At 35.5% G+C, this 72,089-nt stretch overlaps 1 protein-coding gene, 1 long non-coding RNA gene and 2 pseudogenes across 3 annotated transcripts; all 4 read left to right on the top strand.

The window, feature by feature from the left end:
- Positions 1-41,655: 41,655 nt before the first annotated feature.
- On the top strand, positions 41,656-49,139 carry LOC146905778 (uncharacterized; annotated as a pseudogene).
- Positions 49,140-64,461: 15,322 nt separating this feature from the next.
- LOC146905777 (F-box/FBD/LRR-repeat protein At1g16930-like) lies at positions 64,462-65,625 on the top strand. The gene has a single exon (XM_085728637.1). The coding sequence runs from the start codon at positions 64,861-64,863 to the stop codon at positions 65,623-65,625; it is 765 nt and encodes a 254-aa protein (XP_085584763.1). The 5' UTR covers positions 64,462-64,860.
- A 1,590-nt stretch (positions 65,626-67,215) lies between these two features.
- Positions 67,216-68,805, top strand: LOC146905776 (FBD-associated F-box protein At4g10400-like; annotated as a pseudogene). Its single transcript, XR_015017527.1, has 3 exons — positions 67,216-68,169; positions 68,288-68,440; positions 68,529-68,805. The product of XR_015017527.1 is annotated as an FBD-associated F-box protein At4g10400-like (transcript).
- A 793-nt stretch (positions 68,806-69,598) lies between these two features.
- LOC146905775 (uncharacterized) lies at positions 69,599-71,111 on the top strand. The gene is made up of 2 exons (XR_015017528.1): positions 69,599-69,694; positions 70,937-71,111. It is a non-coding gene; the product is annotated as an uncharacterized LOC146905775 (long non-coding RNA).
- Positions 71,112-72,089: the final 978 nt, after the last annotated feature.

Raw genomic sequence — 72,089 nt, 5'->3', positions numbered from 1 at the left:
CCTTTGTAATTCTTATCCTTAGTTTTTGATGGGTTAGCAACATGATAGGATAAGATATGACAAGCGCTTGTTTTCTATTCTTAAAGGAAGCACTTCGACTCCCACCTCAGCACTTTTTAAAACAATTCTATTCCAAATGCTATTATTTTTTAAACGTTTCTTTCTGGAACAATTTATTCCACATACAATTTTTTTTCTGCATTCTTGTGTTTCTTCAATTTTTCAAACGATCAGGCATAAGTTTCTTTGTTTTTTTTTAAACATTTATTTGATTTATTGTTTCTTTTTTTCTTTGTTTCTATACTATAATTTTTTTGCTTCGATTATGTTCCTGATCTAGATCTCTAATTTTCCTGCTTCAATTTTCCTAATTTTGCTTCCCTTGGTTTTTGTTTCTTTTGCTTCTTTTTCTTTTTCTTTTTTACAGCTTTTTCCTAATTTCTTTGATTGCTTCGATTTAAAAAAAAAATTATGTATTTGTTTACATGATGGTTTTGTCATTTACAATATAATATATATTTTATTACCTCAAAAAAAATATAATATATATTTTATCATGACACTATCAAAGGAACCACCAAACAAATGATAGGATAAAATAATGATATGATGATTCTTATCATGTGTGCACCAAACATATGATAGCATAAGTGACTATCATGCCACTATCCTATCATATCCTTATCCAACTTTTTATTATATCATATCTCTATCCTATCATGCGTACCAAACGGACCCTAAATGTCCATCCGTGTCACATCCCCAACGTGTATGGACACCGATGAGATATCGTCCGTTCTTCCTCATCCGCTTCTTTTACATATGGTTATGCGGTAAAGTCCCACATCCAACTTTTCTTTCTTTTTTTATTATAAATAGAGTACTAGTAATTTTGGTTCCTGAATGTGTAACAAATAATCGCAATAGTCTCTTAATGTATTAAAACTCTAAAATAGTTTATGATTTTACATTTTGTTAGTCAAAATAGTCCTTTAAATGACAATAAGTAAGTATATTGAAGGACTAATATGATAATATTAACGAAGTATTCTAATGTTAAGGATTATTTTGACTAACGAAATTTACATTCAGAGGTAATTTAAAATTTGAATACATCGAAAGACTATTTTAACCCCACAAATATCAAATGTCCAGATCCGCCCCAGGAACCACCTCCTCAAAATAACTCGATTAATCTATGAAAATATCCTCTATCCGCATCATTATCATAAAAATGTCTTAGTTCACATTGGGGATGAGGCACAAACATACATTTGTTCTCAGGTCAAGCAATTAACTTAGGTAGAAAGAATTTTTAAGATAAGCTGTAACACCCATACTAGACGTATCTAGAAAGTCTAGCACGTGCGTAATCTTTAGTACTGGATACATTAAATTTTACAACAATAAAACTTCAAATGAATGTTTATACAACAACATGCGTTCGTACAAGAGATTACATCTTAAACCTTCCTAATACATAATGAATACATCCATGAAGATCCACATCATCCGGCATCGGGTACGAACCAACACTTGTCGCAGCATCCATTCGGCTACTAGCTTGCAAACCATCCTGATATCTGAAACAAATAAGGATTGGGATGAGACATAATGTCTCAGTGAGTTCAACCTAACCCTAGGCTATAGGCAACCTCAGGGGAAAACCTATCGTCGCCACGTGTCTACAATACAACCTGATGGTTGATTATACGTGTGTGGAGTCTTGCTTCCCTAGACGGTAGTGCATGCTAGACCCGTCATAGGCTTATCTTACTTGTTATAGGCTTCTCATCTTACACGTGTCATGGCGGTTAAGGGGAAACTAAAACCGCAATGCCAAGATACGATTTACGCATCAATGCCTTCACTTGCTAAAGTCATGACACAACACTAAACCGGACGATTAGGGGAAACCTATGATCGTCGTCGGTATAACTCTCTGAACTTGCTTATTTGCTTACTTGAATATGTTGCATCTAACAACATATCATCTCTTGCCACAAAAGTGACTCTTCCTAGCTTGCTAGCTCTTGACTTTCTACTTACTTATTCTTTCTAGTTCTTGACAGTCTATGCCAAGGCTCTATGACACAACACACATAAATGTATGATAAATATGCATAGTCAGCTTCATTGATTATGTTAGCGTGTAACAAACAATTATCTTGAATTCATTTTATGAATTAGTCCCGAGTGGAGTAACCCCGGAAGATAATCCCTTACTACCGGTGAAATGCTTAGCAAGAGCGCACCGGACTCCCTTAGTGAACGTGCAGGTCCCTTACGGCTTACCCCGTTCCCCTTGGAGAACCTTTTGTACCCAACCTTGGATGGAATACAAAAGACACGGCACCTTAGCTTAGTGAAATGCGGATTCCTTGCGGCTTAACCATTCCCCTTGGGGAACCCCTTGAATCCAAATTGGATAACAAGAGACATGACACTCTTTCTTTCTTTCTTATAAGTCTTAGTCTTATGCATGAAAAATAAACTTAAACATGCCTTCTCTTTTACCTCGGATCCTTAAACGGTCCCACTAGAGGTAAGCTTAATGCTTGCTTAACTTACTTGTGAATAGATATCAATTGATTCACGTCTTGCCATACTCGTATGGCACTTAACTCTTATGCAGGGATAATACTTATATCACACCACACTTATCAAGCATACTTCTAATGTCTAGCTTCCTATTCTATTTCTTGACAACTATGTCAAGGCTCTACTTTGATTCCCTTCCTTAACGGTTGACTTGCTACCCGTTCTTAGCTTATCATTCTTTCTTTGCCATGCTTTGCTAACTAAGCCAATTACTTGCTTCTTCTCAAGAAAACTTTACTTAAAATTAGCCAATAGAATCTTGGATTGAGGGGTTTATTTCATAAAAGACTGCTCGGGTAACACCGGCTTAAAGGACGTCAACAAGACCTGAGGCGAGTAAACAATGCCGTAAGCACTGTCTTGCTCGCGAGGCGAGCATCATTACTCGCCGTGGTGAGTTGCATTACTCGCGAGGCGAGCTAGGGGCGAGCAGTACCCCTGGTTCGGTTGTCTTGCTCACCATGGCGAGCTCACTTGCTCGCGAGGCGAGCTATGACAATCCAGCCCTGCATAAGAGGTGTTCTTGACCCAAAAGCCTCAAAACCAAATATCTTTATGCATAGTATGATTCTAGAGGTCATAGGAAACTTGTAAAACATTTGAATGGCAAGCATTGGCAAGTATAGCAAGCATAACATAAAAAGGGGTGCTTACACACTATATGCAAACTCTACAATTCATTTCTTATCTTACAAGTCAATAACATAAACTCAAGGTGGGAAATCTATCTAAGGAACTCACCTAAATGATTACACTTGATTCCCAAAAGCTTACAAGCATCAACTTCCCTTCATGCCTCAAAACCCTAGCTTTGTGGTCCTTATTGCTTTCTTGATCAAACCATCTCACTCTTGTTGTTTTCTTGCAATCCATAACATCTTCATCCTTGCTAGCTCATCTCAAATCCAACCCAAAGCTTTATTCAACAAACCCTAGTTCTTGATTTGTTCACATCCATGGCCTTAGCTCACCAATCAATCTTCAATCATCTTCCTCTTTGTTTCTTAACCATGAATAAACCATAGCTTACACCAAAACATGCTTCAACTTCCAACTTGATCAAAACCCTAACTTTGAATCCATTCTTGAAAGATAGAAAAGAGGAATCAAACAAAACCCCAAGCTTAAGAGATTATGAGAAACATAATCTAGGAGCATGCCATAATAGGAAGTAGTTTTGATGAAGTTGTGAGGTGATGAGAAGGAGGGAGGTCGATGAAGAAGAGAGAAGAGAGAGCTCAAAGTCTTTCTCTAACCAAGAGAGAGAAAGGAAAGAAGGTAAAATGAGATATTTTTGGCCCTTCACCAAATAAATATCTTCCTCTCATGCAATTACCAAATTGCCCTTGCCTTAAGCGTGCTAAAACCGTCTCTGATACTTAATCTGTAATGAGCTGATATTACGTAATAAATACTATCCATTAAACTTTCTTTTCAAAATAAGTTCTCTGGGACGATCGACTGATACAGTTCTGATACTGACAGGCAGGATATTACATTCTACCCCCCTTAAAGAAATTTCGTCCTCAAAATTTAGAAACCACCTACTAATTCTCATAACAGATTCTGACCAAGCCCACTCTAAAGATCTCGAAGTATACTTTCTTCGTTAGAACACGTAACTTAACTTCTTTCTTTATCCGCATTAAAACGAATAAAATCTCTCAATCTTATTATCTTTCTTAAATCACCGAGCTATCTCAAAACATCGCGTTTGAACCACATCTTTACTGCATGCAACTTGGTCATCTTGTATCCACAACTTAGTTACTTGGCATATACCATTAATTTGAATAACCTTCATTAACTAAAACACTCGGGATCTACCTGATGTAGGTTTTCTACATGTCATATAACTATGTACACGTGAGTATATATAGGATCGTTTTCCACAGGGAGTTGCGGTATATCATAAGCGTTTTCACAATCTTTCACATTAAGGTATCATTTATAAAATGTTTGTTTGCAACACTATATCCAAAGATGACAATAAAGTAAACACGAGAAGAGATCGAGCTATTTCGCTTGCGGTATAAGATAACGAGCAAGCATAACAACAGCAATCTCTCGATCGATTAACAGACTCTAGCTTTATAACCAATATTATTACAATCATTTCTACAACATCCTTCGTGTCCAAAGCGACATCGTTATTTCTAAGTTAGCGTTTAAACATTCGTGTCCAAATCCCTTAAACGATAACAAAGTCGATCAGATAACTTAATCGACCGTGTCCAGCCTGATTAAGTATCCGAAAGCATTAAAATCTTGATTAAAAGTAATTATCAAAGGTTTACAAACTTGTCAAGAGTGATATAACATAAGATAGATTGTTATTCTAGTTCTAGATTCAAGAGTTCGTGTCCAAATCATCTTGAATCTCTTTGAAAGCATTAAAAGCAAGAATAACAACAATATTGAATCATTAAGCTAGAACCTTATATATTAAAAGATCAAAAGATTACATAATAGTTTGATTGTTACCTCAATACTACAAAGAAGGTGATAGTTACACATAGACATGTAAAATAATGCAAGGAATGAAGGAAAGATGAAGATTCCATGCCAAGATCCTTGATGTCTCAATGAATCTAGGGTTGAATCTACTCCTTAATCACTTGCTTTGTGTTTCTCTCTTGGAAATAGCTCTGACCTCTCTCTTAGAATGTATAAAAATATCAATGGAATAGTGAATGACCTAAAAGAGAGGTAAGAATGCTATTTAAATGGGCCTGTATTTTTGTACCTACGCTAATAGCGCCTGCCACGCTAATAGCGTGGTAAGTCGGCCTATAATCTGGCCAATGGGCTGCTGCCACGTTGGCCTTGCCCTGCTTCTACGCTCCAGCCACGCTAATGGCGTAGCTTTCTGGACTCATTACGCTAATAGCGTCTCTCACGCTAATGGCGTGGTTCTTCATGGCCTGCTACGCTACAGGTACGCTATTAGCGTACCTTTCTGGAGTGATTACGCTAATAGCGTAGCTTACGCTAATGGCGTGGTCTTCACAAGTGCTCCAGATTTCACGCTCCAGGTGCGCCATTGGCGTACCCTTCTGACCTTGGGCTTTTCTTCCTCACGCTAATAGCGTAGGTTACGCTAATGGCGTGGCTTCCTTGAATTTTGACTTTTCTTGCTCCTTGCTTGTATTTTCCTGCACAAAAAGGGTAGAATAAGGCTCAAAAGCATAAATGACATATTAACACAATATTTGGAGTTTTCCATAGAGAATCTTGCAAAACAAGTCACTAAAATGCCGAAACTCCTATATGAAATATATCACTTTTAAACACTTATCAAACTCTCCCCAACTTGGCTTTTTGTTTGTCCTCAAACAAATCAATTGAAAAGGAAACTAACAAGGCTTTGGACAAGGTTTTCAACATGGTGTCAAATAATTCAAAACAAAAATAAACAAATGGTGATTCAAATAAGATCGCGTGGACAAGCATGAAGTCCTCCGCTACTCTAGATTCAAACTAAGAATGCGAAAAATGTCCTAAGCACAAACTATACATCATAAACTTCAAAACATAAACATATCTATCTATGAACCACACCTAACACACTTCTTTAAAAGTAAATGCAATGATATGATAACAATAAGTGAGGTAATGAACACACATCCAACAATCATGCTAACATCCTATTTAAGTTAGGTGTCCATCCAAATATCGTCTCAAAAAGCATAAAAACATGGATCAAAAGGTCTTGCAAGGGTTATAACTTGGCCGGGCTACAAAAGAAATGTCATATGTGGGGCAATTGATCAGAAAGCCTATCAAAGAGGAACATTTTTTTGTATCACAACTTGAAATCCATATACTTCCCTACCAAGAATTACAACCTTTGGTGATTAACAATCAAACTTATAACCTTGACAACTTATTCTATTTTTGATTTTTCTCTATCTTTTTCTTTTCTTTTCTTTTTCAAATGTACAATTTTTTTCTTTGATTCAATGTTGTCAGGTTATGTTAACACTTTCACCATAAACTTGACATATAATGCCTCCTTTTCTCCCCAACTTGAATACAACAAAACTCTAATTGAATGTTCCCCTATCCTAAGGCAAGGGACAAAGTACAAAGAGGTTAAGGGTTCAACAAATTAAAAAATATCAAAGTCCTTTCAAAGACAAGCATGAACTGGATTTATGAAAAATTTCAGACAAATTCACTAAGCATTGTGCTTATGAATATTGACAGTTCATGTTTGAGGACTTGATTCATTAGGCTCAGATTGGGGTATCAAATACTCGCTCTTCTCACAGGTAGGCTTTATGTGGTCAAGTAGGTTACTCTCAATTCAAAAAGTGCCTTGATCCTTTCCATGCTTTCAAACAATTCAAAATAATTATCAGATTTAACATAACTAAAACAAGTTAGACGGTGATTATCGGTCTCCAGCATATATACAACAGATTGAAGCTACCTCACATTTATGTTAAGTACTAAGTGGTTCAAAAATATTTATGTTTATGAAAAGAATTAAATGATATATGTTTTGTGCAAAGTACAAGTTTCAAATTCTTATTAAAAACCTAGAATAACAGGAAACCAATACCTTGGCCTTACGCTTTCTCACAAGTAATATCATTATCACTCACCTGCTTTTGCTCAAACATGGCTCCATGCAGCACTTTCAAATTTTATTGTTCATGAGCAATTTTCTTTTGAGAGACACAAGCAAGATGTAAACAAAAAATTCATCCAAACATAAGTTAAAATCCACAAGCTAAGTTATTAAACCATAATAATATAAAGTACTAAAGTATCAGGTTGAGCACTAAAAACCACAGTGCTCGAAGAGTACAAAATATAACCAAAGTGCAAAATACAACCAAATTAAATAAGTTCCAACATGAAATAAGGAAAGCAAAAGTTCGAAAGCGAAAAGAAAAAACATCACTAAAAAGCCATGATCACAGCACTGATCATCATCAGCATCATCCATCTCTAGATCCTCCTCCACATCATCATCTTCACCTCCAGCATTTTCAGGCTCAGGCGTAGCCTCATCATCAACAGCATCTGCCACCCCCACATAAGGACCTGGCCTGCCCTCAGGCCAATGAACATAGCTCTGGTACTGGTCAGGTGTCATGACCGGGTAATCAGCATTTCCCGGATACATGTGAGCATTGTAGAGGTCCTGGTGTATGCCCATGTTGCTCCTCCAAATTGCCTCATTCTGATCCATTAAGAAGCTATTTTGGTCCCTCACGTACTGGTTATGTATCTGCTGCTCCAGCATGAAAGTCTGCAAACCTGAAAAATCAAAGGAACCAGGGCCCTTAGATGGGCCACCCTCATCATCATCAAAGTGGCTTTGGGAACATCGCTGCTCTCTCTTCTCCCAGGTGCGGATAGAAGTATCATTAATGGTCCCCTCAATATCTTCATCATAGGGTCCAGTAATGGGTACTCCATGGGCCTTAAGCAAGGCCATGATAAGTCCGGGATAGAATAGTGCAACCTTCTTAGCACCGGTGGCAACCTTCAACGCCACAGCCTTCAGCTCATTGGCTATTATGCGAGCAATATCAACCTTAACTTTGTTCATAATACACCAGATGAGTGGTAGGACAGCTTTTGGGGCATCGGATGTATGGGCTCGGGGTAAAGCATTGTGGACAAGAAATTGGAACACTAAGCAGGCCTTAGCATTCATCTCTTTTGTGAGAGCATGCCTGATCTCTCCCCTATCATTCTTCACAAAGTACCTTCCCTTGTTCATGATGTCCCGCTCAATTTGCTCATAGGTCCAGTTCCCTTGAGCATTTCTCTTAGCATAAGTACACAAAGGAGGGTCAGTTGGATCTTCTGAAGGTGGAAGGACTAAGGGATTGCCTAGGAATTCATTGATTGAATCCCTATCAAAAGGGATTTGCTTCCCTTTCACATATGAAGTCCAAGAAAAGGCATCAGCAAGGGTAGTGGGTGAGGCATCAGGTGTAGCATTGCAATAGAACTCCTTTACTAAATCAGTGTTAATCTCAGTTGTAGGAAAAAGGAGTTATGCCACTTACGATCAGTGAAAATGTAAAGGAGGTCACAATGTTCACCATCGGGGTGAATATCAAAGGTTTTCTCGTGCCAGGTTTTGTATTGAGCCATCTTCTTAAACTTGGCAGAGTGGACAGGGGTGGGGAAACGGTTTGGGGCCACAGGTGTAGCAGAGGTTGAGGCAGCTTTGCCTCTTGGACGTTTGGTCCCGGTAGTTTTCTCAACATTTTTAGGTGCCATCTGCAACAAAACCAGGAAAAACCAACATATTGCATAGAAAATATTAGCACAAACTAGAATTGGTCATTTAAAAACATCAAAAATTTTGAAAATCTGGGCAAGTATGAAGAACTACGCTATTAGCGCCTGCCACGCTAATAGCGAAATTTTCTGGAAAAATTTCGCTATTAGCGTAGATTTCGCTATTAGCGTATTTCTTCGTACCTGCAATTTTCAAATTTTCAAAATTCTTGTTCCTGCAATTTCTCAGCACAAACCAGCAATTTTCAGCCCTAGGTTTCATCCTATGTCTCTAAAACACAATATAATCTTGAAAAGGAATCAGAATCATAACATTGGCACACAAATCATTCAAAACCCTTATTTTTCAATTTTTACAAAATGGGTCAAAATCAAAAGATGAATGTTTGTTGCATGTGGGTTATGATTCTTGTTCCTTTTCAAACTATAATTAATGAATAACAATCTCTAATCACAAAGCAAAATTCTAACCCTAACCCTAACCATTGTTAATCATGTCATACCATGTATTTCTCAATTCAAAAACAAGGAAAGGAAGAAGAATCAAACCTGTTAGTGTAGTGATTGGATGCAAGCAAGAATGAATGATGCAAGGATGAATGCTTGGAACCAATTGAACCACAAGAAAAGGGTGTTGATTTTTTTAGGGTTAGTGTGTGAGTGAGAGAAGTTTTTGTGTGTGAGAGTGAAAAAAGAGAGAATGAAACCGTAAAAAGGGAAGAGGAGTGGGTTGTGGGAAGTTAAGGGGAGTTAATCCCCTGGGCCCACCAAATTTTTTTTTTCTCCTACGCCAAACCTACGCTATTAGCGTAGCTTTCTGTAGCTCCCACGCTAATAGCGAAATTTACGCTATTAGCGTGATGCTTCAGGATCAGTTTTTTTTTCTTTGTTATTTCAATTCAGCTTTCAATGCTTATGTACTACTACTATATGCAAAAACATAAAAAAAAAAATACTTACAAAACTGGGTGTGCCTCCCAGCAAGAGCTTGTTTTACGTCCTGAGCTTGACGCATTTTGAAGAAATCATGGCTCGATTAGTGAAATCGTCGTCAAACACCGATCAATTTCACCACCGAAATAGGGCTTAAGTCTCTGCCCATTCACAGTCCAGTTGGCTTTTGTGACTGGATCCTCAAGTTCAACAACTCCATATGTGACCTCTTTAACCATGAAAGGTCCGGACCACTTAGACTTCAATTTGCCCGGAAACAGTCTTAGTCTTGAATTGAAAAGTAACACCATTTGCCCCGACATGAATTGTCTCAGAATGATCTTCTTGTCATGATACTTCTTGGTCCTTTCTTTGTAGAGCTTTGAAGATTCATAAGCTTGATTTCTCAATTCTTCAAGCTCATGCATTTGAACTTTTCTTCTTTCACCGGCCTTCTCTTGATCAAAGTTTAGGAACTTCAATGCCCAAAATGCTTTATGTTCGAGCTCGACCGGTAAGTGACAAGATTTGCCATAGACCATTTGGAAAGGAGTGAGGCCTATAGGAGACTTGTATGCAGTCCTATATGCCCACATAGCTTCATCAAGTTTTGCCGACCAATCCTTCCGAGATGTAGAGACCGTCTTCTCAAGTATTCGTTTGACCTCCCGGTTGGAAACTTCGGCTTGTCCATTCGTTTGCGGATGATACGGTGATGCTACTTTGTGCTTGACTCCATAATGATCTAGGGCCTTGGCAAGTTGTGTGTTGCAAAAGTGTGACCCTCCATCACTAATAAGAACTCTTGGTGTACCAAACCGGGTGAAAATATTTTTCTTTAGGAATTTCACTACCGTCTTGCTATCGGCTTTAGGCGATGCTACGGCTTCCACCCACTTTGAAACATAATCAACAGCGACCAAGATGTACTCATTGGAATATGAAGAAGGAAAGGGGCCAACAAAATCTATACCCCAACAATCAAACACTTCCACTTCAAGGATGAGTTGTAGAGGCATCTCATTTCTCTTTGACATTGATCCGGTTCTTTGGCATTCATCACAATGCTTGCAATGTAAATTGGCATCTTTGAATAAAGTTGGCCAATAGAACCCGGATTGAAGTACCTTTGCGGCTGTTCTCTCCCCGTTGAAGTGACCTCCATAGGGCGAATTATGACATTGCCATAGGATCTTCTTTGCCTCTTCATCATCCACACACCTACGCAAGAGATTGTCCGCTCCAATTTTGAACAAATAAGGCTCATCCCACACATAGTGGTTAGCATCATGGAGGAACTTCTTGCGTTGTTGCCATTCAAAATCTTCCGGAATGAACCCTGTTGCTTTATAGTTCACCATGTCGGCAAACCACGGTCTCACATTGATTGCAAGCAACCTTTCGTCGGGAAATTCTTCACGAACTTCCAGTTCATTCTTGGTTACCTCATTGTTTGTCAACCTTGAAAGGTGATCAGCTACAAGATTCTCCGTGCCTTTCTTATCTTTGATCTCTAAGTCAAACTCTTGAAGCAACAACATCCAACGGATGAGCCTTAGCTTTGAGTCGGACTTAGTAAGGAGATACTTGATAGCTGCATGGTCAGTATAAACAACAATATTGGAACCTACAAGGTAAGAACGAAATTTCAGTTGTGGCATAATTGATTTGTGCCTCATTTAAAACCTTACTTGCATAGTGAATAGCATGAAAATTTTTATCCTTACGTTGACCCAAGACCGCACCAACAGCATAATCACTTGCATCACACATTAATTCAAAATTTAAATTCCAATTAGGAGCAATGATTATTGGTGCAGTGGTCAATCTTTCTTTCAAAGTTTCAAATGCTAAAAGACATTCATTATCAAAAATAAAAGACTTATCTTTGTTGAGCAAGTTGCTCATAGGCTTTGCTATCTTTGAGAAGTCTTTAATGAATCTCCGGTAAAATCCGGCATGACCAAGAAAACTCCGAACAGCTTTGACATTCACCGGTGGTGGAAGCTTTCCAATAACATCGACCTTTGCTTGGTCTACCTCAATACCCTTAGCAGAAATCTTATGACCAAGGACAATACCCTCGGTAACCATGAAGTGACATTTCTCCCAATTGAGCACCAAGCTAGTTTCAATACACCGCTTCAGCACGGCATCCAAGCTATTCAAACACATATCAAATGACGAACCAAAAACTGAGAAATCATCCATGAACACCTCCATGCATTTACCAATAAAGTTGGAGAAGATTGCTTGAACACACCGTTGAAAAGTTGCGGGTGCATTACACAAACCAAATGGCATTCTTCGATAAGCAAAAATACCAAAGGGGCAAGTGAAAGCCATCTTCACATGATCATCTGGGTTCATGGCGATTTGATTGTAACCGGAGTAACCATCTAGGAAGCAATAAAAGGATTGACCGGAGAGTCTTTCAAGCATTTGATCCATGAAGGGCAAGGGGAAGTGATCCTTCCTTGTTGCTTGATTGAGTCTTCTATAATCTATACACATCCTCCATCCGGTGACGGTCCTAGTTGGGATCAACTCATCTTTATCATTAGTGATCACCGTCATTCCTCCTTTCTTGGGAACTACTTGAACCGGGCTTACCCAAGCACTATCCGAGATAGGATAGATCATGCCGGCTTCAAGCAACTTCACTACTTCCTTTCGCACCACCTCTTTCATGTTTGGATTCAAGCGGCGTTGTGGTTGTGCTACCGGCTTGAAGTTTTCTTCCATCATAATCTTGTGCATACAATAAGATGGACTTATCCCTTTCAAGTCGGATAACTTCCACCCTATCGCTTCCTTGTTGGCCTTGAGGACCTTTACCAACTTTGTTTCTTCATCGATGGACAAGGAGCTACTAATGATCACCGGTTTTGTACCATCTTTCTCAAGAAAAACATATTTCAAATTAGATGGTAAAACATTTAATTCTACCATGGTGTCATCAACTTTTGCTTCTTCCTTGGATTCTTCTTTCAAATCTTCAAGTATGGCTTGATTAGGAAGAACCTCCTTCAAGGAATCTAGCTCCTTCAAACACTCTTCAATGACACTTGCTTCGTCTTCATCAATAGCATTGAGTGCGTCCACCAAAGCACTCTCAAGGGGTGTTCTATTGTGCAATTGTTTCCGAGTAGTCAAGATGACTTCTTCGGTTGCATCCATTTTGAAACATGCACCCTTGTCTTTTGAGTACTTCAAGGCTTCTTGGATGTTGAAAGTAACCTCTTCATCATTTACCTTGACCTTCATGATATTATCATCAAGATCAATCATCATCCGAGCCATTTGCATGAAATTCCTTCCCATTAAGATAGGCACATCCTCATCTTCTTCGACATCCATAACCACAAAGTCAGCCGGAAAAATAAATTTGTCCACTTTTACAAGAACATCTTCGGCCATATCTAGTGGTTTTGCAAAGGATTTGTCGGCCAATTGCAACATCATCCTAGTCCGCTTTATACAAAGGTCACCAACTCTTTTGGCAACGGACAAAGGCATGAGATTTATGCTTGATCCAAGATCAAGTAGTGCTTTACCTACATGTGTTGTGCCAATAGCTACCGGTAGAGTGACTCTTCCCGGATCTTGCTCTTTCTTAGGCAACGTTCTTTGAATAATAGCACTACAATTGGCATCAATTTGGATCGTCTCTTCATCGTTGACTCTTCTTTTCTTGGAAAGGATATCTTTCATGAACTTCGCATAGACCGGCATTTGCTCTAAGGCTTCTGAGAATGGTATATCAATTTGCAACTTCTTGAAGAGTTCAAGAAACCTTGCGTATTGCCGCTCTTTGTCTTTCTTCGATGGAGCATGTGGGTATGGTAAGCGTTGAGCCACCACTTGCTTCTCAACTTCTTGTTTCTTCCCTTTATCTTTCCCCACATCTTTATTCTTCCTCTCCATCTCCTCTTGTTCCACTAGATCTCTGTTTTGATTTTTTTCTTTTTCAACTAATTCTTCATTATTCTTTATATACACTTCCTTCTCTATCTCTACAGCATCCTCCTCAAACTTCTCCTTTACCTCCTCATTGACAACTTCATCATCCTTCTCTTCAACAACAATATCTACACCTACCCCTTTACCTACTACTCTACCACTCCTTGTAGCAATAGCTTTTGACTGCTATGCCTTGTGATGCTCCTTAGGATTTGGTTGAGTGTTAGCGGTGAAAGTTCCCACTTGCGGAGGACCTTGAGCCATTTGTTGTGCTAACTGACCAACTTGCGTCTCAAGGCCTTTGATGGACGCGTCGGTGTTTTTCTGGTTAGCCATGGACATTTGCATGAATTGCTTCAAGGTTTCTTCGGTGCTTTGGGAATTGTTAGGTTGTTGGGGGTTATTTGGTGGTGGAAATTGGTATTGATTATTGAATGGTTGTTGGAATTGAGGGAAAGGTTGTTGGTAGAAGTTTGATTGCGGATATTGATAGTTATTGTTGTAAGGTGTTCTCCAAGGTCTTTGTTGGTTTTGATTGGCCGGATATCTTCCTTGGAAGTTGGAAGTACCCGGATTTTGAGCTTGTTGTGAAGTTCCGGCTTGTTGTGGTTGGTTTGGTCTTTGTTGGTTTCCCACATAATTTACCTCTTCTTCGAAAGAACCGGGTGTGGGACAAAAGCCGGTGGGATGATCTCCCGTGCAAAGCTCACAAGCATTTACCTGAGATGTTCCTCCTTCTTGTTTGAGAGATTCAAGAATTTGTTTTGGCATAGCTCTCATCTCCTTTTGCATGGCTTCTATTTGTTGAGTGAGAAGCTTATTTTGAGCCAAAACTGCATCGTTTGCTTCTAGTTCAAGGATACCGACTTTCCTTTGATTAGGATTCCAGTTGTGAGCAGATTTTCTTGTGTTGAGAGCCATTTGGTTAATGATTTTGACAGCATCAGCTGGACTTTTCAAAGCAATAGATCCTCCAGCACTTGCTTCTAGCATCGTCTTGGACATGTCTTGAAGCCCTTGACGAAATAGGTAGATTTGCATCTGGCTATCATAACCATGCTTAGGACAGCTCCTAAGCAAAGACTTGTATCGCTCCCAAGCATCACAAAGAGACTCACTTTGACCTTGAGAAAAAGTTGTGAGTGAAGTTTTAGCCTCAAGATGCCTATCCTCCGGAAAGAACCTCTCTTGAAACATTTTCTCCAATGCAGGCCAATCTTTCATCAAAGAAGTAGGTTGATCTAAGTACCACTCCTTAGCCTTACCAATCAAAGAGTGGGGAAATAATTTGCAAAACATTGGTTCTTCCTCATCTTCCTTCATACCAAGAGTACCAGCGGTAACATAGAAATTTGTGAGATGCTTGTAAGGGTCTTCATGATCCATTCCAGTGAATTGATTCTGAGTTATCAAATTTATCAACCCCGATTTCAACTCGACTTGCTTGGAATTTTGATTACCAAGGTTAGCAAGCCTTCTTGGACTAACCCAACTTGGAAGAGCATTCTCATCTTCATTAGCCATAGTTACAATAGTTTCCCTTTCCGGTGATGATGGTGGAGTTGTGTGTAGAGAACCACCCGGAGTAAGTGTATGAACCGAACCCGAAGGAGAGTGAATAGAACTAGATGATTCCGGCTGAGCCAGCCTGGCTAATCTCTTAGCTTCCTTTGCTTGCTTCTTAAGTAACCTAGCCGTTTTTTCTATTTCTGGATCAAATTGAAGGTCTTCTTTAGAAACGGTACCTCGCATAAACAAAGTTTACCAAGACTATACCAGGTGGTTACCATCAAAAATAATGAATGATATAAGTGTATAAGTATATGCATGAAAGAATTTTGTGCAAAATTGACTTAACATGACAAAATTGTTTCAAAACTTATAATATAAAATACGCTACTCCCCGGCAACGGCGCCATTTTGATGTAGGTTTTCTACATGTCATATAACTACGTACACGTGAGTATATATAGGATCGTTTTCCACAGGGAGTTGCGGTATATCATAAGCGTTTTCACAATCTTTCACATTAAGGTATCATTTATAAAATGTTTGTTTGCAACACTATATCCAAAGATGACAATAAAGTAAACACGAGAAGAGATCGAGCTATTTCGCTTGCGGTATAAGATAACGAGCAAGCATAACAACAGCAATCTCTCGATCGATTAACAGACTCTAGCTTTATAACCAATATTATTACAATCATTTCTACAACATCCTTCGTGTCCAAAGCGACATCGTTATTTCTAAGTTAGCGTTTAAACATTCGTGTCCAAATCCCTTAAACGATAACAAAGTCTATCGGATAACTTAATCGACCGTGTCCAGCCTGATTAAGTATCCGAAAGCATTAAAATCTTGATTAAAAGTAATTATCAAAGGTTTACAAACTTGTCAAGAGTGATATAACATAAGATAGATTGTTATTCTAGTTCTAGATTCAAGAGTTCGTGTCCAAATCATCTTGAATCTCTTTGAAAGCATTAAAAGCAAGAATAACAACAATATTGAATCATTAAGCTAGAACCTTATATATTAAAAGATCAAAAGATTACATAATAGCTTGATTGTTACCTCAATACTACAAAGAAGGTGATAGTTACACATAGACATGTAAACTAATGCAAGGAATGAAGGAAAGATGAAGATTCCATGCCAAGATCCTTGATGTCTCAATGAATCTAGGGTTGAATCTACTCCTTAATCACTTGCTTTGTGTTTCTCTCTTGGAAATAGCTCTGACCTCTCTCTTAGAATGTATAAAAATATCAATGGAATAGTGAATGACCTAAAAGAGAGGTAAGAATGCTATTTAAATGGTCCTGTATTTTTGTACCTACGCTAATAGCGCCTGCCACGCTAATAGCGTGGTAAGTCGGCCTATAATCTGGCCAATGGACTGCTGCCACGTTGGCCTTGCCCTGCTTCTACGCTCCAGCCACGCTAATGGCGTAGCTTTCTGGACTCATTACGCTAATAGCGTCTCTCACGCTAATGGTGTGGTTCTTCATGGCCTGCTACGCTACAGGTACGCTATTAGCGTACCTTTCTGGAGTGATTACGCTAATAGCGTAGCTTACGCTAATGGCGTGGTCTTCACAAGTGCTCCAGATTTCACGCTCCAGGTGCGCCATTGGCGTACCCTTCTGACCTTGGGCTTTTCTTCCTCACGCTAATAGCGTAGGTTACGCTAATGGCGTGGCTTCCTTGAATTTTGACTTTTCTTGCTCCTTGCTTGTATTTTCCTGCACAAAAAGGGTAGAATAAGGCTCAAAAGCATAAATGACATATTAACACAATATTTGGAGTTTTCCATAGAGAATCTTGCAAAACAAGTCACTAAAATGCCGAAACTCCTATATGAAATATATCACTTTTAAACACTTATCACTACCCTGCAGTGCTCCTTTGCATAAAAACAACTTATCATGTACACATCCTATCATGCATACATAACCTTTCTCACTGTACTCCGAGTCTCAAGCCTCTTACTTACGTTACTTACCTTAAAGATGCTACAAATCTCTTGTCTTTTCTCAGAGTCTTAAAGAGAACTTACAATCTCATTGCACCCAAACTCATGGGTAACTCAATAACATTCAATAACTTGTCAAGTCCATTTGCACAGGTACTTGAACACTCTTGGCGAAAGTTACGTGCATCCCAAATACTAATGGCCTCACACGAACGTTGCCGTCTCTTCATAAAATCTCATCTCCATAGCATCTGCACGCCTTTTAATACCGCTCCTTGTTAATTAATAACGATACTTGTTCTAGTATTTTGCTTCTAGAATTCTAAACTTTGGTACATAGGTTCTTGGAACGGACAATTACTTGATTGAAAGAAAATCTCATTTTGAAACCGAGTCTGTATTAGTACCGCAGAACCATAGGACGAGTCTCTATATTTGGAAAAAGTTTTTCATCTCGCCCCATACTTGACTATAGCAAGTCGGTCCTAAAGTTTGTATGTCTTAAGTGAGCTTGTTCACTTACGAAGTATCTCCTCGGTCTCAACAATGCGAAATATTTTAATTTTTTTTTTTGAATAAACATCGTTCCCAAGTTCCTTAATACCCCTTTCAGCTTTTAAAGCTATGAAATCATGACTTAAAATTTTTCTAGCAAGTATTGTTATCACTTAACAAGTATGGTATAAGAGGGTACATTCTCTAAATACATAAATCACATAAGATCCTTGACCATAACTCATTTCTTTGCTCCGAGTACACGGAACCTGATTCCTTAGCGAAACATATTTCTCTTAACATAGTACATACTTTTCCTGAACACATTCAACTTCACCAAGTGGACAAACCGATTACTTCACTAGTGATATCTTTACTCTTCCTTATCATATTGAAAACTCCTTGCTCATTTCTAGATACTTCTCGCTGAATTTGCATTACTATCTCAAACATTCTTCACAAAGATTCTTCTTATCAAATTCTCATTTCATGACTACCAATTGATTTCCGTTGCGCTATTTTGATTTCCACCGGTTAGCTTAAACCAATATTCTATTCCGTTGTGACGAGTGAAACACCACAATCCTGTTTACCTCATGATTTCTATCTTCTTGAACTATTTCAAAATCTCCCATGATGTAACCTTTCTCTAATCTTTACCACTGGTTTTGGTAAGACCAACTCACGATAAACTTATCGTATACTCTTATACTTTTCTTGGGAATGGACCTTATGCTCTTACTGGTTGTTTTTACCTTCCGATATACTCATTATTCTGAAACTTATTTCCGAGCAACCTTGACTTAAAGAGCTTATCTTGATTCTTGGTGTACCTCCTTGCTACTACATAATTGCTATTCTCATGAGTCGTCTTCACGACTTCCCATGGTAGACTCCTCTTTCTCTCGACATATCTTCCTCGAACATTTAACCTTGTATCTTAGTATTCTCACATACTATATTCTGCTTAATCGTTCCTATGCTTGCTCATTGGTTTTTCTTTTAAAGAAAACTTCATAAACTAGCACACGGGTCATTGACGTTGACGATTTTCCACTAAATAATATTTATACTGAATCTTGGTCCCAGTCGTCACTCTAAAATCATAGAACGAGTCGATAACACATATGTGCCATCAAATCTTAGTTCTAGTGAGTTTAGCCCACTTTACGTGAGTCGTAACAATCTGGTACCTACAAAATTTTCTTTTGAATTTCGAAAATGTCAACTTCTATCACCCATATGCAAATATCTTTCTAAAATCATATAAACTTTACGCTTTAACATCGTAACGAGCCTTAGCAAGTCAATTAAACAAAACATAGATTTCGGGGGATACTCTTAGTTCCACAAAATGAGAACCTTGCGCGTTCATGTAACTCTCCTCCACTTAACTTCTTACTTCATGTCTTCACATCCGTGACGTCCAATCATATTACCAGAACCTCTATATTCTTGGTCTAAGCTCATTCTTGACTCCTGACGCATTAACTTCCAAGGTTACCTCAAGCCGAATTAATTTCATTAATGGTTGCCCATGCCTTTTTCCTTGGAAACCTTAGAGTGTGATATGCGTTTATTACTTGACGTCATAAAAGATTTCGTAGCACAAAAGGATAATGAAAACAACCCTCCAATAGTCAAAGAAACCCTGGAGATGAAATAACGGTTTTCGGAAAATATGAAATCTCATTCCAGGTTTGCTATTGGCGAGTTTCTTCAGTTCAATTATCCAAAAGGTATACTTTACATACAATTATCATTTCTCAAGTAATCCAATGCACATCAGTCACCCCTAACATCATAAAAAAATATTCTATCATCTATGCATGGCAAGCATCAACCTACTTCGATACAGTTTTCGGCACATTGGAAATCAATGCCTTAGTCCTGATGACATAAAACTCTAGCTTAAATTTTTAACTTATTCCACTACAAGTAGCTTCCCTCTCTGCATGTTGCTCAATACAATCTTCCAAGCACTAGAACCTTGTCCACTCTGAGCATACAAGTCCTTAATTTCCATCACATAACCACTTCTTGAGAGCTTACTAACTCCGTCAACATACGTCGGCTTCTCCTTATCTTAAAGCCTTGCGCTTACATCTCAGAATACAATTCCTTTCTACCAATGCCATCAGAACGTTCCTTCTCTTCACTATCTTACATTTCCAGAGGATCCATACTTCTACTACTTAGTTCACTAACCACCTTTTGGCACGATCAACTCTTACTAATGCTCATTCCGAGTTCTCACTTCTGAGTTCACACTTTTCAGTGCATCTTCATCACATACTTCGTCCCTCCAGGGTCCTATTCAGCTCTCAGGCATCCGTTCTAATCGTCGAATGCTAGATTGAGTTGATCAAGCTCAACTAACAACAACAACTAGAACATTTACCCGGAACGCAATGGTCCCACTACCTTTGTTGTAACTTAATGACCCAAGGCACGATCTGAATCGACCTGCTCTGATACCAAATGTAACACCCATACTAGACGTATCTAGAAAGTCTAGCACGTGCGTTATCTTTAGTACTAGATACATTAAATTTTACAACAATAAAACTTCAAATGAATGTTTATAAAACAACATGCGTTCGTACAAGAGATTAATTATTAAACCTTCCTAATACATAATGAATACATCCTTGAAGATCCACATCATCCGGCATCGGGTACGAACCAACACTTGTCATAGCATCCATTCGGCTACTAGCTTGCAAACCATCCTGATATCTGAAACAAATAAGGATTGGGATGAGACATAATGTCTCAGTGAGTTCCACCTAACCCTAGGCTATAGGCAACCTCAGGGGAAAACCTATCGTCGCCACATGTTTACAATACAACCTGACGGTTGATTATACGTGTGTGGAGTCTTGCTTCCCTAGACGGTAGTGCATGCTAGACCCGTCATAGGCTTATCTTACTTGTTATAGGCTTCTCATCTTACACGTGTCATGACGGTTAAGGGGAAACTAAAACCGCAATGCCAAGATACGATTTACGCATCAATGCCTTCACTTGCTAAAGTCATGATACAACTCTAAACCGGACGATTAGGGGAAACCTATGATCGTCGTCGGTATAACTCTCTGAACTTGCTTATTTGCTTACTTGAATATGTTGCATCTAACAACATATCATCTCTTGCCACAAAAGTGACTCTTTCTAGCTTGCTAGCTCTTGACTTTCTACTTACTTATTCTTTCTAGTTCTTGACAGTCTATGCCAAGGCTCTATGACACAACACACATAAATGTATGATAAATATGCATAGTCAGCTTCATTGATTATGTTAGCGTGTAACAAACAATTATCTTGAATTCATTTTATGGATTAGTCCCGAGTGGAGTAACCCCGGAAGATAATCCCTTACTACCGGTGAAATGCTTAGCAAGAGCACACCGGACTCCCTTAGTGAATGTGCGGGTCCCTTACGGCTTACCCCGTTCCCCTTGGAGAACCTTTTGTACCCAACCTTGGATGGAATACAAAAGACACGACACCTTAGCTTAGTGAAATGCGGCTTCCTTGCGGCTTAACCATTCCCCTTGGGGAACCCCTTGAATCCAAATTGGATAACAAGAGACATGACACTCTTTCTTTCTTTCTTATAAGTCTTAGTCTTATGCATGAAAAATAAACTTAAACATGCCTTCTCTTTTACCTCGGAGCCTTAAACGGTCCCACTAGAGGTAAGATTAATGCTTGCTTAACTTACTTGTGAATAGATATCAATCGATTCACGTCTTGCCATACTCGTATGACACTTAACTCTTATGCAGGGATAATACTTATATCACACCACACTTATCAAGCATACTTCTAATGTCTAGCTTCCTATTCTATTTCTTGACAACTATGTCAAAGCTCTACTTTGATTCCCTTCCTTAACGGTTGACTTGCTACCCGTTCTTAGCTTATCATTCTTTCTTTGCCATGCTTTGCTAACTATGGCAATTACTTGCTTCTTCTCAAGAAAACTTTACTTAAAATTAGCCAATAGAATCTTGGATTGAGGGGTTTATTTCATAAAAGACTGCTCGGGTAACACCGGCTTAAAGGACGTCAACAAGACCTGAGGTGAGCAAACAATGCGGTAAGCACTGTCTTGCTCGCGAGGCGAGCAGCATTACTTGCCGTGGTGAGTTGCATTACTCGCGAGGCGAGCTAGGGGCGAGAAGTACCCCTGGTTCGGTTGTCTTGCTCGCCATGGCGAGCTCACTTGCTCGCGAGGCGAGCTATGACAGTCCAGACCTGCATAAGAGGTGTTCTTGACCCAAAAGCCTCAAAACCAAATATCTTTATGCATAGTATGATTCTAGAGGTCATAGGAAACTTGTAAAACATTTGAATGGCAAGCATTGGCAAGTATAGCAAGCATAACATAAAAAGGGGTGCTTACACGCTATATGCAAACTCTACAATTCATTTCTTATCTTACAAGTCAATAACATAAACTCAAGGTGGGAAATCTATCTAAGGAACTCACCTAAAAGATTACACTTGATTCCCAAAAGCTTCCAAGCATCAACTTCCCTTCATGCCTCAAAACCCTAGCTTTGTGGTCCTTATTGCTTTCTTGGTCAAACCATCTCACTCTTGTTGTTTTCTTGCAATCCATAACATCTTCATCCTTGCTAGCTCATCTCAAATCCAACCCAAAGCTTTATTCAACAAACCCTAGTTCTTGATTTGTTCACATCCATGGCCTTAGCTCACCAATCAATCTTCAATCATCTTCCTCTTTGTTTCTTAACCATGAATAAACCATAGCTTACACCAAAACATGCTTCAACTTCCAACTTGATCAAAACCCTAACTTTGAATCCATTCTTGAAAGATAGAAAAGAGGAATCAAACAAAACCCCAAGCTTAAGAGATGATGAGAAACATAATCTAGGAGCATGCCATAATAGGAAGTAGTTTTGATGAAGTTGTGAGGTGATGAGAAGGAGGGAGGTCGATGAAGAAGAGAGAAGAGAGAGCTCAAAGTCTTTCTCTAACCAAGAGAGAGAAAGGAAAGAAGGTAAAATGAGATATTTTTGGCCCTTCACCAAATAAATATCTTCCTCTCGTGCAATTACCAAATTGCCCTTGCCTTAAGCGTGCTAAAACCGTCTCTGATACTTAATCCGTAATGAGCTGATATTACGTAATAAATACTATCCATTAAACTTTCTTTTCAAAATAAGTTCTTTGGGATGATCGACTGATACAGTTCTGATACTGACAGGCGGGATATTAGATAAGCATTGCATCCAAGACAGGAGAATCAAGGTCCAATTGTATGTGCGAACATTAGGAAGGTTTGAAAACAAGGGGTTATTACCCTAAGTTTCAAATTAAAGACTTGGGCTTTTTTAAGTTAGCATGTCCTCAAGAATTTGGGCACTCACCTTTCAAGATGATTTAATTGATAAAATTTTCAGTCATAGATGACTAGATACAAATTATAGCATATCATCAATAATAAAGAAGGAAGAAGAAATTGTGTACATTGAATTAGGTTGGTGAAAAATAATTGTCAGAAGGATGAGAGGGATGACTACCCTCATTCCGTTTAGCAGCAGTGTTCAGAATGATTAACCGTCTGATGGGATGACGTTTAAATAGCTAAACGGCTGAGGGCAGAGACCTCTCATTGGGCTTAGCTAAATGGTCCAACCCATCACGGTCCATTTAAAAAGAATAACCCAATCACACATATTCGTCAACTAATTAGTGCTAAACACAATAGACCATAATTTATATTATGACATTAACTTATAATAATTGATTATTGTCGATCCATAATTGAATAATTAAATAATTAATCCAACAATCTCCCACTTGGATGACAATACTCAATTACTAAAAGAATATCAAATTTCACTTGTCATAAAGAATTTTAATTTTAAAATTATATGTATGGTCAAAGCACTAATCATTCAAAAGAGAAGCAAGCTTTAATGCTGCAGAAATTGAATCTGATAGGGAAAACAAATCATACATATCAAAGACTCACTATTCTAACAAATGATGAATTTATAGTGACACTTTGAATTAAAAGGAATGTGTCACTAAAGAATGGCCCAAGCATTTTAAAAAAAAATGCTGAAACAAACTCCCACTAACCCAAAATATTGTAGACTTAATCAAATCATCATGAGTTACAATACTCATATATACAACTCTGTGGTTAGTGGTTCTGCCAATGAGTTTTCAATTATAAAAGTCATATATCCACATAGGTAGAAAAATAGTAATTACTTATAGGGATAGCCTATTAAGAGAGTGTAATTACATTCAATCAAAATCAATAAATGTTCTACGACATTCAATTAATCCAAGTTTTAGCAAAAAAATGTGACTATGAAAATCCATAAGAGAATAGGAAATTCAAGAATCTCCGAAATGGATCAACATAGTCACTTAGTTTAAAGAAAATAAAATATGGATTAATGTGGCCACTAGAATGTCTATAATGAACGAACATTTATGATTGTCTCAGTTTGTAAGTACTTCAAGAACATAATATCATACTCGATAGGAGTATTGATATTATACATTGTACTTATTATTTATTACCTCATAAAATGTGGAATGTTGGTAAAAGAGAAGCACAATATATATTTGCATGCTAAGAGGTTATTGTGCATATTCCAACAAAATTGACTTAAGCATCCAATTATGATGCTTATTGAGATTGATAGAATTTTAATATATATCTCAATATAATAGAATGAGACTAAAGTTTAAAGTCTCTTAAACTATGCCATATTTTATACTGTGCACAAGAATATATGGCAATGACGGGAATTTTAAATTGTATGTATATAATATTGTGTACACATTTCTCTTGATCTCACACATATATATATAAACAAGAGTGAGATTTGTCATTTGAGCTCATAGTATATAGTGTTGTGTACACTCTCCCACTGATTCCACATATATATTAACAAGACTTAGTGGGATTCTCATTAGTGATCACTAATATAATAACGTAATATTCAACAGTGGGATACTTAAGTGCTACTGCAAAATTATTAACATAAGTGGTTATATAATTTTAACTAACAGAGTTTCATGAACTCAACCACATATTTTGCACAAGAGTATAGCAGAATTATTAACACAAGTGGTAACTCAATGATAGTATGAAACCCTATGTATATATAATTTATTAATGGCAGATATTATTAAGAATTGGGTTTCGTAGTTAACCACATATTCTGCGTTTAGAATTAAGGAGAATGTAAATTTTCATTTAAGAATTTTATAACACAAAATCTCCCTTTTTCATAAATAAAATTTTCAAGGATTTTACAAATATAGTAACCTTTACATGATAGAGTGTGATGATTATATAAAAGGTTTATCATCATACAAGTGAGATTAAATCTCTAGTCTTATAAAATAGGATATGAGACTCATATGAGTGAGATTTAGTCTCTAAAATCATAAAATAGGATATGAGACTATACAATTTAGTAACTCACTCAAAATTCAAATGCTACAATTATACTTACACACATTTGAGAAAAGATTAGGTTACACGCAGCGGAAGTACACAAGACTTATATTTTATTATTACTGAGGATATAAGAGAAAATAGTCATAAGCTTCCATAAGTATTAAAAAATAGCAATAATATAGAATATGTCAAAATATAGTAAAATGGTAAAATAAAATATTCCAAATATACCATTTATAATTGTTTAGAATAATGGTTTAAATAAAAAATTTCTCAACAGGGTTGTTAAGAATTTTAGGATTTTGACATATTGCTTTTACAAAATAAGTTTACAATAATATAAAAGGATATGGAATAATATAAAAGAATATGGAAGTGTATAATAATTTATGAGAAAAGAATATAATTAATATCCTCAATATAAGTCTCTACAATAATTTATATCTAGAGTTTTAAAACAAATAATATATTTGTTTATAATATATTTGTTTATAAGATATAGTCAATTGACATGTAGAATTTTCCTCGCTTATTGAAGAATGATATTTTCTCCACTTGTTGGAGAATAATAGTTAAACTAATAAGGTATTTTTCTTACCCATGAAAGGATGATTATGTTAAGTAATGTCATACAGATAGGGTATGTCCATCACATTACACAATACATAGCAAGGATTCTCCCACTTGATAGAGAATAAATAATAATAGTTGAATTAAAAGTTTGAAAGATATTTTAAATAAATATTCAACTATTTCTCTATCACAGAATGATTATGTTAAGTAACGTCACACCGATAGGGTATGTCCGTCACTCACATAACAAAGGGATAGTAGCAATCCAAAATATTTATACATATAAAAAGTAACATTTAAGTAGAAATTTAATTTAAAATTAGAATAATATTGGACTGCAAAATCTATATAGTTTTCTACAGGACTTTTAACAAAGTAACTTACTTATTGTAATCCCATTCAAGGATCTTAAGGATAATAAGTAAGAACTATATCGTACAATGTACAATTCTTATTTCTAAAATTAAATATTGACAGGGTACTCTAATTATATTTGACATAAGTATAAAAAATTAAGGTACATTGAATAATAGCAATTATATTAATAACAACACACCGATAGGGTATGCCTGTCACCAATATAATGCTAATCTATTTAACAAAATTTGCATAATTGTATCCACGATAGGTGAAATTACAATTATACAAAGCAATAATGTTTATGCTTAAGAGAATATGATAAAATGATATCATGCATAAACAATTGGATTTAATTTACTCAACTTCGGTCATATTCAAATTCAAATAATAGAAAGACATGCTTAACAATATTTTAAATTATCACATCATAAATATGACTTTAGAATTTATTTATATGAAATAGTATAATAACAAGAGTTATTATTTAGAATACAAGTGTGTCAATTAGTTTTCTATTTTATCCAGAGTATAACTCTTAAAATAATTTTTTTTTCAATACTCCCACTATAAATTAGAATTAGAATATAAATACAAATGGAGTATTATAGTACAAATATATAAGAATTATAGAGTTCTATTTAGAATATTCTGGAAAAAGGATTTCACTTCTATATAGGATATCATAATTGAACAACAAAAGAGAAGAATGAATAAATGTTTTCATATGTGCAATAATATACGATAAGTCACAAGAGGATAAAATAATTAAATCACGACTTACCTCGCAGTGTGTGACATTCATCCTTATACTTGGAGCCAATGACTTTTGATGACTTAACAAGAATATCTTATAATATAGTCATCTCAAAATAATCATGAATAGAGAATAAGTCATTATAATTAAACATATATGAGACTCCAATTATAAATCATAATGATTTATATAAGAATTCAGATGTAAGGATGATAAATATTTTAAAATTGTCTCAATTCTTAATAAGTTGTTTATATTTAGCAGATAAACAACAAAGAGGCATACAAATTTTAATTCATAATTAGAATTTTTAGCATAAAAATGTAACAGTCAGTATATATAGTTTAATATCATTGTGATCCAAATATTTAATTGCTAATTGTGAGATGAGACATAACTAGATAGTTAGTGGTGTTTGTCACAAAATTTAGAGTAATAAATTACGTGTCTAGAGCAGAAAATATAGTAGAAAGCATAATGTATATTAAAGAGAAATATGCCAATTTTAGATTCAATTAATATAAATGACATATATGATATACAACTTACTATACTCATATTGAAAACAAAATATTATTAGGACCCTTTAAATCAATTTGTGACAAAAATCAGAGATAAGTGTCTAAGTTTAAAATTGTCGCCAAAAGAATGATCAATTAGTAAACTTTGGATCTTTATGCTAAGACAATATGAATTAAAGAATATATTATATTAGAATATGTATAATGCCAAGAATATTTAAAAATCGTAAAATTTATATTAATTATATTTGGCATTAAAATTAATAAAATTGAGCCTTCTATAAATTCACAATAGTAACATTTTAATTGATTAGATAGTTAGTGTTACTAATATAAGAGAGAAATTTAAAAACAGTGTAGGCTCAAATATTGAGAATATATAATTTTGAAAGAAATATTCTCAGTTTAATTGATACGATCCTTTCAAGATATAACAAAATTTTGAAACCCATAAATCAAGAGTATATATAGTATAATAGTCAAGTTATTCTTGACTTAGTAAATAGTTGAGGGTATCAACAAACTCCAAATATAGTAATTTATATAGAATATTTGATGCAAGAATATATAAGATCAAGTCTGAGAATTTTCATAATCATAACACTTTAAAAGAATATTTTTTGTAAGTGTTATTACTATAAAAAGTATTTTCACATAGAATATTTTAGACTCAAATATAAAGAATATATGATTTAAAAGAGTACATGATTCTCATATTAATTTACATCAAATATTTAGAGATTTTAAAAGGTAATTTAAATCCCAAATTAAGGGTCCTGAATAAATCAAAACTTGTTAAATATATTTTTGTCCCATAATAATATAATAATTACTTGTTAATTATAGACACATCAATCTCAAGGTAGGAAGGGTAAGATTTCTCATTTGTGTCAAAGAGTAAGAAATCTTCACACAAGAATATGAAATTATAGAAAACAATTTATCCCCAAATAATGATATATTTAGAAGTAAAATTTTGGGGTTAAAAAATGGGTATATTGTCAAAAGAAGATAATCTTTTGAAAACGATTTCCAATTAGGGTTTGGCTTTGGAAAATAAATTTACAACAATCAGCCAATTGATGGAATAATCAACACTAGTATTTGATTGATGAGTGCATATGGATCGTATTTAAGAGAGTTTAAGGAAATCAATAAGAATGATATCAAGAACATCAACACGAGTGTTTATATTCATACGATTCAGCGGTATATATATATGATTCATGAACCTTAACATTAGTATATAGAATTTGTTCAATATATGAGGTTCATGAATTTCAACACGTCAATTTAAAAGAACAATACATATAACTGTATATAGGTTCGGTTCCTACTTGTATGATGAATTCATTCATTCAATTCAAAAAAAAAAACATATCGACGAAACCTATTTGGTACACGAAAGAATACAGTTGCTTTCATGAAACCCTTAAAACAATTTTGGTATTCAGATTGAACACTAAAACCATATATTAGGGTTGGAAAGAAATTCGCACAACAACTTACATGATCAAACGATGCATAACAAATTGTATCTAATTGGCTCTGATACCAATTGATAAAATTTAGATACAAATTATAGCATATCATCAATAATAAAGAAGGAAGAAGAAATTGTGTACCTTGAATTAGGTTGATGAAAAATAATTGTCAAAAGGATGAGAGGGATGACTACCCTCATTCCGTTTAGCAGCAGTGTAATGATTAACCGTCTGATGGGATGACGTTTAAATAGCTAAACGGCTGAGGGCAGGGACCTCTCATTGGGCTTAGCTAAATGGTCCAACCCATCACGGCCCATTTAAAAAGAATAACCAATCACACATATTCATCAACTAATTAGTGATTAACACAATAGACCATAATTTATATTATGACATTAACTTATAATAATTGATTATTGTCGATCCATAATTGATTAATTAAATAATTAATCCAACATTAATTCCTTTCAATTATCTGAAAGATCAAGTACTTACAATAGTCTTTGATCATCATCTTATTTTGATATCATTTCTCTTTATAATTTTTTTTTATTTTTGGCCAAAAAAAAGTTATTTTTGAAATACCAATATAAACTTTTTAAACCCATTTTTCATGAGCATAGTTTTGATTTTTGAGGCATGCGGGGATCAAGCACCTTTAGGAGAATTAACTGGGTGAGGGCAACCTTAGAGGGTTTAATGGCATTTTATGATTTCTTTCATATACTAAAAGGGTCATAACATTTGCCATACTAAAATGTGAGTAGTGAATTTAACTACACTTTCGTGTGTCATCATGTCTTTTCTACTCATGCTAAGCTTGGTTCATGAACATTTTTTTCTTCTTAATTGATTACGAATAAATTTGATTTTGGCATGCATTTCATTGCGAGGACATTTAGTTGTGTATACCAATGTCAACAAGAACTGAATCGATGTTAACCTCACTCCCCATTTTGGAAATTTTATCCCTCTTCACACACAATTATGATTCGGCTCAAAATTAAAGTCCACCATAAAATACTCCTTGATTCATTCACTTTCTCCCATCATCATCTCATCTCATCACTCATTCTATTTCGTTTTTACTAAAAAAGAACACTAGCCGTCAGTCACACCTAACCCATCGTTCCTCACCGTTGTTGGGATCGTCCATGTCTTGTTAGTTTTTTCATGTAAATTATACAAAGTAGTTTCAAAAACAGAGAATATGGAAAACAAAGTTATATAAGAAATATTTGAGTATGTTGTATGCATGAAATACAAATTTGTGAAAATATGGATTTTTTTTAACTGTATTTTCAAACAAACCGACCAACCGAACCGATCCAAACGGAACCAAACCAACTAGTTTGGTTCGGTTTCTTTTACGAAAAACAGTAAAAAAAACCGAAACAAACTGAACTAATGAAGATTTCATTGTTCGGACATTTGTTTTTAACTATAAACTGATCCAAATCAAACCGTAACACCCCTAATTGAACCCATTTAAACAACAGAAAGTAATTTTTTTACCTAAATTTCATCAATCATTTTTAAACAGCATCCCTATCAATTGAGCTTACAGGGCTGCCTCCTCTTTTAATTAAAACATACACTCTTCACTAGGGGTGTAAGTGATTCGGGCAAAACCGATGAAACCGAAAATTCAAACCGAACCAAACCGAAAAAGTATCCGACCTTGTTTGGTTCGGTTCAAAACCAAACCGAACCAACTTAAACTGATCTAGTTTGGTTCGGTTCTCGGTTTTTAATTTTGAGATCCAGTGAACCGATGCTGGCCTCACTCTTCATTTTAGTAATATTATCCCTTCTCACACACACTTATGATTATGCTCAAAATTAAAGTTCAACATAAAATACTCCTTAATTCATAACTCACACTCTATTTCGTTTATACCGAATCAAACCGACTAGTTTGGTTCGGTTTCTTTTTTCAAAATAGTAAAACCGAACCAAACCAAACCGATGAAGATTTCATTGGTTCGGACATTTTTTTGACCTAAAACCGATCCAAACCGAACCGTTACACCCCTTCACTTTTGATATGGGTGTAAGTGGTTCGGATAAAACCGATGAATCCGAAAATCGAAACTGAACAAAATTGAAAAAGTATTCGATCTTGTTTGGTTGGGTTTAAAATCGAACCGAACCAACCTAAACCGATCTACTTTAGTTCGCTTCTCAGTTTTTAATTTTGAGATCCAAAGATCCGATGAACGGAATCGATGTTAACCTCACTCCCCGTTTTAGTAATATTATCCCTTTTCACACACAATTATGATTCAGCTTAAAATTAAAGTCCACCATAAAATACTCCTTGATTCATTCACTTTCTCCCATCATCATCTCATCTCATCACTCATTCTATTTCGTTTCTACTAAAAAAACACTAGCCGTCAGTCACACTTAACCCATCGTTCCTCATCGTTGTTGGGATCGTCCATGTCTTGTTAGTTTTTTCATGTTAGTTATACAAAGTAGTTTCAAAAACAGAGAACATGGAAACCAAAGTTATAAGAAATATTTGAGTATGTTGTATGCATGAAATACAAATTTGTGAAAATATGGATTTTTTTAACTGTATTTTCAAACAAACCGACCAACCGAACTGATCCAAACGGAATCAAACCGACTAGTTTGGTTTGGTTTCTTTTTTGAAAAATAGTAAAACCCGGACCAACCTGAACTAATGAAGATTTCATTGTTAGGACATTTTTTTTAACCAAAAAATGATCCAAACCGAACCGTTAACCCATTTAAAGAACAAAAAGTAATTTTTTTTTTACATAAATTTCATCAATCATTTTTATACAACATCCCTATCAACTGAGCTAAGCTGGGACTGCCTCCTCTTTTAATTAAAATATACACTTTTCACTTATGTTAAGGGTGTAAGTGATTCGGATAAAACCGATGAAACCGAAAATCCAAACCGAACAAAATTGAAAAATTATCCGATCTTGTTTGGTTAGGTTCAAAACCAAACCGAGCCAACCTAAACCGATTTAGTTTGGTTCGGTTCTTAGTTTTTAATTTTGAGATCCAAATAATCGATGAACTGAATCGATGCTAACCTCACTCCCGATTTTAGTAATATTATCTCTCTTCACACACACTTATAATTCAAATCAAAATTAAACTCCAACATAAAATACTCCTTGATTCATTCACTTTCTCCCATCATCATCTCATCTCATCACTCACTCTATTTCGTTTCACCTTTCATCGTTTCGACTTTATTTAGCCAGTTGTGGTAAGCTTCATTATAATAATGTGGGGCCGACCTAAACACTTTACTTTCCTTGAAATCCATAACATAAGGTCCTTTCTCAAAAACCCTAGGAGTATATTTGTGGTAGATAGGGAAAATGGTTTGAATTTTATCATTATCTTTCCTAGATTTAGGAAGTGGACCTAAAAATGCATGAGAACCAGTGCTAGGGATTAGTTCCTGGGATTTCCAGATCAAAGCACGCTCATCTTTCAGGTCTGGTTCAGCCACACAATTGCAATTCCCAGGCTGCATGGGTTGTGATAAGTTGACAGCAACAACAGTTGGAGTTGTAGGATCTAACGTTTGTGCATGCGAAGATGATTTTGTCATCTCTGGAGAATCTAAAGTTTAAGGTGAGATATTTTGAGTTTTTTGAACTGGTAGAGTTGTTTCGAAAGAGGTTTCGCGAAGATTGAAGGTGAAATGGAAACTTTTGGTGGAATTTCAAGTTATTTTCAATAAATTAATGTCAGAGAAGATGAAGAGGTTACGAAGAAGATGATGAACAGTGAAAGGAGAAGGGTTTGCAAATTTTGGAAAGTGAAAGTTTGTTTTTATACTTTCTGAAATTAAAAAGGGTTAGACCTTTGGTTTCTTTCTTAGTCTTAGATGAGGACAGGTGTCATCATCCTAATGTGACGGTTATTGAAAAGCTTTTTAGTGGAGAATTCCAAGATAAAAACGTGGCTCACTAATTTGTTGCGAGTGGCGCCATAAAATGTTGTTTTAAAAAATGCCTATCGACAGAGAGCATTCATTTCTCGTCGAAGACATTCGATTTTTAGCAGTTTAAGTCTTTGAGGTTATTTTCTCTACGTATATATAGTAGTTTTTCATAAGAAGAACGAGTCGCAAATCACTTATAGAATTCTAGCACTCAAAGTACTAGCGTCTAGAGAAAAGAGTCCATTAATGTATGTAATCTGATTTGTCGAACCACATTTACTTTAATGCAATGCAATTTACTTTTATTTAAGTTTTTGCGTTTAAACTTTTAAGTCTTTTATTTGCATTTTCTTTACTGATCTCTGTCGATAGGCAGTTATCTTCATACAAAAACAATTTTCTTCATCTTGTCATAAAGTAACATATGAATATGATGAACATTCATATATTTTTTGAAAAAAGATTGCATAACATGTCCTAGGATTTCTGGTTTGATCATGCTTGTAATAATCAAAACTAGTCATATTGTTTACCAAAAACACCGGTAACACATAAGGGGACTGGACTACTTCCGGATTGTAGAAGAAACCAGAATAATTATTTGTGTCTTTCTCTTCTCTACTCTCTATCTCTTTTTATCCGCTGCATTTAACTCTGAACATTGATTCAAATTCTAAACCCTGTCAGAAGCTGAACTTTGGACTTTGTTAAAAAGAAGAAAAAGCAAGCACAATTCAACCCCCTCCCCCTTGTGTTATTCTCACCTTCAAAGTGTTTGATAAAATTAGATGTTCAATTGACTGATAAATGTAAAATAACATAAAAAGAAATTCTTAATTTATAATAAAATTTATATAAATTGATATTTAAGTATTCTGAAATTCTTAATGTAATATCCCGTCTGCTAGTATCGAAATATTACCCGTCAATCGTGCCAGAGGAAATAATTCATGGAAAGTGGCTAATAGTCAATATTTTATGACATGTCAGCATAACACGGGAAAAGTATCGGTGTCGTATTTACCACGCTTAAGGCAAGGGCAATTTGGTAATTGCGCGTGAAAGGATATTTATTGGATTGGGACCAAAGAATATCCCATTATTCCTTTATTCTTCTCTCTCCAAAAGTTGGAAAAGGCATTTTCTCTCTTCCACTCCTCTTCTCCATCGATCTCTCTTCTCTCCTCACCTCATCATGTCATCAAATCTTCTTCCTCAAGGTTCATGATTCAAGTTTTGGTTTCCCTATGATTCTACAAGAGGTTAGTAACTTGGATTAAGCTTGTTTTCTCTTCCTCTCCTTTTTAGAAGATATTCAAGCTTAGGGTTTATGGTTTGGTGAAGTGGAAGTTTGAGCTTTGCTTATGTTATGGTTTTATCTCCATGAAGGGAGTGCTATGAAGCTTGGAATGGATTGATCTCAATACTTTCTCTCCTTAAGAGAAGTTTATGAGAAACTAGGGTTTTGGTTAGAAAGCTTTGGATTGAAATTAAGATGATCAACAAGAGATCATGAAGCTTGGAATTGCAAGGTAACAACAAGATTAGAGTGGTTTGAACAAAGAAAGCAAAAGAGACCAAGAGCTAGGGTTTTTGGCATGCTTGAGCTTAGGACTTGGGGCTGCTATGTTAACCTTGTCTAAGTGAGTTCCTTAGATAGTTCCCACCCTTGGGAATATGTGATTCATGCTTGCAAGAATATATATATATATATATATATATATATATATATATATATATATATATATATATATATTTAGTGTTTATACATAGAAATTATTACCCTATTTGTATGCCATGCTTGCTTGACTTGTGAATACTTGCCAAGTTCATGTTTTACAGGTTTCTAATGATCTTAAGGGTCATATAGCACTTGGAGGTGCTTGGTTTGATGTTTTTAAGTCAAAAATATCCATTTTGAGGTTGCTGGACTGTCACAACTCGCCACGGCGAGCAAATAGCTCGCTAGGCGAGCTAGAGGGCCGAACAGGGGGTGCTGCTCGCCCCCAACTCGCAGTTGCGAGCAGCTACTCGCCACGGCGAGCAAGCTTACTCGCGAGGCGAGTGGACAGTGCACAGTGCACTGTTTGCTTGTTTCGCGTATTGTTGGCATGTCCCGACTCAAGTTTTCTCCAAGTAGTCTTTTTATAAATAAACCCCTCAAACCAAGATCCTAATTGTTAAAGTTGAAAAGGAGATTTTCTTAAAATAAAGCAAGTATTTGGCAAGTATATTCAAGCATGGTAAGCGAGAGAATAGTAAGACAAGAATCGGGTAGCAAGATAATTATTCAGGAAGGGAATGAGGTAGAGCCTTGACATAGCTTGTCAAGAACTAGAATAGTTAGAGAGGAATAGAATGCCATGCATTAGTAATATGCTTGATAAGACGCGAGGTAATGTGAGTGTTATCTTCGCATAGAAGCTAGTGTCATACTAGTATGGCAAGACGTGAATCGATTTCATATCCATTCACAAAGTAAGTTAAGCAAGCATATAAGTTTACCTCTAGTGGGATCGTTTAAGGATCCGAGGTATAAGAGATAGTATGTATAGATTTAATCTTCATACATGCATAAGACTAAGACTTTCAAGAAAGAAAGAGTGTCATGTCTCTTGTTATCCAAATTGGATTCAAGGGGTTCCTCAAGGGGAATAGTTAAGCCTCAAGGGAGCCGCATTTCACTAAGTTAAGGTGTCGTGTCTTTTGTATACCTTCCAAGGTTGGGTACAAAAGGTTCTCCAAGGGGGAATGGGGTAAGCCGTAAGGGACCCGCACGTTCAGTAAGGGAGTCCGGTGCGCTCTTGCTAAGCATTTCACCGGTAGTAAGGGTTTAGCTTCCGGGGTTACTCCACTCGGGACTAATCCGTAAAATGAACTCAGATAAGTTGTTTGTTACACGCTAACATAATCAATGAAGCTAACTATGCATATCTTTTATACATGTTTATGTTATGTCATAGAGCCTTGACGTAGATCGTCAAGAACAAGTAGAGACTTGGCATAGTCCGTCAAGAAGTAGTAAAATAGCAAGAATCACTTAGGTGATAAGAGATGATATGTTGTAGATACAACATATTAAGCAAGTAGAAGCTAGTAAAGAAAGATATGCCGACGACGATCTTAGGTTACCCCTAATCGTCCGGTTTAGAATCGTGTCATGATAGAGATATAAGAGAGCCTTGATGCTTAGAGTGTACTCTTGGCAATGCGGTTTTAGTTCCCCCTTCACCGCCATGACACGTATAGCAGAGAAGCCTATAACAAGTTAAGAATATTAAGACGGCCCTAGCAAGCACCGTTGTCTAAGAGAGCAAGTCCCCACACACGTATAATCAACCGGCAGGTTGTAATGTAGACACGTGGTGACCGTAGGTTTCCCCCGTGGTTGCCTATAGCCTAGGGTAAGGTGGAATTCACTGAAACATTATTTCTCATCCCAATCCTTATTTGTTTCAGATATCAGGATGGATTAGCAAGCTAGTAGCCGAATGGATGATGCGACAAGTGATATTTGGAAAAAAATATCATCTTAATTTTGTTAATTTTATATATATTTTGAAATATCTAAACATTGCACATAATGATTAAAGTATTTGGATTTATACTTATACTAATTATTTGTAGTATAAGATGTTCTCATTGTTAAACTTAGCATATATAATATTTTTGCAAAAATACGCCGACGTACTGTATATTATTATTTGTTGACATAATGTATTTTATTAATCATAAAAACTAAAAAATTTGTATTTTTTTTATACAATAGTCAGTGTCATATGTATACACCTAGTCTGTGAATGCAAACGTTAAATTTTTTACGGGTGTGTATAAATATAGTTTGGGCTACAAAAACGTCGATTGTTATTTGTTTTTATTTTTTACAAAACCAATGGTCTAATGTAAATATTGTATTTTAGGGTAACAACGATGTAAAAAAAAGTTCTGCGTATTGTTATACCTGAAAAGTGCATCAATTAAAAGTCAATGGCAGGAGGACCTGCTTATATAGAAATTTCATGTCCTGTAAAACTCGATTTGGTTCAATAAACGGGTATATTATGGAGGACCTGCTTATAAAGAAGAATGACATGTTGAATCTGCTCTTTCCTATTTTACTGAAAAAACGGGTATTTTTTTTAAGAAAAAATGGAATAGTTTGCATGGTATAATATGCGTTAGAGTACCTATTGTACTTTTATATTATTATATTATGTATCATTTTGCTTATTAATATTCTAACTTCAAACATTTAAAAATCCAATTATCATTCCTTTTTATTTGATAAAATATCTTTTTTAATTTTGATTTAATGCACATGATGATTATAGAAATCAATTAATTTCTTTTAATGATTTCCTTAATAAAAATATCCATAATGAAAACACTAAAAATGAAAATTCATCTTGCTCAAAAAAAAAATCATGTAAATAAAAAAATTTATAATAATCATTTATAGCTATAATAGGATTTTTCACAACTAATTAATTAGCTTATCTTTAAGCTATATTTATAATTTGAGGTTAACCACAAAATATCAAAAGTTATTTGTCCGAAATCATCTATCAGTATGAAGTCCATACTTTAATTTGTTCTCTTGATTACCAAGAAAGTGCTTGATTTGATGATCTTTTCTTTTTGAAGGATGGTTTTTGATCTATTGTTTACCAAGAATGGTAGAGACGTTAATTAAATAATGAGATGAACACTTGTAGCGAGTCTTTGAATAAACATGAAACAATGTTACAACTGATGGGATTTATCTGAACACAAATCATTGTTTTCTTCAATCATAAACAAAAATTAATATATAAATATAATTGTAGCGAGTCTTTGAATAAACATGAAACAATGTTACAACTAATGAGATTTATCTGAACACAAATCATTGTTTTTGTTCAATCATAAACAAAAATTAATATATAAATATAAATGTAAAAATCGAATAAAAAAATTATGATTATGAAGTTTGGGTTGTTCAACAACATAAAATTAATCATGACAGGTGGATCAAGAGTAACACACAAATAAGAGAATGAAACCTAGCTATATATTCTTTAGTGATTTAAAATATTTCGCGATTTTTTTTTTGTGATTGCCTTTATTGGAGATTTCAACGTTTCTACAATTTGTTTACATTTAATGCAATTAATTCATGAGTTTTATTTTTGAAAACAAAAGAGGATTTTTTATGATGGTTTAAATATTATTCATTTTGGCTATGAAAAACAAAAACTTGCTATATATTCTTAACTGATTTAAAGCTTGGCGTGAATTTTTTATTTTATTTTTAAAATAGATGTCACCCGATGCTAAAGAAGAAGAAAAACTTAACAAAAAAAAATGAGGGACAAAGAGGGTCTGAAAATATATAGAGAGAAATAAATATACGCCACCAACAATAATCCTCAAATAAATAAAAATAAACAATGATTAACAAAAAATTAAAAAATTCGGATTTATAGTTAACAAAAAAAAAGTATAACTGATTGAAAATAATTCTCAATTATTCATAAAAAGAAAATCTATAATATATTTACACTAAAAAAAACTTGCACAGTCATAATTATACGATTCCAACATTAATACTCAAAATTTCTTTTAAATGGGAGATATCAAGAATGAAATCAATAATCTGAGTGTCATTTGATTGTATAGACCAATGGAAAACAAACAATATAACAATTTAAACAAAAATAAAAATTAAATGAAAAATTACAACATATCAAAATAAAAACTGCAAAACAACCTTATCATCCTTCGGAACCATTTTCAATGAGTAAGGAATTTATATTTGTTCATATCTCTCGCAAACCACATGTGAACGATTCGAACCATGATATTCCAATTTTACGAAGAAGAAACAATAAAAAAAATTAAACGAAATAGAAAGAAAGGAGATTGGAGATGTTATGTAAAATTATGCTAACCAGCATGTCTAATTTATAGACCTACTTCCCGGTGTAATTTTGTAAAATAACCATTATTTTTCTTAATAACATTTATTACGAAACAAAAAATGGGACGTGCCTTGTAAAAAAAAATGGGACGTGCGTGATACATCTAATGAAGCAATTTTGGATTGCTTATCTATGCCATTGTTTTTTTTTGAAGGAAGCTATGCAATTGTTTTAATCGCTATAAAATTGTTTTAATGTGTAATTATTGATCAAATCATCAAACTTTAATGTATCATATTATTTGACCAAAATAAAAAACTATCATATTAAAACTGTTTAATGCATAATTATTGACCAAATCATCGAAGAGATGTTCATATCATATTATTTAAATAAAACAAATGTTTTAGTACATTGATTTATAAGAATTATTTAAAACAATAATATTCATGTTTTGTTGTTCTATACGATTCAAGATTCGGAGCAACACTAAAGTTACTCATACAATATACCTCTTTTTTCTTTAAGTCTTTTTCGAAATTGTAAATTTAACATCCAAAAGACTAATACAATATACTTCTTTTTTCTTTAATTTTTTTATCAAATTTGTAAATTTAACATCCAAAAGACAGTGTCAAGGACTATGTCCCCCCTAATAAAAAGAAAATACAAACAAAAATAATCAATAAATCAAATCTTTACTAAGTTAAACACAACAAAAGAAATAAAAAATTATGGATATACTAAATAAAAAAAAAGATTTATATATCAACAAATAAAAAATAGAAAAAATAAAATTCTTGTATGACCAAATGGATTAACATGACACATCTAACAAAGTGACGTCTAAGGAGAAAGAGTATAAAAGGAAGATGTAAATGTAAATGAAAATGATAAAAGACATTTTGATTATATATAGGGAAAAAGAATAAGCAAATTATATTTGAATCCCCTAAAATATGTGATGTAAAATTGGTTAATACAAAAGCAAGTGATTGGCTTACAAAGTAAAATGTGACACATGTTAAAATATTATTGGATTTCAAATTAAAAGGTGGCACTATGCTCTAATTTGATTGGATGAGTTATTAAAAAACACGTTTCTTTGACACAAAAAAAAGGAATATTGCATGAATGATGAAAGTAATTATTGTCATACAATTAGAATTGATTAAATAATACATTATTTCCTTATATCATTATTTGATGAGTTGTGTTATTAAACAACAATCAAGAAAAATGAATGACGATTTAAAATTCAAATTAGGAATTTTAATTTGTTATGAACCATTTGATTACCATTCCCCATGTAACACCCACGTCGTGGCTTTCGATATCCCGCTAGGTGGATACGAAAGGTTCCCGACCTAAGGGGAACGGTTTAAGCCGCAAGGGACCCCCACGACAATAGTAGGAACCGAAACACATCGGAATGAGAGGGATCGGGAGGCCGTGTAGGTATGGGACTACATGGTTGAAGGAAGGCTTATAAGAATTGTTAGGTACTACCCATATCAACAAGATGCATCTTCTTTTCGGGAGCTCAATCCATAGGAACTCCACAGTTAAGCGTGCTTGGCTTGGAGTAGTACTAGGATGGGTGACCTACCGGGAAGTTTCCCGGTAAGCATGTGAGTGAGGACAAAGCATGCTGAAAAGACTCGTGTTGGTTTGTGGGGTTAGTCGGCAATCCTGTAAACAGTCTGGGATGTTACACTTGGTATCAGAGCAGACCTCTCCCAGTACGGTGTGGTTCGGGGACGAACCAGGCGGAAGCTGGTGGGCATGTAACACCCACGTCGTGGCTTTCGATATCCCGCTAGGTGGATACGAAAGGTTTCCGACCTAAGGGGAACGGTTTAAGCCGCAAGGGACCCCCACGACAATAGTAGGAACCGAAACACATCGGAATGAGAGGGATCCGGAGGCCGTGTAGGTATGGGACTACATGGTTGAAGGAAGGCTTATAAGAATTGTTAGGTACTACCCATATCAACAAGATGCATCTTCTTTTCGGGAGCTCAATCCATAGGAACTCCACAGTTAAGCGTGCTTGGCTTGGAGTAGTACTAGGATGGGTGACCTACCGGGAAGTTTCCCGGTAAGCATGTGAGTGAGGACAAAGCATGCTGAAAAGACTCGTGTTGGTTTGTGGGGTTAGTCGGCAATCCTGTAAGCAGTCTGGGATGTTACACCCAACCAATGTGCAAGGGAAATATTTAATAAAAACAAACTTTAATTAATTTGATTTATTTGACCTTTAATAAATCATTTTTTGTGTTTATGAAACAGTAATAAAATTTTAATTGATTTAATAAGTAATACTTAAATCTCCTTAAAATAAAGTAATACTTAAATCAATGAAATTATTTGGATTTGTATCACTTTAATTTTAATACATTTTTTTTGGAAAAAATGGGAAATTATTTCTATAATTCGTTATCAAGAAATTATTATTAAATTCAAATAATATAGATTTCATTAGTTCATTAAAAAAAATTCATGGATTAGCCAAAAAAAATCAATTTGATAGGTATCAATCGATTAATGTTACAATAATATTTTGTATTAGAAAAATTATTAATTATTAAATTTATATATTGCATTACATTATAATATAAATAATATAACATAATTGATATGGTTAAAAAAATTAATACGGAAAGTTATTAAAATTCAAATGCTTGAGGATATAAGAATAGAAGAGTGCCACATGTTGAGACTTGCTTGAAATCCTAAATCATTGAGGAAGAGTGACACATGTCAACACCAAAAGAATAGTAAATTACTGCCATATAGAGACTTGAAATAGGTCGTAAATTTATATAATATAGATAACAGAACCGTACATAAAACATACCATGTATATATCTTTGTCATCGCTAAAACAGCAGATTGCATTTTTTTTTAGGATGGATGATGACGAAAGCAATCTGAAGTCATCCATTGCAGAAGATTTGCGAGATGTCCTAGACAATTATAACTCCTATGCAAAATCATACAGAATTGTACGAGAAACGCTTTTGCAAAATAATGCCCCTTCCGTAAAGTTGTGCATGTTAGGAAAGAGAGGATATGACGGTAGAAGGTACAATTTGCCTTCTGCTTCAGAAGTTGCAGCTTTAGTGGTGGGTGATTACGATGCAGCTGACTTTGAGCGCGATATCGTTGTCGAAGAGCAATCTGGTCTGTTAAAGCGCATATCCGTATTTGAATCATCATACTTGCCATTGCAGTATCCATTAATATTTGCTAGAGGTGAAGATGGATACCGGAGAGATATTAAATTCGATGATAGTCATAACGTGACTACCATTAAGCGACTTTTTGTGTCTATGAAGGAATGGTTTGCCTACGCAATACAGCATAGACACATCTCAATTTCAACATTGGTGTATTCAAGACGTTTGTTTCAACAATTTATGGTGGATGCCTACAACATGATTGAGTCTTGGAGGTTGAAGTGGTATAGAGATCACCAGAAAGAAGTACGAGCGGATATGTACTGGGGATTAGCTGAGGCTGTTCTTAGAGGAGAAACATCTGCATCCTCTATAGGTAAAAGAATTGTTCTCCCGTCGAAATTCGTTGGAGGTGCACATTACATGATTCAAAATTACCAGGATGCAATGGCCATTTGTGCATGGGTAGGATATCCCGATCTTTTTATTACGTTTACTTGCAACCATAAATGGTCAGAGTTGGTGGATTTTTTGAAAGAACACAATCTAAAATCGGAGGATAGACCCGATTTGGTGAGTAGAGTCTTCAAAATTAAGTTGACACAACTGATAAAGGATATCAAGAAAGGAAGCATTTTTGGCAAAGTCAGATCAGGTACTATTTCTGTACTTCTCCATTGATAATTTTTCGTTGCAAGTTTAATAATTGTGAACAGGCTAATAATGTTGATGTTGTTTATAAACATATACTAACTGTTTTTTTAATCTTTACGAAATTACACCTATATAGAAATAATTTTATATTATTTTACTATTCAATGTTAATCCATCAATATCATAGCCATCCACCATATGTTTTTTTTACCATAGTATTGAATGTTGAACATTGTAAAATAACATCTGAAAATAAGCAGACTTAATATTTATTCGTTTTTAATGGAGGATATATGTATGTGTTGTTGGTTTAACTACAAAATGTTTTCATATAAGAATAAATAGTTTGTTTGATATGTATCGCTTAATCTGAATGGATGCAGTTATATACACCATTGAATTTCAAAAGAGAGGACTGCCACATGCGCATATTTTGGTATTTTTGCAACCACAATTTCGTTGTGATCATCCAAGCAAGATTGACTGTAATATCCCGCCTGTCAGTATCGGAATATTACCAGTCGATCGTGCTAGAGGATTAAGTTTGAGGAAAGTAAGTTTATGGAAATAATTATTATGTGACGTCAGCTCATTACGGAATAAGTATCAGAGTCAGATTTAACACGACTGAGGTAAGGGCAATTTGGTAACTGCACGTTCAAAGGATATTTATTTTGGAAAGGGACCAAAATATCTCATTTTCTCTTCTTCTTTCTCTCTCTAGGTTGGAGAAAGGATTTTGCTCTCCCTTCTCTCTACTTCCATCGGCCTCTCTCTTCTCTCCCTACCTCATCATATCATCAAATCTTTTTCCCCATGGATCATACATCATGGTTTCCTTCTCCTCCTCCCTCAAAGAATAACTAGAAGCTTTGGATTGATTTCACTACTTTCCCTCCTCAAGAGAAAATCATGAGATTAAGGTTTTATTGAAGAAAGCTTGGGGTGGAATAAAGATGGTCAAGCAAGGATCATGGTGTTTTAGATTGCAAGGAAACAACAAGTTTGAGATGGTATGAGCTAAGAATGCAAGAGGATCAAGCTAGGGTTTTGGTTGCTTGGAACTTGAAGATGGCTCAAGAAACTTGCTAGGTGAGTTCCATAGATAGATTATCCCACCTTTGGGTTGTGCAATTCTTGTGAGAGAATATGAATTTTGCTAAGTTATGTTAGATTATAGAAATTAGGGTTTTAGTACCCCTTTGTACCATTTATGATCAAAACATGTTAATGATGCCATGTACTTCATTTATAACTGTTTTTATGTGTTCTGGTAGTGCCAGGTACATTATGATGCTTAGATTTGAGGTTTTGAAGTAAAAATACGTTTTCTGCAGAATTCTGGACTGCTACAGTTCACCAGGCGAAATAGAGCTCGCCATGGCGAGCTGGGGATCAGTGCTCTCTGGAGTAGCTCGCCATTTAGCTCGCCATGGCGGAAAATTTCGCCTGGCGAGGAAATATTTGGCCAGGCGAAATTGACTGCACAGCATGTGTTGTCAATTCGTTTCGTGGCGAGGAAATATCTGGCGAGGCACGATCTTGCAGTATCTTTTAAACTATGAAACCCCTCAATTCCAAGTGCCTAAAGTACAATTTCAAACAAGGTTTTAAACAAGAATAAGGCATGACAAAACACTAACAATGTTTGATAATAAATGATACACAAGAGAGTTTAATCACAATTACTCGGTAGCAAGTTAATCATTAAGGAAGGGGAAGAAAGTAGAGCCTCGGCATAGTTGTCGAGAACTAGATAGTTATGCATAGAATGTATTTATGCTAAGATGTGAAAGGTTAGATATCTATTCACAAGTAAGATAGCAAGTATTAAGTTACCTCTAGTGGGATCGTTTAAGGATCCGAGGTAAAAGAGATAGTATGAATAGGTTTAACGTTCATACATGCATAAGACTAAGTTTTTAATAAGAGTGTCATGTCTCTTGTAATCCTTCAATGGTTGGATTCAAGGGGTTCCCCAAGGGGAATGGTTAAGCCGAAAGGGAGCCGCATTTCACTAAGTTAAGGTGTCGTGTCTTTTGTATTCCTTCCAAGGTTGGATATAAAAGGTTCTCCAAGGGGAACGGGGTAAGCCGTAAGGGACCCGCACGTCACTAAGGGAGTCCGGTGCGCTCTTGCTAAGCATTTCACCGGAAGTAAGGGATTAACTTCCGGGGTTACTCCACCCGGGACTAATCCGTAAAAATTGAACTCAGATAATTGTTTGTTCAACGCTAACTTAATCAATGAATCTGATTATGCATTGCATTAGACATGTTTATATGTTATGCTATAGAGCCTTGGCGTAGACCGTCAAGAACTAGAAAGAATATTGACGTAGAACGTCAAAGAACTAGCAAGCTAGAAAGAGTCACTTTGTGGCAAGATGTGATAGGTTGTTAGATACAACGTATTCATTTAAGTAAGCAAGTAAAGAAAGATTTACCGATGATGATCTTAGGTTCCTCTAATCGTCCGGTTTAGAATCGTGTCATGACTTTAGTATGTGAAGTCCTTGATGAATAGAGCGTATCTTGGCATTGCGGTTTAGATTTCCCTTTGACCGCCATGACACGTATAAGAAGAGAAGCCCATAACAAGTAAGAGAAGAACCTATGACGGGGCTAGTATGCACGACCGTCTAGGAAAGCATGTCCCCACACACGTATAATCAACTGACAGGTTGTAATATAGACACGTGGTGACCGTAGGTTTCCCCCGAGGTTATCTATAGCCTAGGGTTAGGTGGAACTCACTGAGACATTATGTCTCATCCCAATCCTTATTTGTTTCAGATATCAGGATGGTTTTGCAAGCTAGTAGCCGTTTGGATGTTGCGACAAGTGTTCGTTCGTACCAGCTGCATGATGTTATGGATATTCAAGAATGCATTTATTAAACTTTAGAAAAGTTGAGTTGTAATCTCATTGTACAAACGCCTTTGTTGTATAAGTTTTTCACTTGGAGTTTTAATGTTGTAAATTTTTAATGTATCCAGTACTAAACTAACGCACATTCTAGACTTTCTAGATACGTCTAGTATGGGTGTTAGCTCAATTGGTAGTGGGAATGCATTGAACTAGTACTTAACCCCAGGTACTAGGTTCGATTCCCACGGGAGGCAAAAACACCACTATAGGGGGGGTGGTGATTAAGCCTGTGAGTAACAGTGCCGGGGGCTACAGTGCCTAGCCGGGACCCGCCTGGGCTGTTACATTGACAAAATCATATGTGCTGAGATTCTTGACAAAGTCCATGAGCCATGACTATTCGACATTGTGACATCTCTTATGATCCATGTGGCAATCAAACTTCAGGTTCCCCTTGCATGCTAAATGGAAAGTGCACCAAGTACTTTCCAAAGAAGTTTGTTGATAGCACATCCATCGACTCCGAAGGATATCATGTTTACAAGAGAAGAGACAATGGTGTTTTTGTTAAAAAGGGTGAATCATTTGTTGATAATAGGTATGTTGTTCCATACAACCGAAGTCTGTCGTTAAAGTATAATGCTAATATCAATGTTGAGTGGTGCAATCAATCGAGGTCCATCAAATATCTCTTCAAATATGTCAACAAAGGTCACGACCGTGTTACGGCGTCTTTCTACATTCCTAGCGATGAACATTATGATGAGATTAAGATGTACTACGATTGTAGGTATCTTTCTGCATGCGAGGCTGTGTGGAGGATATTTTCCTTTGACATTAACTACAGAGAGCCTTCAGTTGAACGATTAAATTTTCATTTAGAAGGTGAGGAACCGGTGGTGTATGAGAATCATGAAGAAATTGAAGAAGTAAGCAAAAAGCCACATGTACGTGACACAAAGTTCATAGCTTGGATGGAAGCAAACAAATCGTACCCTCAAGCAAGAGATCTAACTTATGGTGAGTTTCCATTCAAATTTGTGTGGAAGGCAAATGAAAGGAGATGGTCACCAAGAAAGATTGGTGTGTCAATTGGAAGGATTCACTTCGTACCCCCTAGATGCGGTGAAAAATTTTATTTGCGAACTTTACTTAACTATGTCAAGGGTCCTACATCTTACGAAGATATTAAAACTGTGGCTGATGTCAAGTATAAAACTTTTAAAGAGGCTTGCTTTGCTCTTGGTTTATTCGAGGACGACAAGGAGTTCATAGATGCGCTGAATCAAGCAGCTCAATGGGGAACTGCAAAATTTCTGCGTAATTTATTTGTGGCTTTATTGGTATCAAATCAATTTTCACATCCAGAGGTTGTCTGGGAAAGACTTGGTAGCATCTAAGTGACGATGTTTTGAGACAGCAGAGACGTGTTCTACGTGTACAAGGTACATAAATGCTTTTAATTTGTAAAGATTATTCACTTTATGTTCTCATGCAAGCTCAATAACTGTATATTCAACATTATAACATATGTGCTAAAGCTGATACCATGAGTTATAAACTCAACAACTAATAGTTGATCCGTATTCCACTATGATATCAACTTTATATATAGATGATCCGATTTATAACAATAACTGTCATATCTGGCTAATAACATTGCAATTTATAGACCTATTTAATCTTTTACATAACCACTATTATTAAAATGCAGCTCCTTTGTAATGTTGACTGTTTTATGATAGGAAATGATTAAAAAGACCCAGCAGAAAGTTTACATTTATAATATAATCTCAGCTTTATAAGATGTTTAATAAACATACCCTATAGTAATGGTTGAATTTTTATATTGTAAAGCTGGAAACCATCGTAGATTGTTCATTCAAATTCCAATAATTTATATTTATTACTTCTCTTATGTGCAACATACATTGGAACTCAAGCCTGTTAATATATGTTATAATATAACTTATTCAATCCATTGCAGATTTGGTGTTGGATGATTCACAATTGCACAAGTATGCACCTGCAGAAATTGAACAGTTGGTGCAATGTCATGGTAAATCTTAGAAGGATGATTATCCCACTATGCCTCGACCTGACGTGTCGTTAATCCATCAATCCCGCAACAGACTTATGTATGATGAGCTGAGATATGATCGTAATGTTTTGAAAAACGAGCACAGCAAGCTGATGGAGACAATGACACAAGAGCAAAAACATGTGTACGACAAGATAATGTCAAGGGTTGATGCAGACGAACCAGGGTTATTCTTTGTTTACAGATATGGTGGAACTGGTAAGACCTTTATATGGAGAGCTTTATCAGCTGCAATTCGATCTAGAGGTGATATTGTGTTTACGGTTACGTCCAGTGGTATTGCTGCACTGCTCATACCTGGTGAAAGAACAACTCACTCGAGGTTTGCTATTCCATTCATAGTTGATGAGTGTTCAACTTGCACCATACACCCCAAAACTAATTTAGCTGAACTTATTGACAATGCAAAGCATATTATTTGGGACGAAGCTCCTATGATGCACCGACACTGTTTCAAAGCCCTTGATCGAACTCTTAGAGACATTCTCAGGCATCGCAACAACGATAGACTAGATATCCCTTTTGGTGGAAAAGTTGTTGTCTTAGGAGGTGATTTTCGGCAGGTTCTTCATGTTGTACCGAAAGGTACAAGACCAGATATTATCCATGCTAGCGTTAATTCATCGGTTCTATGGAATAGTTGTGAAATGTTAACGCTGAGCACGAATATGAGGCTCTTGCACAGATGTTCAATCAATGACTACCAGGAAAGGAAGGAATTTAGTGACTGGGTGTTGGGAATTGGTGATGGCTGCATTGGTGAAGATAATGATGAGTACATCAAGGTTAAAATTCCTGATGATCTGTTCATACATTGTTGAGGTGATCCTATTGCATCCATTGTTGAATGCATTTATCCTTCTCTTATAAATAATATGCATGAAACATCATTCTTCCAGGACAGAGCTATAATGACACCAAAGAATGTTACCGTTGAAGAGATTAATGACTATGTGTTGTCTCTCATACCCGGAGAAGAAATGACATATTTAAGTTGTGATTCTCCATTGTCTAACCCATCCACGGTGAATAGGCCTGATGATGTGCACACACCCGAATTTCTGAACACAATTACTGTATCAGGGCTTCCTAATCACAAAATCAAGTTAAAGGTAGGAGTGCCTGTTATGCTGTTGAGGAATCTGGACCAATCCGCAGGCCTATGCAATGGTACGAGACTTATAATTACAAGGATGGGTAGATATGTTCTTGAAGGAAGGGTGATAACAGGTAGCAACATTGGAGATAAGGCTTACATACCGAGGCTCTCACTTGCACCATTAGATACCAGGATTCCGTTCAAATTCCAACATCGACAGTTTCCTATATCAGTGTGTTTTGCTAAGACTATCAACAAGATCCAAGCACAGTCACTCAAACAAGTTGGTGTGTACCTACCTCAACCCGTATTCTCTCACGGCCAACTTTATGTTGCAATATCCAGAGTAACCTCAAGGAGTGGTCCGAAGATTTTGATGACTGATGAGAATGGTGTTAGTATGGATAGCATTAACAACGTTGTTTACAAAGAAGTTTTTCGTAATCTACCAACATGAAATGTTCCGTTTCTCTTAACATGTATTATTATGTTTAACATTGTATGGTCACAAACAGTTTATTAATCGCAACATACTACCATATTTTATTTATTTGAATGACGTATTTGTCGTCAATATGACCCGTGCGGCACCACGGGTGCAAGGTCTAGTTATCATTAAAAAATAAACACACAACGAATGTGTTTATTTTGTTGTCAACAAAAAAGATATATATATATATATATATATATATATATATATATTGTCAAGTTGTCTAGTGGTTAGAGCTCACATATTTTAAATGTGGAGAAGTAGGGTGTTCGGGGGTTCGAACCCCGGCCCCTGCATATAATATGCAATATATATCTTACCAACCGAGATAAACTCACGGGTATATAAAGATATATATATTATTATATTAAAAAAAATGGAAGCAAAAATAATAAATATCGAGGCACTAAGCTATCAAGTATTTTTTCCGAAAGGAAGCTATCAAGTATTTGTTTTTTTTTTTTTTGAGGGCATCAAGTATTTGTTTTTAAAATTATATGTTATAAACCACCAAATTGATCTATGTTTTTGTAGGTAATTCTCAAATTAGTTCCTGACTTTATTAACATTTCAAACTAGTCATTGTCTTTGTCAAAAGTTTCTCAATTTGGTCCATCGTCATGTGACAAAAATATGAAGACAGTGACCTAATTGAGAAACTTTTGGCAAAGATAGGGACTAATTTAAAATATTAATTGAGTCAGTGACTAATTTGAGAATGACTTACAAAGACAGGGATCAATTTGGTGGTTTACTCTATGTTAAATTATACTACACATTCGGTCAAAAAAAATTGGTCAATTAAACATATAATTGAACCGATGCATCATAAAAATGGCACCATATGGGTTATATTAGATTATGATGAGTCAAAATGGATTTTAAATAAGATAGTAAGGGTAAAAATGGAAGAAAAAAATGATAAGCTATAAGTTAAAAGCTCAAACACTATTTGTAATAGCGTCTGAAAAATATGTTATAAGTTCGAGAAATAAGCTATAAGCTTGTGACAAGATGACATTTATCAAACAAAGCTTTTTTAGTCATACGAGCTTATCTGCTATAAGCTAGCCTTTTGTGTTTAACAAACACGCCCCGTAAATGTGAAATTTGGAAAACCAAAAGTCTAACAAAAATTGAAGCAAACAAAAGGATAAATAATGAAGGACTCTTTGCTAAGTTACTCATGTTTTAAAGAGAAAGTCAAACTTAAAAAAAAAAAAACACACACACAGAATACAAAGAGTTTTTTGCTCGACAGAAAACAAAGAGTATTTTCTTTTCTAGGAGTTCTTTGAGTTTCATCCGATGCCTTTTTCCAGAGATTATCTCACAATGGACTATTGAGCTTATCACTAATTGGAGACCTTTTTTCATAGTTAGAAGAAAAAAATTGAGGTCTAAAGCCCTTACTTGAACCTTCTATCTATTGGATTGACCCTGATTCTGAAACACTTGTTCGCATTTTTTTTGACCGTTTCTTTTCCCACCCTATGAGTTTCATGCATGTCCTATGCAGTTCGGATTATAGAATCCGAACGGCATAAAAACCCCCATAAATCCTCCAAAAACACGTTGAAACATTTCAGATTTTAGAATTCGAATAGGCCGTGCGAAAAACTCATAGGGTAGGAAGATCAGTAACAGCCTTTTTAAATGCATCCTAGTTCATTCTTTGCCCATATAATTAACTACGAAAAGAAGGTTAACAAGTGTCCTAAAAACATTTGTTAAAAAGTTTAAAATGAAAATTTTACCTTAAAAATTGTATATTTAACACATTGAAACAACAAAAAAATATTTTTTCTATCTGAATTTCATCGTAGTTATCATGTCCTTAGGACACTTGTTGACATGACATTTTATTTTTAAACAACATGACCTTTTTGTTAAGCATCCGAGTTCATTCTTTGCACAGATGATTAATTACGGAAAGAAGAAAAGTTTCATCCAAGTATATATGACTCAAAAAATTGATTAATTCCAACTACAGCACTAAGGAGGAAAATTCAACATTACGTTCAAACTTCCATATAGTTCCATTATGTAATAAACGAAACGTACTGTATCAATTAATTCTTACTTTTAAAGAAAAAAATAAAAATATGTCACGTGTCATTTATGTTCTTGACATGGTATAGTTGAGACGTTTATAAGAAAAGGGAAAATTATATCCTTGAAGTAATGTTACTTGTCACTTATTCATAGATTAATAAATTGCATGGGTTATTATATCATGTATGTATGTATTGATATAGATGATCCTTCTTCTAGACATGTAAGTTTAAATTATGCCCTCTTTCTTTCTCCATTTTCTCTCTCTAATGTTTGGGTATACATGATGTGAACATACCCAATATAGTAAGTTGTTTGAGATAATGTTTGGGTATACATGATGTGAACATACCCAATATAGTAAGTTGTTTGAGAGGAACACAATCCAAGATTCCAAGCTAACACCACCAAACCAACTCAAGTGGGTCAAAATGTTAGTGAAGTTATTGTTCACATTCATGTAAAACTTATTAAATCAATAAATTTGATCATTTAATTGTGTTTTACGAGCCTTCTGCTAGTTTATCCTCAACCTTGTTAGTTGATGATCTAGGTGTGTCTTTTGTAAGGAAGTAGTGAAGATACATTTTGAATAGAATATGGGGTCATTGGTTCGAGTCGTAGGTTTGTTGTCTTTTTGAAGTTTAACTTTCACTGTGCAGGTTTATCCATTGCATAAAGCCATAAACCCTTGCAAACTTTTTTTTGCCTTCAATAATTTTATTTTCGAATGACAACTGTTAGTAATTAGTTGTTAAATTAATACTTATGTTCGAGTTTGAACTCAGAACCTCCAACACTATATCAGGCGGTGATTAAGGTTGTTTATTTAAAATGTTGATTTTTTTTCTTATTTGACTTTTTTTCTTTGAATAAGTATGTCTTTTAGGGGAAGATTATTTGAGAGTAACTTCCTCTAGTGACATTTATAAGAAAAAAATACTTTTCAGGTTCATTGAATACATAATGTATTTAGCCTATATATAGGTCAAATACATTAGATATTGAATGAATCTAAAAAGTATTTTCTTTTATTATAGATGTGACCGGAGGGAGTATTGCGAAGCCTATTGCTCTATTTTTTATTATTAAAAAACTAGCATTATTTTATAAGAGTTTTTTATTATTAATTACTAACGTTATGATGGGCACTACATATTTGTCTTTCCACTCCTTTTATTGTGTTAGTGCATATAAATTAGGAACAATAATTTTTTTAAAATTTGAATTTTGATTAAAATTATAGGGATATATATTTTATACTTCGTATTGTAAGAAATTGTACTTATAATTTTCAATGAAACAGATAATAAATCAATTATAACATAAAGTTTTATCTTTTTGAATAACACCAAAAATATTGCATTCTTATATGAAAAATTATTGAAGGGAATATTTAGAAGTGAAAAAGTCACCCCAAAACCATATGTATTATCTTTATATATATAGTATAGATATAGACATTTAAATATAAGATAAATTATTAACTTTGTTAATGACAACAACAATATAACATATGAATTATATAATATATAAAGGGTTAAATATATTTTTGGTCCCTATAAATATGTGAACCTTTTGTTTTAATCCATCTAAAAAAATTCTTATTATAGGAAAATTGTTTAAGGGTGTAATTGGATTAATGAAAATTTCAGCACAAATCCCATATGCCCTTTATATAATATATAAAAGGGTTAAATATATTTTTTATCTCTATAAGTATGTGAACCTTTTGTTTTAGTCCATCTAAAAAATTTCTTCAACTTTTAGTCCCTAAAAAAAATTTCATCTTCACTTTTGGTCCCTGCTTTAAAGTAAACTAATACGTAGAAATCATATTTTTGAATAAAATTTTGCAGAAAAATTCATAATGTTATAAGAATCTCTCCAAAAAAAATATTAGAATTTTTTAACAAAATATGAATTTAATATGAATTTTTATAATTTTGACAGTTAAAAACTCATATTTAATTTGCGTTTTGTTAAAAAATTCAAATTTTTTCTATGATTTTTTTTTGACAATATTCTACACATTTCTACACAATTTCATTAAAAAATACAACAATTTACTTAAAAATTGGGACCAAAAGTAATGATTGAAAATTTTATAAGGACTAAAAATTGAAGAAAATTTTTAGAGGGACCAAAACGAAAATTTGGTATATTTATAGGAATCAAAAATATATTTAACTCTATATAAAATATAGATATAGATATAGAAGTATATATATTTTAAGGATATAATTGGAATAATGAAAAAGTCAATTCAAAATCCCCTATTATCTTTATATAGATATAGATAATGAAAAAGTAGGCTTAAAATCCCTATTTTCTTTATATATAACATCGACGTAGGTTAAATTACACCGGAAGTCCTTTAAGTTATTCAATTGTAACAAATTCATCCTTTAAGTTTTTTTTGTATCACTTACGTCCTTTAAATTATTTAATTTTAACAAGTTAGACATTTAAGTATTGTTTGTAGCACTTAGGTCCTTTAAGTTATTTAATTGCAACTTTTAGATCCCAAATAACTTACATTTTTAAGATTTAAAATCCTTCAAATTGTTACGGTTAAATAATTAAAGGACCTCGTTGGTACAAAAGAAACTTAAAGGATCAACTTGTTACAACTATCTACTTAAATGACCTAAGTGGTAAAAAAAACTTAAATGACTATTTTGTTACAATTTAATAACTTAAAAGACCTTTGGTGTAATTTAGCCTATCGATATATTTCTTTATTTAATACACAATCAATTTTTAATTTCGTTAGAAGAAAATATTTTTATTTATTTTTGTAAAATATAGTTGTATAATTTTATTTTTTATGAAAGGTCTCATTTCAATTTTCTCTTTAGGGCTCCAAATATGTTGGGTTGGCCTTGTGTGGCTGATGTCAACGACGGTGCAAGTAAACGTACGTGGATGAAAAATCTTTCACATGAGAGGGGACAGAATGAGTTAATGACTCACACTTAAGGGGAAGATTGTTGTAGTAAATGTTAGGTTGAAAGTCCCAATTTGTTAGAAAAATTGGAAGTTGAACACTTTATAACTGAGAGAATTCATAAACTCAATATCTTAAGGTTTAAATTAATTAAATACGATATCTACTACCTCCGTCCCTAATTATAAGCAAATTTGACTTTTTTGGTTCATTCAATTATTGATGTATGTGGTTCATATTATGGACCACATACATCATTAATTGAATGAACCAAAAAAGTCAAATTTGCTTATAATTTGGGACGAAGGGAGTAACTCACTTATGTGATTTTTTTCTTAATCCAATATAGACCATCCTCGACCCTCCACATAATTCCCAAAATTAACTCATATCAAATGAGTACTATATATATATTTAATGAACTTGAAGTTTTGATATGCATATCTCGAGAACAAAATAAAATAGAGCTCTAAGATGAAATCTTCCCAAAAAATGGCAACACACTTTTTCCGATCTTTTCTCTTTGGACTTTTATGCATTGCGTTTGTCCTGGCTTCCGGTAAGAAAATTAAAAAACAATATTCTTTCTTTAAAAGAAAGTTTTTGCTTAATTCAACAATTTGTTATAATCTTGTACATCGTTGTTACCATATAAATTATCTATACCTTAAAATGAGTTTTGAAATTGTAAATTTTAATTTTGTAGCAGGATCAACACCACCAAGTCTGAACCCTTCAGGTGCTGTTAATTGCCTTGGTCCGGTGCCATGTGAGGAATGCCCCCAAAGGTGCATGAGCATCGGAGCATCATCCTATACTTGCGGCCTACTCACTTGTTGTTGTTGGTATAATTGAAATAAATTGCATTATATTATATACTACTATTATAAATACTTATATACTTTTCTTAAGATCGAATAAACTAATAAATAAGAAACATCTTCCTTTAAAAAAATAAAATAAGAAACATCTGCCATATTGTTATATCTGATCTCAGCAGATGAGAAAGTACGTGGAAAACTTGAAAGAAGAAGGACCACTGAATCTTGAGAAAGTATTGTGAGATATCTGATCTAAACACAAGCTAGATTACATAAGAGTTAATTTCTATGTACCATATGTGTAAATCAGTTGATATCCAATGAAAAATTACTATTTCACGATATCACAATACTTTAGTAACAATATATATATATATATTCTTTTTTTTTTTTGTTGACAAATTTAGTAAAAATATTTAAAAACTAATGGTATGTTATAAAATAACAATATGCCTTAATGGTTTTGCAGCCGAAGCCTCCTTTCTTAATCGGATTAATGTAAGGGTCCGAATTGGAATGGTTAAAAAAATATTGGCTGGGAAAAATTAATTATACAATATAGAAAGTCACCAAAATCCTGACCCAAAAAAAAAAAAAAAAAGTCACCAAAATAATTTAATTCTTTATTTATTTTACGGCCTATCAGAGAACAGAGGAAACAACCTTTTTTTTTACAACAAAGAAATTCATTAATTAATATATAAGTAAAAAAAAGTACAAGTAGTGTATTATACCCATGTGAATAGAGATTAATTACAAGTTGCATTACACTCTCTCCATCCAAAAAAAACATCACAAATATTACAAAATGAGATGACGTCAGACTTGTCACTAGACTTCACTTTTGGGTGAATTTGGTGTTCTTCATGTGCGTTTCCTTGTTGAATAATCCATGAGAAAAATTGGGGTTGATCTTTTAAACTCATAATGTTGTTTTTGGATTTTGAAAAAAAAAATTTCAGCTAATGAAAATATTACTAGGTTGACCAACCACAACGTCCCTAGGATGATACAATCAAGATCGTTGTTTCGATTTACTAGTTTATTTGTTGAAAATTATTCTAGTATTACACGCTCAATATGCTATTACGTCCACACTTATATGGTAATGTGACCACTAAAAACTGTTCTAGAATTGCATTCTTAATATGACTATTACGTTTGCACTGATATGGTACGTACTATGACCAACTTGGAATCTAAGGGATACAAAAATGAGATGAAGAAAAAGAACTTGATAAATCAACAGCAGAGAGGGGGAGGAGAGAGAAAGAAATTCTAAAAATTTAAAGAACTCTTTGCTGTGATTTGTGAGTTATGTAAAATCCTATGTTTATATAGAGCTTTGCAACTGAAATCAGCAAGAATTGTGGAAGAAAACTTGGGCCAAAGAATTTGCTTGGTGACTAAGACAAAAGCACCCAAAAAAAAAAAATCTTTAATTTCACACACATCAGTTCAAAGTCATAAGACTTGGCGTTACTCTTCAATTTTTCATCAATACCAACTAAGGTTCCAACACATACCATTACAATTATCATACTAGAGAATCATAGTTTTTTTTCGAGTGATTCAAGAGAAATTCATGTTTTCTTTTCGTTTTAACCATAAATCTAACTTTTTTCGACATGAGATTTCTCTCAACTTGGTGGACGATTCTTGAAATCAATATGGAACTTCTCTAAATCATATCACGACTAACAAAACATAACACATATTCATCGATTGATATCTGTTTAATACAATTTATCATAATTCATATTAACAAAATCCAACATGCCTAGCTTCAGATTTTGTTGATTTCTTCTTTTGTGGGTCTGGTTTATGACCACCCACTCTATTTGTATTTTTTATTAATGATGAAATTCTTAAGGTGAGTTGAAGATGATTGATAAATTTGTTGTGCCAACCAAATTAGGATCTGTATAACTATGTTTTTACACGCCATCTTTGTTTTTATTGTTAATAAAATAACAATATCGACTTATAAAAACAAAAAGGAAATTTCATGATTTTATATTAATTTAATCTGAAATTTATCTTTCAAATTGTATTACATTTGTATTAGTTGAAACTTACTATAGGTATTCAGTCATGAAATATGCACAATCAACACTTGAAAGTTTACCCATTATTACTCACTCAATCCCTTTTTATAAATACTTTAAAAAACACAGGTACTTTAATCAACACTTGAAAGTTTACCCATTATTACTCACTCACACGGCTACACGTGTATAATAATACGCCGCTTTAAGGCTAAGCGCTTAAAGGAGCACGTCATCTTGTCTGCACCATGTCATACAGGAGCATGCCTCCTCGTTAGGATCACGTTATACGTGTCCTTCCCCACTCCTAATCACACGCCACATAACCTGAAGACGGTTATGCCACGAACGCGCCTATATTAGGGTGAACTTGCTTCACCCTCAAGGTACACATTACTTTTCACAACACTTCTTACACTCTATCTTTCAGTTCCATTATTGACTTGAGAGTTGGAATGCTAACGTGCCTGCAAGCACCTATCGTGCCACTGCGAAGACTTATCGCCACTGTACCGGAAGCCTTTCCCGATCACCGAAACATTCTCTGCCACCGTTGCGACTCAACTGTTCTCACCGGACAGATCATTTAGCACTAGAAGGAGGGAATCGTTCGCTAAACCACCACGGTCCAACGATCCTCCACCGTAACCGTTTTTTGTTACGCGCATCTATGTTGTAACCGTTTTTAGTTACACGTTCCTCCACCGCAACGGTTAACAGTTACCGCTCCTACCTTCGAAGTAATGGCTGGAACTCGCCAAAGAACCACCACGAGTTGTTCCTCCACCTCTCAAGCACCACGTTCGACGATCCAAATCCTCCAAAATCGAACGATTTCGATTCTCAATCCAGTGAATCCTGAGGGAAGCGACACTATCCTCGATACTACAACTGGTGTTCGCACTGCAACCGCCTTGAACACAACGACACTGCCTCCGCCTCTTCCGTCGTTGGAGGACGTTCCTCCGTCTCCTCAAGCTTCACCGCCTCCGGAGACGAACGAAATCCTCACGAACCTGGTAAATCTGTTTCGCCAACAGAATGACAGACTCGAACGCGTGGAGAAGAATCAGGAGAAAATTCTGACGGTAATCGCCACGCATATCAGAGAATCTCAACGGAACAAGCATCAGACTACGCCTTTGGTAGTAAACAACGCTAGCTCCACGCCGGTGGACTTCTAGAGAAAAGTCAAGAAGCCTTCCGAGGATTCAGACGAAGGAAATAGCGGAACATATCCGCGTCATTCGGAACGGTACACGTATTTGAAATGCCTTGAAGAAAAAGATTCTCGCTCACACCACGGTCGACCGAAGGAAGGAGAGTACACTCCAGAGCGCCATCGTAGAGACCGCCACAAAGGACCTTTCACCAGAAGAATAGTAAAGTATTCAATTCCCCCGCGCTTTCACAAAACCACCAAAACTAGAGACCAATGACGGCACGGCAGATTCGGACGAAAACGTAGAACACCTCGACCTCGTAGAAGATTAACACCGCGCGAGAAGCACGGTCTAGTGCAAATTATTTGTCCTCACAGTGAAGGGTGCTGCCATGGTTTGGTTCAAGGTTTTACAGGACAACTCTATTGATTCGTGGGAAGAACTGTGCAGTGAGTTCACGTCCTACTTCACCTCAAGGCGGAAGTGACCGAAAACCATGGCAGCTCTGAATGTTATCGTCCAAAACAAGAAAGAAACTTTAAGGGAGTATGTGCAACGTTTCACCTAGGCGGGCGTGGAAGTATTGGGCTCCCACGACAGACTGAAGTGTTTCATATTCAAATGCAACCTTCGTGATGATCGTAAGTTTAAAGAAAAGTTAGGGCTTCGGCCGGCCAAGGATATGAATGACCTCCTGACGCGCGCCCAATCGTACATCAATTACGAAGAAAAGAAGCAAGCAGAGGAAGCACAAAGAAACAAGCAATCGAACAGGATTGGCTACGATAGGTGTCGGGGAGACAATGAAAAGGTTAGAGGCTCACGCCTTCGGTTCACAGATTACACCCCGTTAAACGCGTCATGGGAGACCATCCTCCGGGAATGCTACACCACATAATTCAAAGAGGCGGGCATCAAACAACCCCAACCGCTGAAGGAGTCCACTAAAATAGGTAAAACCAGGTTCTGATGCTTCCATCGTTGCCATGGCCACGACACCAACGACTGCTACCATCTCAGAGACACCATTGAGGAGTTGATAAAAAGAGGGAAACTGAGCCGCTTCATGAAAGACACCGGATGAAGAGATGAGAAGCGGAAAAGGAACTCACCACGAAAAAGCCCCAAAAGCAGCGAATCCCCTAGAAGGATGTGCTCCCCAAAGCAGAAGGAGTCCCCCCTGGAGAAGGAAATAGATACCGTTGAAGGAGGGACAGAAGGCCCAAGCAGTACTAGCAAAGCAAAGACATGCGCACATTCCTGGGGACAGCCAAGAGGAAAATCGCCCAGCTCATGGCGGTCCATGCCACCGCAGCAATCCCAATAACCAAGAGGAACTGTCCCATACTCGATTTCTCGGACGAAGAAAAAGTGAACAACTACTCCAACGAGATATTCCCCCTCGTCATCATCGCGGGGATACGAGGACATGACATCGCTAGATGTTTGATCAACGAATGGAGCCTAGTGGATATCCTATAATAGGATGCATTCGAGAAGCTAGGATTAAATGAGTCGGATTTGAAGTCGTACGACGGACCGGAACTACAGGTATTTAATGGAACAAGTACCCGTCCGTGGGGATACGTCAACCTAGAGGTTACCTTCGGCGAAGGGACCTGCGAACAGACGGTGGAGACTACCTTTTTTGTGGTCCCTGTAATATCCGTCTATAATTGCATCTTGGGACTCCCAACGCTGGCGGCCTTAGATATCGTCACCTCAACCTTCCACCTGAAAATGAAGTATCATGGAGACAACAGAGAGGTGGTCACAATCCACGCAGACTTAAACAGTGCTAACAGATGCTATAAGGCCTTCCAAAAACTCGAGGCTGCCTCCGCACAAAGGTTGAACCCCTCAAGAAAGAAAACCAAAGGACGGACCCACGCCGTCGACAAATGAAGCCTTTCCATACAGGTACTTCCACGAAGAGACACATGGCAAATCAAACACGCCGACATAGCTAAGCAGAAATAAACAACTTTATCATAAATCCGTAACTACGATAATATCAATATAAATTCACTGCCAATAAAACCATTGTAAATATATTTCCACATATTAACAAAATGAACCATTGTAAATATATTTCCACATATTAACATGTGTTCTTAATAGTATTGCCATGATAATCTTTTAGTTGCTGCTATGTCCATTGCCTTTTGCTTGAGGACAAGCAAAGATTCAAGTGTGGGGGAGTTTGATGAGTCATTAATTAGTCTATTTTATTGCATTATTTAGTTTAGTTTTATTAAAGATTTAGTTTTATTTTATTGCATTTTATTTCCTTTTAGAATATTTTACTTTAAATTGCTTTTTATTATATTTTAGGAACGAATATATGGTGGAAGGTGTCTTGGAGCAAAAGAAAGAGGACTGGAGCAAATACGGTATAGAAATACGAAGATACGGGACAAAAATATGCTCCCACCAAGTTAGAAGCTTGGCACGGCCAGTGCCAACATGTGGCACGGCCGTGCCACCTCCAGAAGCCACTTTTGCTGCTTTTCTTCAAGCCCAAGTTACTCCGTTGCAGCTTTACTGTTTTGCCCTTTTAGTTGCTTAGTTTCTAAGTCGATTGTAAAGCTATAAATAGAGTAGCTCTCCACCATAAACATTCACTTTACTTTTGCTTAGAATATTTCAAGTATTATTTCAATAAAGTCTTTTATTTTATTTACCTTCCTTCGCAATTTATTTTATTGTCTTCTCTCTTCTTCCCCCATGTCTACGATGAACATGAGTGAGTAGACTTCTTTGTCTTGGGATTGTTGGAAAAGTCTAATGACATAATCCTAACAAACCAAGCTTTAACCCTAATTCTATGTAGCCGTAATTTCTAATTTATATTCACCGTTTTAACATGAATTAACAATTATCAAACTGTGGAAGCGAAAGCGGAGGGTTTGATAATTGTTAATCCATTATCCCAAACATCAATTCATAAAGCGAGAGCGGAGCTTTGATGTTGGAACAAGTGAATCTAGACAATAATTGCAAGACAGCGAAATAGTCCTTGCAATTATTGAGACACGAGTAGTTTCAATCCTTATAAGCATCTTCTAGTAATCAAGTCAGCGAAATAGGCTTGGTTACTAGAAGTAAACTCTCACCGGACTTTCATCGGAAAGGTGAGGGGCTAAAGGGAAACCAGTCTTAGGAAATTACGGTGTAAACCATAGAATTTGAAGTTAAAGTCTTGTCTAGTGAAAGATTTGTTATTATGACAAACCAATAATCTCAAGGCTCTTTATTATTATTGTTATTTACCTTCAGCAATCAAAACCTCCTTTATCAAACTTTCTTCTCCTCTAATCATTCTTTAAAGGTTAATTAAGTTGAACAACTCCCTAGCGGAACGATACTCTTCTTACTACTATTACTTCGATAGGCCGTGCACTTGCGGTTTGGCCCTTTCAGCCACCTTCTAGGACGAGGGTTTCGCTCCATACGCCCAAAGGGGGAACTATAAATGCAAAACACGCAAAGTGGGGGGGGGGGGGGGGGGGGGAGAAGCCCACGATCAGAGGAAACCTCTATCTCCCTTGAACACAACATGAAGTAAAAATGCAAAACACGCGGGGGGGGGGGGGGGGGGGACAAAGTGTGTGACCATCACTTGATCGAAAACCTGAAGGCGCGCAACATATAAAAACTAAAGAAATCCGAATCAAGGGGAAAAACAATCTCAAAACATAAACATTAAACTTGTTCATTACATCAACACAAAACCACAAGTCATCCATCCATTACAAAAAACCCACCACAACAGACGACAATCCAAATACATTAAAGACAAAAGGGTCAAATTCCACAAGGGTTAACGCCGCCCGAAGTTTTTATGGTCAAGGAAAACCTTTGAACGGTCCACCTTGAGAGGCGCGTGGAAGAATTCCACTTCCTTGACCGCTTTCTCAAAAGACACATCCGAAGCACGGAGCCCAAGGTCCAACAAATCGTCCACCTTCTTTTCATAAAATGTCTGGGTAACCACAATACCCTCTTCCAAAGAAGAAACTTTCAGGGCACGCTCCCGCACTTCCTCTGTCAGATGGTCCTTGCATGCAACCAATTCCTTAATTTCCTCCCGCGCCGGAGATTATGAGACCTTTAATTGGAAATATTGTGAATGTTAAAGGGGATGGTAATTGTGGATTCTGGGTCATAGTTAGACACATGGGAATGGATGAGGAAAATCATGTATTGGTTCGTAGTGTACTTATTAATGAGTTGAAAAATAATAAGAGTATCTATTTGGCGATATTTTGTTCGGAGAAGTGTCTTAAATATATCTTGGATGGTTTACACCCTCAGCCAAAATAGTAGTGGAATTGCGCTTGAAGATAAGTGGTTGACATTACCGGATATGGGTCACATTGTTGCAACTTGCTACAATCGAGCCATTGTTCAATTGGTTTTGCCTGAAAGAGGTATATGTGAGACACATTTCCCAATCCGAGGTGCTCCACCACTTAACCCACATTCCAACATGTTGTGTCTTAGCTTAATTCCCGACTAATTTCTTCATGTTTTTTTGAAAGAAGGTTGTTTGTTACCACCGCCTTGTACAGAGTGGATGAATCACAAGATTGGTGAGGCGGAGAAATGAGAGTTTCCTTTTATGGATAGACAAGCCTCCTTCAAAGACTTCATATCTAAGGAGCCGAAGCCGCCAAAGAAACCAACAAGTGAGCTCAATCCAATTTATTGTGACACTCCCATTCCGGAAAAACCAAAACAAGAATTTGAAGTCCTTGAAGAATACGAAGATGATGCACTATCACTAAGCTTGTTAGATAGGTTATGACACTTTTTTGTCGGTGTTCGTCTTATTTTTTGTCGATATTACATCGACGTATTTTTTGGTGGCTGGTTATGTAATGCCAATATTTGTGGTCAATATGTAACTGGCATAATATATATTACATAAATATAGGAAGTGATTTTTTTTTAGTGGCCTGTTATGTCACGCCAATTATTGTTCGTATTTTTTCATCATTAATTATTTATTTTATCTTTCATTTTGATTTTATTCTCATACTTGTTATTCCATTATATTTTGTGAAGTGAAACATGTCTAAATATGCACAGGTTCCAGTTGAAGCTCATGTCCGATACGAGAGTGTGAAAAAGAAGATTAAGGTCTTTTTAACCCCATCGACAAGTTGGACGAGTTGAAGGCACAACCTAACAGATACTTTTCGAAGACCGTGTATTTTCCACAACTTATCAAGGATGATAGCGCCATTGATTACATGTTTAAGTTAATGGTTGAAAATAGCATTTCACATCTTTATGTTCAATCCACTGAAGTGTAATATTTATTAACGTGTAATAGTGTAATGCGTTCAAATTTGTGTTTGTAATGTTAAATTTTACCGAATTTGTGTTATGTGTAATTTAACGATGAATTTGTGTAGTTTGGATCGTTTATGGCGATAATGTGATTTTGGAAATTTAACGACGAATTTGTGTCATTAAGTGTGATTAAGTGATTATGCATCATTAACGACAAATTTGTGTAATTTGGATCGTTTATGCGTGATTATGTGATTAACGACGAATTTGTGTAATTTGAATCGTTTATGTACGATTATGTGATTATTTTGTTAAATTGGTGTAATTCGGTTCAATATGAGTGTGTAAAGATTACAGGTCATTAATGACTTGGTTGCCATGCATTCAATGTTGTTTGCTGATATATCAGTATTCAGCGTGAGTTAACTCATGTTGGCCTTAATCAGCGTCACTTAACTCACGCTCAGTTCAGCGTGACTTAAGTCACGCTGTGTTTAACTTTTGCGTGACTTAAATTACGGTGGGATATTTTAATCAATTCGTATGAGTATGAGCAAATCTTGATTGGAGAAGAGCAATTTTCCAAAAACATTCTCCAACGGCCCATTAGAAAAGTCCAGCAACCCACCTGGTTGCCCCACCCGCAGCGGCCCACCTTTTGAAATTCAAAAACATCCTCACCCGCCAGCTGTCCCAACGGACCCACACTTCCCCAAGACCCGTCACACCAAACTTCTGCTGATCCTACTCGGGCCCCACCGCAGACCCCAATTGGCACACTCTCATTCCATCATCTACCCAAAATCCCCTAAAGGAGACAGCACATGCTGTTCCCATCCTTCTGTCCTTCCTCACCCTTGTATGAACCCTCACCGGAATCATCTACATCTTCACCGGAAAACTTGTCAGACTCCGGCCGAACACCCTCCTCATCACCCACAACCACTCCCACGCCCTCCACACTAACTTTGATTCTCATCAGGGCCGGCCTTGAGGGGGTGCAAGCAGCTCAACCGAGCTGGGCCTCCCCCAAGGATGCGCCTCAAAAAAAAAATTATACCCAGTAGTATACTATCCAGTAGTATACTATCCTGCAATAAAGGGGGTGCAAACAGCGCATGACTTTTGATTGTTTTGTGCAGGTTTAATTTTCCTCTTGCTTTTGGTGTTAGGTGAGGATTCCTCATGTATACGGTAGTTATTTTCACCTATGGGTGTACCGCATATATACGGCACGTTGTATTTATCTTTTAAAAAATATAAATAGAGCATTGCTCTTTTAAAAAAAATACGTTTTGATTTTATCACTGACCTCTTTTCATTCCCAGAGCCGAGCCTCCGAATTCTCAGGGACGGCCCTGATTCTCATTATCATCACCATAGATGGCTTCTCAGCGTTCAATTCCAACTTTAGACAGAATCAGCTCCCTTCCGGACTCTGTTATTTGCCGCATCCTCTCATTTCTCTCCACCAAAGAATCCGCCGCAACAAGCATCCTCTCCAAAAGATGGAAACCATTGTGGCTCTTCTTTCTCACTCTCGACTTCGACAACCTTGACTTTGCAGATTTCGCCACTTTTAGACTTTTTGTGTACTCCGTCATGCTCTCCAGAAACATCTCGCTGCCCTTACGATCATTCCGTCTCAAATGTGGCAGATCTTCTTCCTTCAACCCACATGATGTCAATAGATTTATTGAGGCTGCTGTGCAACGTGGAATTCAGAATCTTAACCTTGACATGTCCCCTTTGATTAGGACCTTCAAGTTAACTACCTGTGTTTTCAGCTGCAGTAACCTCACTGCTCTTAAGTTGACGTCGCATTATATACACGATCTTCCCGATGTCAATTTTCCATTGCTCAAAACACTTCATTTGGATTCAATCTCTTTCCGCCCATCCCCATCTGGATCTGGTGCTCTTGGTCATAGGTTTTTTAAAAGGCTTCTCTCTGGGTGTCCTATTTTAGAGGATTTGCATGCAACAAGTTTATACCTCGTTCGTTTTCCGGATGAAGAGTTTAATGGCTTACACAAATTAGTGAGAGCAAATATTTATTCAGTTTGTAACATGCCGTTTGCTTGGGTTCGTAATGCAAAGTTTCTATCCACAAATGTTAAAACAAATGACTCATCATGTACAAAATAAAGGAAATAAAATCAAGAACGGAGGAGAGAGAACACTCAGAACAGTGATGTGGAAGTGTGCAAAGAAATTTAGTGTGGATAGAGTATTATAAGGGTGTGTTCTTGATTTGATCTAAAGGTCACAATAAATTTTCCTATGGTGGGAAAATTTTAGCCTTTCCCATGTTAAATAGCAAAAAATTAAGCTGTTACATACTCCCTCCGGTCACATTTATAAGCAAAAAACCACTTTTTATGTTCATTCAACACCTAATGTATTTGGTCTATAATATATACCAAATACATTAAGTATTCAATGAACCTAAAAAGTGATTTTTTGCTTATAAATGTGACCGGAGGGAGTATACAATTAGTTGATGTGTATATCATTAGGTAAAATGTATATAATGATTTTTTGGTATAATTTTATCATAATTGTCTTTTACATAATATTATATCTTCAAAAAAATGATGAAACCACAAAGACATGCAGTTCTGTCCAATTCTATCTGCATTGAGTGTATTCGGATTTTATAATCCAAACTTGGTTAAGATTATAAAATATGAAGAATAATTTCAGAATAAAATAGAACGCACGAATAACACATAGGTTGTAAAAAGTAATAGTTATGGGTGTATCACCGTATGCTTGAAAACCTAATTAGAAGATCGAACCCAAGATGGCGCATGAATTATAGTAGCGTAGAATATAATCAATTTCCTCCCGTTGAAGGAGTATTTTTGAAACAATAAATTAAAACAGAATTGAATTTAGTGATGATTGCTTAATTAAATGGGTCTTGCCTCAAAAAAGAAATTAGAAGATTTAAATTAAAAACAACTACTCTTTTGAAAGAAAAAAAAGTTGTTATTTTTAATAGGGTTAATTAAGTTTTTAGTCCCTATAAATATTCACAGTTTTGTTTTTAGTCCTAACAAAATAAAATCACATTTTTTTAATCCCTACAAAATAATACTTACAAGAAAGATTGAACTAAGGGAGAAATATAGCGTCCAAATGAGTTTGAAATAAGAAATAGATTGATAGCTAAAAGAATTGAAGCGCGATAATCATTTTAACTCATCTAACTATAAGAAATAGATTCATAGCTGAACTTAACTTACACTGAGTATGACTTAACTGAGATTGACTTAACTCACGTCTTGACTTAAATCACGTTACATTTAACATCCGCATAACTTAAGACTTAAGTTACCAAGAAATATTTTAGTGTAAATGCCCACCTTTTGAAATTCAAAAACATCTTCACCAGCCAGCTGTCCCAACGGACCCACATCTTCTTCCCAAGACCCGTTGAGTGACTTGAGTCTCTTCTCTTTCCTGTCACACCGCAGAACCCAACCCACTTGGCACACTCCCATTCCATCATCTCCCCCAAAATCCCCTAAAGGAGACAGCACATGCGTCTTGACTTAAATCACGTTACATTTAACATCCGCATAACTTAAGACTTAAGTTACCAAGAAATATTTTAGTGTAAATGCCCACCTTTTGAAATTCAAAAACATCTTCACCAGCCAGCTGTCCCAACGGACCCACATCTTCTTCCCAAGACCCGTTGAGTGACTTGAGTCTCTTCTCTTTCCTGTCACACCGCAGAACCCACTTGGCACACTCCCATTCCATCATCTCCCCCAAAATCCCCTAAAGGAGACAGCACATGCTTCTGTCCTTCCTCACCCTTGTCCGAACCCTCACCAGAATCATCCACATCTTCACCGGAAAACTCGTCAGACTCCGGCCGAACACCCTCCTCATCACCCACAACCACTCCCACGCCCTCCACACTAACTTTGATTCTCATTATCATCACCATAGATGGCTTCCCAGCGTTCCATTCCAACTTTAGACAGAATCAACTCCCTTCCGGACTCCGTTATCTGTCACATCCTCTCATTTCTCTCCACCAAACAATCCGCCGCAACAAGCATTCTCTCCAAAAGATGGAAACCATTGTGGCTCTCAGTTCTCACTCTCGACTTCGACGACGATGAGTTTGCAGACTTCGACACTTTTAGACTTTTTGTGTACTCCGTCATGCTCGCCAGAAACATGTCACTTCCCCTCCGATCGTTTTCCATCAGATGTTTTGACATATCTTTTGGTTTCAACCCACATGATGTCAATAGATTTATTGAGGCTGCTGTCCAACGTGGAATTCAGAAACTTAACCTTGACATGTCCCCTATGATTGGGACCTTCAAGTTACCTACCTGTGTTTTTAGTTGCATTAGCCTCACTGTTCTTAAGTTGATAGCGCTAAAAATACACGATCTTCCCGATGTCAATTTTCCATTGCTCAAAACACTTCATTTGGATTCAATCTCTTTTCTCTCATCTGGTGCTCAAGGTCATAGGTTTCTTAAAAGGCTTCTCTCTGGGTGTCCTATTTTAGAGGATTTGCATGCAACAACTTTATTCCTCGATCGTTTTCCGGATGAAGAGTTTCATGGCTTACACAAATTAGTGAGAGCAAATATTTATTTAATTTGTAACATGCCGTTTGCTTGGGTTCGTAATGCAAAGTTTCTACGCGCAAAACTGGTATGAATCCCACTGGCTCATCCCTAATAACATAATGTTAAAACAAATTGGGTTGTTTTTTCTTTTTTGGTACAAAATTTCGGTTGATTTTTAATGTTTGCTTTTACAACACATGCAGAGGCAGCCATATGAATACAAGGTTCCCACCTTTCCTAATTTGACTCACATGGAGATTGTATTTCAATTGGGAAATGATTGGCTTGGGAAGTGGAACTGGTTGGCAAAAGTGCTCCAAAATTGTCCTAACCTTCAGAATCTTACCATTCACGAGGTCTTATTTGTCGATGTTAAATGCTGATCATTTATTTTTTAAATTATACTTCCATCATTTTGATACAAAAATTATATGTTGTTGACAGGATTCTAGTTTTGGAAATGAAATTGCTGATGGCGATTGGATGGATCCACCAATTGTTCCAGAATGTCTTTCATGTCAGCTTAAAACATGCTCGCTGATAGCTTTTAAAGGGAGGAAGTGTGAGCTTCAGTTTGTGGAGTACATTTTGAAGAGTGCAAAAACAATGCACACCATGAAAATTAGTGTCTCACCAGTGGATTTGAATACAAAACTCCAGATACTAACAAAATTATCTGTGTCCAAGGGGATCTGCTACGTGTAAACTCTCCTTTGATTGAGAAAGGTTAGGGCATCTCTACTTTAGTTTCTACTTACTCCTGTTATATTAGATTGTAGATTCTTGATATGCATTAGTAGCATTGAATAATTTGAGATACATGAAATCTATTTCATTCGGTCCTCTATAACATGTTTTCGAATATATATTGATCCTAGCTCCCACCAACCTTTGTGAAATTTCCATTCCTACTGATAATTGTTTGTGTTTTGAGTTATATTGATGTTTATCACTGTCTGGCAGTTGCTCGCTAAATATAGATTGAATGTATAACCACTCAAGTCATATGTTGTGTATCACATGCTGCATGACTAAAGATTAAACATGTAGATCTAATTGGCTCTATGCTAATGCTGTAAAAGTGTCGTCTTTTGAAAAAACTAGTAACATTTGCAGTTAATGCATGTGTATTTAACTTGTATAGTGAACATGTTTATTGTGGAGTTATGGAAAGGAGTAATGAATATCATAATTTGCAACTACATATACTTAGTTGAATGAGTGTGTGCATTCAATGGAAGATGGGTAGTATGAATATGATCTTACGGTCTTGCCTTTTAGAATTTCATCTTTTTTTAGTAACATGTTATTTTTTTTTTAAAACTAAATGATTCCACTTGCTTAACTAATTTAACCATGGCCTACGACAATCGAGGCTTGGCTGTTACCTCTTAAGTTTCGTTCATGTGTTGATTGATTGGTGTTTGAGGTAATATGGTTGTTAGCTATCTTACATTCTTGTGATTGATACCTTGTGTGCTTTGTTTCAAATTGATACCCGTACTTTTTCAATAGTTTTAACACCAAGTGTCACATTTACCGATGTTCATTCAAGTTTTTATGCAGAAAAGAAAACCACTACCACTTGTTGAGTCTAAGGTCTTTTGGAGGTTCAAATCTGCTAAAATTTCCTCTAGTTTTTCTGCAAGCAAATTTTGTAAACCAGTTCTGTTTGAATTAATTATGCATTTTTCTATAATGATATCTTGGAAAAGCTAAAACAGGCATGTGTTCGTATGTATGTTAGGATGTTGCCTGTTATGTTTCTTTCATGTGTTGGTTGATAGGTGTTTGAGATTATATGGTTGCTAGCTATCTTATATTATTGTGGTTGATACCTTGTTTAAAATTGAATGTACCTTGTGTGCCTTGTATAGTATAAGATGTAGATTTTAAAACTTTGATTAAATAGCTATGTCAAAAAAGGATGTGGCATGGAATTTAAGAACCTAATATGGGATTAGTGGTCCTAATTTAAATATTCAAAGGGAATTGAAATGCCTAAATTAGAAATATAAAATTCAATCAATTAGTCTTTCTTATCTTTTGTCCTAGTTATATATTGAAATGCTTTAGAAGTTTATATACTTAGATTTGAATCATTATTACTTCCAAGGGATGATTTGATGCATTATTACTTCCAAGAGCTGATAAGAGACTGAATGAATCATATCAGTTATCATGCTTGCTTCAGCTTCATTATACTATCTGTTATGTATATACTTGAAATTTGAAACTATACAACATGTGTATATTTTGCTATGCTTTTAGCATATCGTGTTTTTTGCTTTTTGTTGTTATTTTCATGATAGGGTTTGATATTCTTTTTGACAATTTCACATTGTAGAAATGGTCTAATGGTCTAATAATTATGAAATATCCCAATGTGTGAATGCTTGCACCAGTTTATGCCACATATATTTTTCTTTCTTTCAATAATCTAATCTAGCACATATGGTTGAAACAGTTTGTTGAGTTGATCTTTTTGATGTGCTTTGTTCGATCTAAACCTATTTTGATACGAATGACACTGTTTTAGTTTCTTGTCTAGTTTACTTTCAATTGAAATTATTGTTATTGTTTTACAACAAATTCTTGTATTAGCTTCTATTGAATATATCAATTATGTGCTATCAACGGAAAAAGAAGAATTACATGAACAAGATTCTGTTTCATCAAACCAACGCATCTTTTCTTTTTTTAGCAATTCCCCTGAAATAGCAAAGTACTAGTAGAAACATGAAGGACAAATCATAAGGATGCATATTGATTCATGTAAACTATTAACAAGAAGCAATATATGAACCTTAAATAATTGTTTTTGACGTCGATGGTTGGTTTTGAATTGGCAGCCTGCTGTGTGCGAAATCGCCTTGGAAAAATGCGGGATATCATCTTGCTGCTCGTATGCTTGTTCCGTCAGACGCTACTGTATTTTTTTCTATTCTGTTTTGTTGTTGATTACAGTTCAGATCGGGTGTAATTCTGTTTCTACTAGTATGTGGTGTGGACATAATCATTTTGTTATCTGCTTCCTTGGTTGTAATATGTTGCAAAATCTACTTTCCTTTTATTGATATGGAAGAAACTTTTGGCTTCAGTTTGCAAGTTTTATGTCCTATGAAGATTCAATAGTAGAAGCCAATTTTTATAAATATTTTAGATTGACCAATATAACTTACTTTTACCATTCAAATATGCATGTTTCTTTTTTATATTTTTAATACCTTCAATAACATTATAAATTATATTTTGAATTTCTTCTCAAATTAAGTTCATTCTTTTCTAAGAAAAGTTTTCTTTACCTATATTTTTTTTTTGTGGTGCCTGGGAATCAAACCCCAGACCTTGCACATTCTTTTCTTTACCAATATAAAAGAAAAGAATATGGTCTCAAGCTGTCAATTTATTGAAGGACATGTCAGGTGCATCCAATGTTCAAATTTAAAAAAAAAAAATTAAGGGCATTCTTAAAAAAATATATTTGCGTAGTAATGCAAAGGAATAAACTTATTAAACCATAATTTTTTTTTTCTAATCGCTTTCGATCTGAAGTAAAATCCTGATTTTGACAACATTGGTTTTAACCGTCAGTTTATTGGTTAAAATTTGTTTCTACTAATAGATTAACTATGATTATTACAAATATTTCATCTTCGCTTTCATCTATACACTTTTCTCATGTTAAAATACACATCAAATTCAGAAAATTTTCCCATGCCTTTTCATTTTCCTTTAGTTTTACTCCATGGAAATACTCTAGATTAAGAAAATTTTTGTGTGCACTACCAAAAGTTTTCTAAACTAATAATTAATTCCTATGAACACAGAGTTCAAGTTATGCAAAAGCATGGAGGGTTTCTACAATCAGAGGGTGCCTTAACCTCCAAAAGTTTTCTAAACTAATAATTAATTCCTATGAACACAGAGTTCAAGTTATGCAAAAGCATGGAGGGTTTCTACAATCAGAGGGTGCCTTAACCTAGATTGTACATTGAGATATAT

This window comes from Medicago sativa, chromosome 7 (genome assembly GCF_051527215.1).
Source record: "Medicago sativa cultivar Bolivia chromosome 7, Bolivia_mono, whole genome shotgun sequence".
In the NCBI taxonomy this organism is placed as follows: domain Eukaryota; kingdom Viridiplantae; phylum Streptophyta; class Magnoliopsida; order Fabales; family Fabaceae; genus Medicago; species Medicago sativa.
The sequence above is the reverse complement of the archived record's forward strand: the minus strand, read 5'-3'. Positions and strand labels throughout refer to the sequence as shown.

Excerpts from the sequence above, each read along its gene's own strand:
- LOC146905777 (XM_085728637.1), top strand. The coding sequence starts at position 64,861 with ATGGCTTCTCAGCGTTCAATTCCAACTTTAGACAGAATCAGCTCCCTT.